This window comes from Quercus lobata, chromosome 4, assembly GCF_001633185.2.
Source record: "Quercus lobata isolate SW786 chromosome 4, ValleyOak3.0 Primary Assembly, whole genome shotgun sequence".
Lineage (NCBI taxonomy): Eukaryota > Viridiplantae > Streptophyta > Magnoliopsida > Fagales > Fagaceae > Quercus > Quercus lobata.
This window is the reverse complement of record NC_044907.1, coordinates 73,955,654-74,027,182: the sequence shown is the minus strand read 5'-3', so window position 1 is coordinate 74,027,182 and position 71,529 is coordinate 73,955,654. Positions and strand designations below refer to the sequence as shown.

Below are 71,529 nucleotides of genomic sequence, written 5' to 3'. Positions count from 1 at the left end.
AAAACAAAGGAATTTATTTTTTGAAGTTTTGTTGTACATGTATATTTCTTAGATTCAGTATGTGAAGAGCTTATGCCTTATGGTCTCTTGATGTTTACTAATGGGTTTTAGTTATTTGGAAGACCTGTCATCATAATTTTATTAATTTGTTTATTCTATTTGGATTGTGCAGAAGATTCTTTGAAACGAGAGTCGGGAAGTAAGGTACAACATGCCAATATTCAAGCATCAAAGGTATGATGCATGTTTATTCAGGTTATGTGTTGAATGACTTGAATCCTTATGATAAAATGTTCTATATATATGCCAGTTTAGTTATAATTCTTTACCCATGAAATATGGGGTGCAAACCTCCATAAGTATCTGGAAAATTAGGTCTAGTATCTTAATTTGTATGTTTTTGGATGAATAATTGAAAACCTTGAAGATGAGTTTATACATTTTCTATGATGTTTAGGCTATGGTGTTCTGATACAGGGCAGTTATGATAATCTGCCTATTTATGCATATATGGTGGTAGAGATTTTGGAAATTTTGTGGTTTAAGGGCTTTGGTGTCTCGGATAAATTTTTTATAGTTAGGAAAAGATTGGATTAAAAAGGCCAAGAGAGCAATTCTTGAAAGCAAGACTGTTCGTGAAATTCCCTAGTAAGCAGCAAATAGCAGAGCTTTAAGGCTTGTTTTGATTAGGGAAAATGTATAGGGTTTTGGATTCTTATTAGAATAAGGATAAGTGTTTGATTTGGGATTAAAGTGGAGAAAGGAGACTGTAAATTTGAATCGATCTAGGGGCTGTGAAGTGTGAACTGTACATATGAACAGTAACAGGAAAGAGGGAAAGAATAATAAAAAGGGCACAGAGACAAGAAGAATTAGACTTGGCACTTATGCCTTCCATAGACCATAATAACCAGTTCTCATGAATCAGTCTCTAATTTTTCTTGAGTATGATGGCATAAACTTGTATTTCTAAATAGGATTAGGATCCTTAGTTTGACTAATAAATTAAATGCCACATATTCATTATTCAAAAAGAACAATAAGGGTGTAATCCTACGTAGTTCCTTAAAAAAAAGGTAATAAGGGTGTAATTCTAATACACAAGAGAAGCACTCTAATATAATATTTTACCTGATATTAAATTACTTAAACAAGTCACTTGACTCACCAAATAGGCCATGTGACAAACAGTATGTGGATGGTCTTTTGAGTTGCCATGTAGTGGGATAAAGGAATTTTCATCTAAATTGGTTTGGAGGCAAACTTTTTCCAATTTAAAATATCTATGAACTTCTACAAGTTCAAAGAAGAGAATGAACTAGTGACCGACACCCATTCACAGTGAGACCTTAACAACAAAAGTATCAGCCTTAGTATTTATAGCACAATCTCCTTGAAAGTGTGCACAGTCCTTCCAAAAACACGATTTTTGCAAAGGAATTTCCTTCCAAGTCTAACCTCTATGTTATGAAGTAGTCTCATTCAATAAAATTATTATTACTTTTAAAGAAACACTCTTTTGTTTATGGAAACGCTCCTTACAAAATGCAAAGAGCTCAACCACCACCTTTGCATGACCCACATAAACCCCAAACAAACAAAAGGCAAGGGACCACATTTCCCTAGACATCTCACTAGTCACAATGAAGGAATAAATGATCCAGTTTCTCCCCTTTGATTTACACATATAACATTCATCTCTAATTCAAGTTCAATGATAAGAACTTTCCTTATGTAGCTGCTGTAGTGAAAATGCTTCTATTGGTAGAACTCTGAATTTCCATATACTTTTCTAAGGAAAAACTCTTCCTTCTCCCAACCTTAAGGCCTTATAATATATTTTGTCCTTATAACCATGTCTTTGAGCATATCATATTGACCTTATCCTATGGAAGAATGTTGGTAATATATAATTCATTGAGAAAACTAAGTGTTCTAATTCTCAGTTTTGAACTGTGTTAACAAATTTGCTAAGAAAACTATCATTTGACCAGTTCATATACTATGCCCGCCTCACACCTCTATCCCTCCATCACATCTCTATCCCTCACAATGTGAAAAAGTTAAGGATAGGCATCCTTTAGCGAAATGTCACTGCACAAATGATCATGCCAGAATGGAATTTTGATTCCAAAGCCTACCTCTAACCCAATAATTTCTGAAAACTTCCATAAACTCCTCTAATAGTCTTCCATAATTCATCATGTCCTCTAACTACATCAGAACACCACCCTCCCCAAGAAAAGTAAGATCTACATACCAATGAAAGAATCATAGCCCACAAGTTTGGCCTTATAATTGCATTGCTTAATCAATGTTGCATTCATTCTTGACAGGCTGTTGCTGACATAGTCCGCACAACCTTAGGCCCACGATCCATGTTGAAGATGCTACTTGATGCTGGTGGAGGTAATCTTCTTGTTCATTTTAGAGTAGCATATGTTATGTACATATTTAGATTATGGAATTTTATGTAATTAGATGAAATTGTTGCTTAATGTGCTCTTGTAATTTAAGTATGCCTTGCTGTTAGGGGCAGCATATTGTTTTTGATAAGCTGCAATATTCATTCAAAAAAGAAAAACAAATGGGCAATCTACCTCACAAATAGTCTAAAGCTCTTGGTAGGTTGTCCTTATCAAAACAGGAAGACTAAAGGGATCTAAGAGAGAGCTTTGCAGCAGCATGAGCAGCTGCATTGCAGTCACTTTTGACCCAGCAAAAGCAACAAATTAAAAATAAAGAATTTAAACTAAACACTATCGATCACATTACTAATGGACCAATCTGGGGAAATGTCTGCTGAAACTAGTGGATCGAGACAGTTCTTGGCATCTTTCTCAATGATAATATAGCTCCATCCTTGCTCTCGAGCAAGTTGGACTCCCCATAGTACTGCACGAGTTTCTGCTAAGATAGGGGAGCTCTTTCTAAATGTTTTTGGCAATATCTTTATAACTGTACCTCTGCAGTCCCTGGCTGCTAAAGCTGAGTGGGATTCCGCAATGGCTGCATCTACATTGATTTTGATGCGTCCAGGTGGAGGAGTTTTTCACAGGTACTGCAATTGATTGGGTGGAGGGGTGGGCTTTGGGGCAAACACTGTGGAGTATTCGATGAACTTGTGTTGGCCCTGAGATATAGATTTCTGGATATCAATTTGTTCACCTTGGAATAAAGCTTGATTTCTGCAGTACCATATTTCATCCACGATGTAGGCCATTTAGGCATACAAGCCAAAGATCTTCCTTGGTTAAAGGAGTGTTTGTTTTTGGGGGGGTGGGGGGGGTGTTCAGAACAATATTGGCTATGCCTCCACAGGTTGTGATGTTATGTCAGTCCAATTTGAATTCCCAACAGCTAGCATACCATATTGCTTTTGCCACAGGGCAGTGGAGGAATAGGTGACAGCATGATTCTTCTTCTTGGCTGCACAGGACACAAGTAGGGTCGATATGTTCTACCCTTTTAGGCATGTTATCTTTGGTTGGGAGTGTGTTGACACTTTCTCCAAAGCAGCATCTTGACCCTTTCAGGTGCTCTTGAGTTTCCATAGCCTTTTCCACTGTACTTCTGCATTTGTGGGTCTGCTTGATTGGTCAGTAACTAACTCATAAGCTGTGTACAGAGAAATTTCCCTTGGGATTAGGGGACCAAATGAGCCTGTCTGGCTTGGCTCGGACAGGTAAAGGGATTGAGAGAATTGCTTGGGCTAACACAGGTTCAAAGTTTGCTTGAACAATCCTGGTATTCCACTTGTGGCAATCATGGCTAATGAGTCGAGCTACAATGAGAGGGGATTGGACTGTGAGCTCGGATTTGGGCTTAGGGATGAAGCCTTGGATCCATGGTACCCATGGGTCATTCCATATGCCGGGACAGCATATATGTTATTGCTATTGCAACATCATAATCAAAGGGTATATATATATATATATATATATATATATTTTTTTTTTTTCCATTTTCTTGGAAGATCTAGCTTCGTTATTTTGTTTTGTAACCTCTTCAGGACCTCACAAAATTAAAAGGAAAAGGGGATAAAAAAAAGGAGTTTTGGGGTTGGGGTTGGCTGCCTTGTAGTGTTAAAAAATAGTAAAGCATCATTGCTTATGTTTTCTTTGATATTTTTCATATTAGAATACAGAGGTAAATTTAGCTCATTTTTTACAGGAATTGTAGTCACTAATGATGGAAATGCTATTCTACGTGAATTGGATCTTGCACACCCAGCAGCAAAGGCATGTTCTAGTTCTCCTTTTTACTGGATTTTAATGTACTGTGATATTTCACAAATTACGTTCTCCTTTATTCTTTTGCTTGCAGTTTGGCTTTTGCCTAAAATTTCTAATTTGAGCTGAATTATATATTTCAACCTCATGTCATTTCTATTACTATTTAGCCCTTTTAATTTTTTTTTTCCTTTGTGATTCTAAAATGTCTTTTTGATTGGTAGTTAGTACCCAATGGGTCTTGAACCCACAACCTCATCCTCTACCTTGCTCTTACAAGGGTAGGAGGTGCTATTTGAGTTAGAACTTATTGACTTGTGATTCTAACATATGTGTCTTTTTGATTGGTGGTGATAGTCAATGATTGAACTTAGCCGCACCCAAGACGAAGAAGTAGGAGATGGGACAACATCTGTCATTGTCCTTGGTAAGGTTTTAACTTGGAACAAAAAAATCATATTCGTTAATCTTTCTGAATCTAATATCAATGGATAAATAAAAGATGTGATTATTTCACATTTTTAGCTTCACATGTTGGTTTATGACTCTCGAGTGAGAGGTTTAGTACATGATTTTTACTTGTAGAGAATTTCTACTTATTCTTAATGCTGCAGGTGACATTATATTTGTAGTGTTGTGTATTTATAATGAATCTCCTTTGTTTTATTTTTGAAATTAAAATTTGTTGAAGCTGGTGAGATGCTCCATGTTGCTAAAGCCTTCATTGACAAGGATTATCATCCCACAATCATTTGCCGAGGTAGTGTTAAAAGTTGTACATAGCTTTTTCCCCTCTCTTTTCTCTTTCCATTCTGAATCATAACTTTGCTTCTGCTATATGCAAACATTTTCTTGGGTTTTAGCCTACAACAAAGCTTTGGAGGATGCTATTGCCGTGCTTGACAAAATTGCAATGTCCATTGACTTGAAGGATCGTAAGTTCAGTACTAATCTATTTATAACTAATTTCTTAAATTTCTGTATATTTACATGGGTATGTCAAAACTAATCATTGAATTAGAATTGCCAATTTTCCTAAAAGCTGGAGCCATCAAGAAGTGTGCCAACAATGTTTGTCCATACTTATAATCGTCATTACAAAGAATTGATAGTGTTGAATACTTTATTTTTTTATATTTGTTTTAAAAGTTTAGAGGAGAGTCCTTGAGATGGTTTGGTCATGTTTAGAGGAGAGCGAGCGAGTAATGAACCATAAAAAGAAAAAAATAGTGAGTTAATTCAAGTCGAGGGAGCAAAAAAAGGCCAAAATTAACTTTAGTAGAAGTAATTAAAAAGGGCATGTCAATTAGGGTAATAACAGAGAGCTTGTGTATGCATTTGATGCACTAGAGCTTTTCTCTTCTTAATCTTAGAAAAGAATGTCAATTCTTTGATGCCTTAACAAACGCTAATCGCAAATTCTTTTGAATTTTGATTTTTTTTTTTTTTTTTCCAATAAGTAGATGATGAAGGTACACTTTGATGTCACTCTAACCAGTGGAACCAAATTTTAATTGTATTTTCGCTAATACCAGTTTTCAATGTGTACGATCCAAGTTAGCCATATGTAATTTATAACAAGGGTCAATATTGCTTTTCTTTTTCTTTTTTTGGGTTAAATCCCCTCTAAATTTATATACCTGGTTTTTAATTTTGTAAGGGCATTTAATGTACATTTTCTAGATGTTTCTTTTCAAACTTAGTCTCTTGTGTTTTCAGATTGGTATTCTTTACATTTTTCATTATGGTCCTACAATGTTTTCAAAATGCATGTTTCTTTATATAAGTTGCAAATTCGTGGGTTCCAATAAGCTCAACTGGTAAAGTCTTTGATGATTGAATAAGAGATCTGAGGTTCAATCTCCGTTTACACCAAAAACTGATTGGTGTTTTGATTTGATAATGAAGAGCCATCATTAGGAGTAGATGTCATAAGTTGAAACTCTCTCTCAAAAAAAAAAAGTTGCAAATTCAAAATTTCAGATGTAGATTGTAGAGTTCTTTCCCACCAAAAAAGGGGAAAAACAGGGGGTGCATTATGGATCATTTGTCTTGTTTTACTAGGCAAAGCTAGTCAATATTGATATCTTGCAACTAAAGCCAATATAAGGGTGAATAAGACCAGAAAATTGCTAGTGCAGATGATTAGTTGAAGATATGATCCTTTCCTAGCTATGGCTGCAATTATTTGGGTTGAGTATCTATAAATCCTAGGATTTATATTTTATTTATGGTCTTGATACATATATCTATGTTCATATGTGAGGTTTTACGAAGCCATAAGTACTTTCTCTCTTGAAAAAAAATGTCTATGCCAGCTGGAGGCTCTTAGGTTTCATACTTTGGTACTTTTGCAAATGGGTTAACATATGCTTCTTTCAACTTGAGTGAGCCCTCTACAACTTGTGGAGGATGCTAACTCCACCTTGAGGTCAAACACGTGAGTGTGCACACGCGTGTGTGTTTATATTATTCTAGTTATCAAGGGGGTCATGGAATTACAATCTTTTTGGCAAGGCCAATTTGGAAGACATAGAAACAGTGCAATATGGCAGGCGGTTCCTCATTGTCTGATGTGTGTGAAAGAAATGTTAGAACCTTTGTGGGTTGTGAATGGACTAGGTTCAACTTGGAAATACACCTCAGAATGTTGTCTGAGTGGATGATGGCTTTGGGGACATATATTTCTTAGATTTTATGGACTTTTGAACTCAGAATTTAGTTGTATTATGCATCTGGTATACTTCCTGTATACTTTGATGATTTTTTTGAAATAATAAAACTTGATTACTTATTTAAAAAATAATTCTTATACAAAGGCCTTGGGTTTCACCCATGTTAGATTCCTAGAATGGACCTTGGTATTGAAATTAAGGTTCTGGGTATGTTGGCCATGCAAACCTAGGACACAGCTACCAGGTACCTTGACACTGTCCTTTTTTAGCCTGTTAAAGTATATCTTTTCTTGAGCACAAATGTTCAATGTGAAAAGATAGCACGTAGTCTGTGGGATATCTTTATGAAAGTCATTGCTTGTAATGTTAGCTTCCTGTGTTATACAACTGATTTTATGAAATATTACAGGTGCAATGATGTTGGGGCTAATTAAGAGCTGTATAGGAACAAAGTTCACTAGTCAATTTGGCGATTTAATTGCTGTAAGTATTTTCTTCATATAATAGTTTTATGAAGGCTTTGTTAAAACAGATTTTTATTATTTCCTTAAGATTTTTGCAACTTCTATAATCAAAAATCTGGTTAGGCTGTTGAATTTACCTATGAAGCTTATAAAGGCCAGCTTCTCAAGGGCCAAGGAAATACCTCTAAGGGTTGCCCCAGAGATGTTGCTCATCCTTTGATTCAAATCTAGGAGTTGGACCTCATGTTTATACATCAGTTTATGCATGGCATTACTGATTGTTTTTCCTTTGCTTGGTACAATTTGAACCTCAAATGTAGCAAAAACCAGCTCCACCCTTTTTCTACTTGATCCAAGGCCTTGGCATTTTCCAATGACTCAAATTTCACTTCCTAATTTAAACTTGTTAAAATTATGTGGTTAAATGATTAAATTTACCATCCTCTAATAACTTAAGCTTTTGGAATAATTGGTAATTTAACATGGTATCAGAACAAGAGTTTCTAAGTTCGATCCTTGTTTCCTCCACAGTACTTGTGGTAAAATGATTAAATTTACCATCTCCTAATAGCTTAAACTTTTGGGAGAATTGGTAATTTAAAAAAAACTCTTCTATAAGAATTTCAAGTTATGAACAGTCTTACTAATGTTCAAGAAACCGTGGCCTCAAGTCTTTTAGCTAGTTCTTTTTAAAATTGCCCTGTTGTTTCAAAGGAAAATGGCAACACTACTTTCATTGTGATTAGCATCTTTTTGTGTGTGCGCGCGCTATGGTTCCATCATAATTTCCTCACTACGTGAGCACACTTAGGAACAGTTATAGTTGAAAAATCTTTCTCTGGCTTTTCCTTGTGTGTGTGTGTGTGTTATATTTTTGGGGGGCGGGGGGGTTAGAGAGGACCAATTGCTAGGAGCCTTACACACTAGAAAACCTTGTTATTATTTTCTTTGGTATATTAAGCACATATACTAAATACATATACGTTTTTCTCTCTAAATTTCAGGATTTAGCACTTGATGCAACAACTGTTGGTGTGGACCTTGGCCAAGGTTTGCGAGAGGTGGATATTAAGAAGTACATAAAGGTTGAGAAGGTTCCAGGTGGCCAGTTGGAAGATTCAAAGGTTCTTAAGGGAGTTATGATTAATAAGGATGTAATTGTCCCTGGCAAAATGAGAAGAAAGATTGTCAACCCACGTATTATACTTCTTGATTGTCCCCTTGAGTACAAGAAAGGTGAGAACCAAACAAATGCTGAGTTAGTCAAAGAAGAAGATTGGAGCATCCTGTTGAAAATGGAAGAAGAATACATTGAGAGCCTTTGCGTGCAGATACTGAAGTTTAAACCAGATTTGGTAATAACAGAGAAGGGACTCAGCGATTTGGCCTGCCACTATCTGAGCAAGGCTGGTGTCAGTGCATTCAGGAGGTTGAGGAAGACAGATAATAACAGAATTGCCAGGGCATGTGGAGCTGTTATTGTTAACAGACCAGATGAATTGCAAGAATCTGATGTCGGTACTGGTGCTGGGCTATTTGAGGTTAAGAAAATTGGGGATGAGTTTTTTGCATATATTGTTGACTGCAAAGATCCAAAAGCATGTACTGTGCTCTTAAGGGGTGCTAGTAAGGATCTCCTAAATGAAGTTGAAAGAAATTTGCAAGTATGTCTAAGATTTGATTTCCAAATATATTTATGAAATGTGTTTTAAGCTTGGCTTATTTATTATTTATATTCATGTTTCTTTACAGGATGCTATGGCTGTTGCAAGAAACATAATCAAGAACCCAAAACTTGTTCCTGGTGGTGGTGCTGCAGAGTTAACCGTATCGGCTGCATTGAAGCAGAAAAGTTCATCTATTGAAGGGATAGAGAAGGTAAAACTCTAGATTGCTATAGTTTTCTCTTTCTTGGGTAAATATTTTTTTGAATTCAAAACACTTGGAACATGGGCTGCGGTATTACATGATTCTGAAACGATGTTCATATTCTTATCTATATGCTTGATTGTAAAATAGTGGCCTTATGAAGCTGCTGCTGTTGCTTTTGAGGCTATTCCACGAACTTTGGCACAGAATTGTGGGGTCAATGTGATTAGGACAATGACTGCCCTGCAAGGAAAGGTAAGAATCTTTCTCTTGTGTGGACGTGTATATATTCTGTTGATACTTGATACTATCATTTCTAGATGTTGACCAACCTGTTCTTTATATGACAAAAATTATTATAGCATGCAAATGGTGAGAATGCATGGATAGGCATTGATGGGAACACTGGTGTCATCTCAGATATGAAAGAGCGAAAGGTAATTTTATATTCATTACCTTATCCTTTTCATGTTCTTTAATTGAAGTAGTTATGCCATCATTACAAATTTCTCCAAGAATTTCTCAATTTATACAGACAATTACTCCCCATTTATATTCATGTGTATTAGAAATTATGTAGCATAGTTTAATAATAACAATGCATCCCTCTCACCTCCCCCTCCCTTATGCAGTACCATTCCCTAAACACTTGGATTTCTCCTATTTATACCCGATTTGTACAATTAACTTGTAGGGTTCTTTTTTTTCTAGAGTCTCGAAATTTTTATTATGTGTTTGGATCCATGTCCACGTCTACTGCATTTGCGTTTTCAGTTTTTTTTTTTTTTTTTTAAGCCATAAAGTTTGACTTTTCCACCCATGTACTGTTCACGCATTTCAGATTTTCTCCCATAGAGTGCACTGTTCATGAGACCCACAAGCACTTTATTCAGGAAAAAATATATTAAAAATGGTCCCACGATATTATTTACATATTTAAAAATTATTTTGCTACAGTGTTTTCAATTTTCAGCAAAAGAAGTTGTATCTAAATGGACCCTTAATGTCAAAGATGCTGTTACTCACTTGTTGACTTTTCAGATCTGGGACGCCTACAATGTGAAGGAACAGACCTTCAAAACAGCCATAGAAGCTGCTTGCATGCTTTTGAGAATTGATGACATTGTAAGTGGGATTAAGAAGAAGCAGGCCCCCGGTGCAGGCCAAGCTCCAAAGCCTAAAGTTGAGACAGAAGGAGATGCAGATAATGAGCAAATACTTCCTGACTGAAGATATTTACACAATTGAACTAACAATCTTTGCTACCATTCATTAGGAAAGGAACACCCTCCCACACACCCAGCAAAAAAGAAGACTGAATTGGATTCAGGTTTTGGTGGAGCTGGTTCTCATGTCAGCTCCATATGGAAATTTTATGCTTTTGATTCATACATATTAGGTCAAATCCTAACCCTGTCAACTGCTGTTTTGGACTACTGTAGTTGTGATATCATTTATTAATTGGTATTAGTACATTCATTGATTGATATTTCTTAGATAAATGAGATCTGTATGTTTTTTTTTTACCCTTCATTGCAATTATTAGGATACTGCTACTACAGTACTACTGAGTTCTACTTTTCATGTGTGAGACTGTCATCAAAATTGCAACTAGACCAGAGAAGTTTAGATGTTCACAGTACGTTTCCCAGAATTTATGGTTCTGTCTATTTTATTCTCCCTAAGCATTTGTGCTTCACATTGTGGTCCTAATCCAAATTTCACTTTTTATAGTTTTGGTACTAACCTTTTGTGAGATGATCCTAGTTTAGATGTGTATTCTGCCTGCCTAATTTTTCATTAGCAGTATAAATCTCTTACCGGATGGTTTACCTGATACCAAAGGCACTGACAGATGTGATCTTTGGGTAAGTACGTCCAGATATATGATGATTCTAGTTACCATTTCATTTCCAATGCAAAAGTTAGATCGACTTCTGCTGCAATTTGGATGATGTTCTAAGCCAGGAATAGTCTCTGAGTGAAACATTCTTGAGAGAACTGCTTTAAACTCTTTACCGAGCAACACTAGTGCCCTTTTTGTTTTACTTCTGCTGCAGTTTAATAAAAGGCAAATACTAAAAGAAAGTAACCATTCTAATTTTTTGACTAGAATTTGGCAATTAAAAGCCATGGTCAGAGTTTGACTAGAATTTGGCAAATTGAAAGCCGTGGTCAGACCTTATTGAAGGTTTCTATATAGCTATCTGTTTACCCATTTGGCAACCTTTGACAAATGACAATGGGAGTGAGATGGCGGCTGATCCTATAACCAAGGGGTTGACTCTTGATAAATTCAAAGAGCATGTAGTGAAAATGAGACTCGTGAAAACCTAGGTGGATACTACATGGATCATTTGCATATGATAGAAGGACCAGGGTATAACTAGTTGAACGTGAATATGTAACTTCTGCTTAGGTGACATAATTCGAAAGGTCACTAGCGACAGTTGAAAGTGCATGAATGTAAAGTTAATATGCATCATCCCAGCTGAGCTCGTTTTATTAGAAGTCACTGATAACCTCGTTCCACGAAAACCTTCAGAAATACTAGCTTAAAGGAAGTACATAACGAAAATTTTAATGTAAGTCAACACATATAAATAACTGTGTATGACTGAAGTTATTAGTAACAAATGGGCCTGGGCTAAAACTCCCTTTGCCACAGCCATATTGCCGGGAGACTGATTTTGATGTTGTAGAAGCTGCAAGAAAACAAACATGTTGCTTTTTATATGGAGAAAGAAACTAAACATGTTAACTTCTAAATAAAAACCTTAAATCCATGATGGGTCCTTTGAATCTACAAGATGACAGGGTTCTGAAATCTAACTAAGAACAATAGACAAAGTCTGTATTTTATAAATCTGAAAACTAAATTGCATTAGAGGCTACAATATGTTTAAATAGTATAAAGAAAACCTAGGGTGGCTAAGAAATGCCTAGAAACCCTAATTTGTGCTAATCATGTATTTAGCTGGCAAAATAGTAATTTTTGCCAAAATAGCAAAACTGAGATAATTACAAAAATTGAAAATAATGTCTCTAAACTAAAAGTTATAATATATATATATATATATATATATATATTACTAAAAATAGTAAAAACACTGTTTTTGAAACCTTAATGAAGGAATTCACCTAAAGTAGGGTGACCCTTGAAACTCAAGTCTTGATCAAAATATTGTTTCCTTTCAACCTGGCAAATTTCATGCAATTCCAACATTGTCACCTTGATGGCCTCTATTGACACCCCCCTTAATCTTGCGTCGTAATTTCCATCGCCCTTGCTGCTATAGGAAAGCCTATGTTGTCTGTGCTACATCATATGTCGTGAACTTGAAAGATACCGAATTGGAAGTCATCTAGAGTATGTTACAAAAGTAGCATATAATAAAGGGTGCGGTCTTTGTAGGGTGACAAAAATATGTACACAAGTTAGCTGAGTCAAGCACTAACGCCTGTATATGGATTTAATATCATAGATGAAAGTTGGCATGGGGCAAAACCATGGGACCATTATTATTGTCGACTAGAGCTAACACCATTAGTTATGGTGCAATCAAGTGGGAGATGTGAATATACAATTGTACGTGGTAGGTGATTACACCATAACATGGTATACCTTCACATTACACGTGCAATATCTTCTTATAATTTGGTGGATAGTGTTGCTTCACGAGAGGTGAGATTTATTTCTGTAGATATATATTAGTTGAAATGGTATTTGGGTAATAATGTAACTCTTGGAATTGATATATCTGTTCACAACAGATATGTCTCTTCCCAAGAGGTATATGATCACGTATAAATACTCCTAGACAATCATTTGAACATGTTACACAATGTTTACAATTTTTTGTTGCTGTGATTTCCAATCTAACGACATTGCCATCCACATCACATCTGAGACCAACAAGATGTCGCTAATACTCATTAACTTCCCTCAAATCTGAGTTATGGAGGTTTCAGCTATACATAACGGTCGTGGTTGAAATTCCCATGCCTATTCCAGCTAACACTAGACTAAAAAAAAGCATCCATAGATTTAATGCAGCGACCATCACTTGCAGAGAATAGATATATTTTATTTCTGATTCTTTATTTCCGACCCTTTATATTGTTTATTCCAGCTCCGAAGATTGCACCAAAGATTGCAACCATGATTGCCACATCATGGATCGGTTTTAGGTCTTCTATTTCAAATCTTTTCCCCATAGGCCTTCATTTGCTTTTGTGATTTATCTAGGATGAGTCGACCCAAATTTGTGTAGTCAGGCCTACGTTCCCCAAAGAACCCACAAGAGGAAGTCACAAAATCTGATTGTGGTTGAACATTTATGTGGCATTTTTTAGATTTTATACTTCTTGTATATCATCGCAATAATTTTAAAGAATGCAACATTTTTTTTTTCCTTCTAATGGTTAATATAACCAGTTATGATTGGTGCATAATAAAAGTGATGGTAATCTATTCAAAATATTTAATAACTTAAAGAATAAAAAAAAAGATTTATGGTCACTTGCGAGAAAGTGATGGTCTCCGGTCGCAATAGACTCATTGAGTATACACCGTGTAAAATTTTTTTTTAAAAAAATACTGTGTGCCTATCATTATTTAACACATCATCCTTCTATTTTTCTCACCAAAATTTCCCGTATCACAGTTTTTACAAGTTCTACAATTCTACCCAACCATGAACTATTCAACATTGTATATGTTCCACTTAAATCCTTGTATTGTTTTGTGTTGTGGGACCATCTAGACACACGAACAAAGCTTGCCACTTCTCGAACTCACGCATCACTTTCATAGATGGGACGCATTAGAAAAAACTATTAGAGCAAAAATACATATATTCATAGAGTAATGATTCAGACAATAACTTCCAAAATAATTTTTTGCAAGTGCAACAGAAAAACATGGCAAGCTGGGAGTGCAAAACTCAAGCCACGCAGCAAATATAAGTTACACTTGTGAGCTTCTCTTTGATGGAATCTGCCACGTACTGCTTTCATAACCTTACATAAATCACAACATGCAATAATAAAAGGCCATGAAGCAACCATTCAGTATTCACAACACACAAACCAAAGGATTCATAAAATTAAGAGAGAATGGCAAAGAGCAAGGATGATATCGAGTATGGGACTTCACAGGCAAAGCTTAATGAAGATGAAGCTTTAAGGGTGGCTGACAAGCATGGCACACCTCTTGAAGGTGGAAAGATAGCAGATTCTGAAACTGTTGATCTCTTTTCCAGTGCACAAAATATTCCTAATAAGGGAACTCATGATGATGATGATGATGATCATCCTCAATATTCTACCAACCAAACTCAGCAACACCGTGGAGAAGATGTCACGGATCCCTCATCCCTCTACCAACACCACCATCAAACGTAGTGGAAACATGTCCAAAAATACACCACCGGTACTTCATCATAAATGAAGATCTCTTAACAGTTTTATCAAGCCACTTATGTAACAATCTAGTTGTCTCATTTGTTGCATGACTTATTTAGTTTAATAATTATCGTTTGTTACATGACTAATTTAGAAAACGAGATCTGTATGGGTTTTTTTTTTTTTTTAATGCAATTATTAGGATACTGCTACTGCAGTACTACTGAGTGCTACTTTTCACGTCTGAAATTGTAATAAAAAATTACAACCAGACCAGAGAAGTTTAGATCTTCATAGTACATTTCCCAGGATTTCTGGTTCTGTCTATTTTATGCTCCCTAAGAGTTTGTGCTTCACATTATGGTCCTAATTCAAGTTTCAATTTTTCTAGTTTTGGAACTAACTTTTTCAATTTTTGTGTATTCTGCCTTCCCGATTTTCCATTAGCAGTATACATCTCTTATCGGATAGTTTACTCGATACCAAAGGCACCTACAAATATGATCTTTGGGTATGTACATCCAGATATATGATGATTCTAGCAGTACCGTTTCATTTCCAAAGCAAAAGTTAGATTGACTTCGGCTGCAATTTGGATGATGATCTAAGCCAGGAATAGCCGCTGAGTGAAGCATTCTTGAGATAACTAATAGTCCAATACTGCTTTAAACTCTTTACCAAGCACGTCTATTGTCTAAAAGAAACCCAAACTACTTTTCCCTATGATTGCACCATTCTAATAATTTGACTAGAATTTGGCAAATTGCAAGCCATGGTTAAACAGACCTTATTGAAATCTTCTATATAGGTATTTGTTTATCCATTTGGCAACTTTTTTTACAATGGACCATCTCTAGTAAGTTTTGATACATCGAACCATCATATTTTTTCTACTTTTCCTTGATAAAATTCCTCTTTCATCGAAGTAATAGAAAAATTTTAATATTACCTTCCGTTCTGCTTTAAAACTGGAAAGTATGGATATGGACAACTAGGATGTTGCTCCTTAAGATTCTCAAAAAAAAGAAAAACAAAAAACAAAACAAAACAGATGTTGGCTATATATATATATATATATATATATATATATATATTATTTTAATACCACCTTGTTCTGCTTTAATCGCGGTACTTAATATTTCCTTCTCGGCACATTTTCTATATGTTTTTTTATTTTTTATTTTTTGCTGGGATTTTTTTGTACGATACACACACATGTATATAGATATTTAATCGTTGTTGTTTAGACAATGTTTGTACGAGGACAGACATGAAGAATTGAGCAATTAGTTGTCGAAAGTACGACTTAAAAGTTAATATCAAAGTTCATCAAGTACTTAACTTTTTCTCTGCCTTTTGTTTTCAATTAATCACAAGTTCTTTCGATTTCATGTGGCAAGAAAATTATCTTCTTTATTCTAGAGCTCTTTTACCTTAAACTCCCACCCCCTCCCTAAAAAAGAAAAATGAAGCATTTCTTTCATAAATTAGAGAAAGGGATGATCAAAATGTAGAAAAGAGTAAAGTTAGTAAAAATTGTGGTGTATAAAGAGGTATTCAACAACTTCCCAAAGATTTAAAAAAAAATATATATATTTTCTGTGTTTTGTTTAGCCTAAGACAATACAAACTACACATATTGAAATGCTGAATGCGATTGGCGTCCGTCCTTCAACTAAGTAACCATTTTTAAACCAATACATATTACTTTTCTTACTCTAAACCGATTTATAGTGCTTTTCTCACGGCACAATTGTGCAAAGCAACCCCAAGAATAATAAAGAAATTATGTATTGTAAACGAATAAATTTGAATGTTTATGTTTATATTTACGTTTATATTTATACTTTTTTTTAATTTAAATATTGTATTAAAAATAAGCGGTTCTTAATTTTTTTTTTTTTTTTTTTTTTTTTTTTACATTCCAAACTCTAACCATGATTTTTTAGAATTGATTAAGCATATTATGAAAAAATAAATAATAAAATAATTTAAGTATTGAAAAATAAATTTCCATTAAACATAAACCGAATTAAAATATATTATATTTATATAAACATATATAAAAGGCTAAATTTTTTAATAAAAAATTAAAACTATAAGCATATCAGTAGGATCATCAATTTTGATTGGAAATGTTTATTTGACTAGACTAGAAGCATCATCTTCAAGGGGGTTTATGTTATAGCTTTTCTTCTTTCTAAAATGTTTTCATATCATTCAGGTGTTCTTGGTTGAAGCATTTAGAGTTGACCACAGGTTGTTTCAGGCACTTGTCCGAATATAAAGCCGCATCACGTATGGAATTTTTGGTAAGCTTTAGCATAGCAAATTGGGTATCAAATATCATAGTGAATCACATTAACGAGATAATACTCAATTTGCTACACCGATAATACTGCCACTAATACTCCATTATTTAAGTGGATAGAATTTTATATTCACTATCCATGACACCAATTCCATGCTGAGTTTGAATAATAATACGTAAATAATATTTAAAATTAATGATAATGTAGTTATGTTAGTTACATCAACAATTTTATTCATTCACCACTTAACGACAGAGGTTATTTTGATATAACACCATAATATTAGGGACTAAATTGTTAGATTTGAAATGTTAGGACCCAAAATGGTAATTAAATCATATATATATATATATATATTTATATATACATATATAATCAATGTATATGTTTATGTTTCATTTTAGGTCGAATGGAGAGATAAAATTTCAAAAATGATACTTGAAATTGCGATACTTATTTCTAAGTATGTCATGAGCCAGTGTAAAAAGTGGTCAAAATTAGTACCGATTTGACTGTTCAAATGCTGATTTGGTATGATTTTAATAAATATGCGATGCGGGGGCAATGGTGGTTTTAGGAACATTTTTTATGGTGGTTATTAAGAAACTTAAATTATACAAAATTTAATAAAAAAGAGAACTTTATATATTGAAACATACACACACAAATACATAAAGTCTAACAATTTTTTTCTACAAATTTTCTTATTTTGAAATATTTGCATGATAGTATCATTATCAATACTGCAAGTTACATATTTGTCAAAATTTTAGTTAGATAAAAAATTTCTTGGGCTTTTTTTTTTTTTTTTTGTAAGGACCTAATATATTATTAATGGGACCGGTGTTTATGGACAAAGTTTGCTTTCAAACTTAGTTGTAGCCTAATGCTAATTAAACAAATTAACATGGTTATATATTTTGAAAATATAATTGTTATTAGGCTATCAGTATTTTAATATTTTGAAGTAAGGTTATTTTTGTAATAAGGTAATTAGGGTTTCCTATGCCAATTAGAATTAGGGTTTAGTTCTCCTTATATATGCTAACTTTTGTACTTCTTTTGGAGTTAGTTGATATTTTGATGAATGAAAAACCAAAAAAACAAAGGTAGTCTTTTGGTCTGGTACTGACTTTAGTTCTACCTTAAGTGCCAACCCCTATTTGTTTTTTTGCTTAGTGTTGACTCTAACCTAGTTTTAGGTGCTAACTCCTATGTCATATCCTTTTATTTTTGATGATGCTGAAAAATCCTCAGTAAGCCGCACAATCCTCACGTATCCTAGACAAAACCTGCACAACAAAGAAGAAGAGAAAATCCTACAGAGAGTATCGGTGTGGTACCAGCCAAAGACCCTCTGAAAGTTAAGTTAGAGAATTTTCACAACTCTAGAGTGCTAGAGCCGGGGTAAAATTACGCGTATCTTGTTTTTTGAGAGTTTTTGGGTTTTTATAGTAGTGTAGAACCGACTTTTATTTCTTAGCAAAGAAGATGTTTCCTTGTGGGGAAGATCCTCATAAATACATGTATTTTGTGAGATTCTTCCCATATAGAGATTTCGTTGATTAGGGTTAATCGTAGGGGGTAAGACATTTCCATTTAGGGTTTCTTGAAGACCACTTAGGCCATGTAGATGCCACGTGGCTTTTCTATCCGTCCCCCTCGTGTCCATTTAGTTGGAATCCATCCACCATGGAGGATTTGTATGTCTCCCTTTTTCTCCATCCGAGGCGTATCCTATTACGCATGTCGTTTAATCTGTACTTATCAGTCCACTTATTTAATACCGTCGCTTTTGGTTAATCTCGGAGAACGGATCCGTCGACTTCAATTTTATCCTCTCCAATTTTCATATCTTTTAATTTTGTTTGGGTTGTCCTACATTAATAGTACAGTACTAAGTACTCTCTTTTAAGCCACTAGCATAACTATGTAATGCATAGATTAATAATAAATTATATGTAAATAAAAAAATATATATTAAATCACCATCTTAATAATCAATGAGCCCTTTGAAATTAATATAAAAATCCTAATGCCTGCTTTCTTTTTTTTCTTTTTTTTGTTTATGAATTAAAAAAAAATACTTTCCTAGTAAATTTTCATTTACTGCTCCCAATCTCTTTCTATGGACCTTCTCATGGACTTTTTGATGGATCAAACAATATGAAATTTTTTTTCCCAGTCTTTTCTTCAATTTTCCTAACAAAGTTATTCTTTCCCATATTAGATTGTTAGAACAATTGATTAATAGAATCAACAAAAGAGAGTTTTACTAATAAAGCTTATTTCCTAAGCCTCCAATTGTATAATTTATCTGTTTACTTACCAGATTGTGTACTAAAATTGGATGGCAATGGATACATAACAATATTCAATGGCAGGGCCAAATTTTTTTTTTTTCAAAGAGGGCTATATATCTATACTGTTAATAATATGATTTCCTGTTTGGGTTTCATTATTTTCCATACTAAAATATCTTAACACAAATTCTTAACTCTAAAAAATAACTCTATTTTTTAGTTATATAATTTTAAATTACACAAACCGGTTAAAAGAGTAATTTACTATTTTTTTTAAGTTCCTAAGTTTTAGGCTTTCAAAATTTTTTCAACTCTCATGTACATAAATATCTTAAAAATTAGAACTGTCTTTATCTCACTTTTAAACATTATTTCACCAAATCTAAAATAAAGAACATAAAGTGTCTCATTGCACGCACAAAGCATGTGTATTTGTTTATTCATTTATTGCTTATACACGGAAGATTTGTAATTTTGATTTAACATAAGATATTTTGTTATGTAAAAAAAATATATATATATTTACATCAAGTAAGTCTTTACATCTTTGCAAAAACAAAAATGTAAGTCTTGACATGTCTAAAAATATGAAATTCAATTTAATAAAAATATAATATAATTGAATTACGTATGGTATACATTAAATATGCTTTAATTTAATGAGCTATATATGACAAAAGAGAAATTAGAGGCAATAAAAAATGCATTAGTCTACTACATAAATGCATTACATATTTTTAGTAAAAATCTAGGGTGGCCGTTATTGAAATTTATGTCCAAAATTATTATTATTATTATTATTAACAAAAATACATAAAACTATTGAATACTCCAGGAGTACCATAAATGCATACTCTCCCCTCTCACATGAATTGTGAGTCCCACAAAAAATTTAATAGTGGGACTTACAGTTATGTGAGAGGGGAGAGTACGCATTTATGATACTCCAAGAATATCTAATAATTACCCCAAAAATACAAAAAAGATGGAGGATTTTTGAAAAGTCAAAGGGTATGGCCCCATACCCCCCCCCCCCTCCTCTTTGCCCCCATGATATTATTAAATTTTTTTAATATACTTTAAAAAATTCCACGTAAGTATTTTAATTGAAAAAAAAAATATTAATTTATGTATTTAAAAAATAGAAAAATGAAAATGAAAGTCCAAGATGATCAATAACCAAAATTTCCCCCAAGTATGGCCAATAACCAAAATTTACTTACTAGAGATTGTGTACTAAAATCAGATGGCAATGGATACATAATGATATTCAATGGTGGGGCAAGAAATTTTTTTTAATAGGGGGCGTTATATCTGTACTATTAACAACAGGATTCCCTATTTGGGTTTTACCATTTTGCGTACTAAAATATCTTAACATAAATTCTTAAACTCTAAAAAATAACTCTATTTTTTAGCTAAATAGTTTTAAATTTAAAAACACAAACCAGTTAAAAGAGTAATTTACTATTTTTTTTTTCAAAAGTTCCTAAGTTTTAGGATTTCAAACTTATATCAACTCTCACATAAAAAAATATCTTAAAAATTAGAACACTATTTTTATCTCACTTTTAAACATTATTTCACTTAATCTAAAATAAAAAAATAAAAAAGAGCCTCATTGCATGCACAAAGTACGTATGATGAGTCTAGTACACATACATATATATAAATATATATATATATATATGTATATGTATACACATATATACTTATTTATTTATTTATTACATATGGTATACTTTAATTTTTTTTTTTTTTTTTTTGAGAAAGAACACTGTAATTTTATTGATGAATAACCGAATCGGCTTGAATTACAAAAAGAAGGTGCGGAGGAACATCCTTCATTCACACCATAAACTCGCTAACATGTCTCGCATGTCTAGCAATATTATGGGCTGACTTGGTCACTTGTCTTGGAACAAACTGAAACTCTACTACATCCATCTGATCTGCCACTTCTTTAGCTTCACTCAACAGATGACCATACTCGTTCAGGGGAGAATTCTTGCTCAACAATCCGTCAATGGTAGTCTTTAAGTCACCCTCCAGGATGATTGAATGGAACCCAAGATCCTTGGCGAGTTGTAGGGCTTTTTTTGCTGCTAAAACCTCTATTGCAGCAATAGAAAACAGGAGATGGAAGCTTTCTGCCATCGACGCACACACCCTGCACTCTGTATCACGAATAATGACTCCCACTTCGGCACATTGATCCTCCATAAACACGGCTCTGTCAAAATTGACTTTGAGTTTTGACAACGGTGGAGGCTTCCATGTAGGCATAGAAATAGAGTGAGACATTAGCTTAGGGGGACGAGGTTGGCTGGCTCAAATAAATGCTGATCTTGCTTTCTGCACCTCATAATGCACCTGTTGCACCGGTACGTGTGTCCCACTTGTTCTCATTGTGTTCCGTCTGTTCCAAATTGCCCAGGCTGTTGTGGCAAACAAGTTCAGTTCCTTCCCTGTTTCAACGATAGTTTCCACCAAATCTTTGAAACAAGAGAAGCGTGGGCTGGGGTCCGAATTCTCCCACAGACTGGTCTGAGTCCAAACTCGAGAAATTGAAGGGCATGTCCATAGTGCATGGAGCACATCCTCGGGTTCACTATGGCAGTGATCACAGCCATCATCAGTTAGGACCATTCGTCATCTGAGATTTTGTTTTGTTGGGATAGAGTTCTTAGTGGCCCTCCACAGAAAGTTTCGGACCTTCGGCTGAACTTGCATTCCCCAAACTTTCCTCCATTGTCCAAAGTCCTTGAATTATAAAGGAATCTATAACCCAATTTTACAGTATAAGACTCGGTTGGAGTGAAAGGCCACATCAATACATCTTCCACCAATTTACCACACAACAGGATTGAATTAATCAGCTCTTTATCTCTTTGACTAAACAGCAAGTTCAATGTGTCTTGCTTCCAACCCAGATTAGAATCATCCAATAGAGAGGTTACTGTTGCCTCCTCCCAACCCAACACCATTGGAGATGAAATGAACGGCAAGAAAGTTGAAGGCAGCCATGGATCAGTCCAAATACTGATTGAGGACCCATCACCAACCCTCCATCTCATACCCTCCTTCAATACTTCTCTTCCTTTTAAGATACTTCTCCACGCATAAGAACTAACTTGTGATTCCGAAACCTCCATGAATAAGCAATTGGGAAAGAACTTTGGCTTGAACACCCTATAGAGTAGAGAATTTTTATTTTGAAGCAACCTCAATGCTTGGTTAGCTAAGAGTGCATCATTGAATAATGCTAGGTCTTTGAAACCCATCCCCCCTTCACTCTTAGGCTTACACAACTCTTCCCATCTCACCCAATGTATATTCCTCTGATCTCCTCTTTGTCCCCACCAAAACCTCCTAATGAGCCCCTCTAGTTCATTGCACAAACCAAAGGCAGTTTGAAGCAATGCATGGTATATGTAGGGATGGCTTGGGCAACCGCTTTTATAAAATTTCCCTACCCGCTTGAGAGAGTAGTTGTTCTTCCCACCCTTGTAATTTCCTCCAAACTCTCTCCTTTATGTAATTGAAGCTTGCTTTCTTGTTCTTCCCCACTAATGATGGCAAACCTAGGTACTTCTCATAGCTCCTTATTTCCTCCACTCCCAAGGTATTTTTGATCATCATTCTCCTTTCATCTGAGGTTGAGTGGCTAAAAAAGATTGTGGTTTTTGTTTTGTTTATTTGCTGCCCGAAACTTGATTCATAAACTTACAAAATCTCCAAAATCTTTTGGCACTCCTCCAAATTAGACACGCAAAAAAGCAAGCTATTGTCTGCAAATAAAAGGTGGGTTAGTGGGGGGCTTCTCCTAGATAGGGAAAAGCCATGAATGTCTCCTCTAGCAGTTGATTTGGTAAGTAAACCATGCAGCCCCTCTGTACATAATAGGAAGAGAAAAGGGGATAGGGGGTCCCCTTTTCTAATCCCTGTAGTTGGCCTTATGTATCCATGAGGACCACCATTGATAAGGATAGAATAAGAGACAGTTGACACACATAACATCATAAGGGTTATCCATCTTTCATTGAAACCCAATATTTTCATCACACACTCCAAGAAAGGCCACTCAACTCTATCATAGGCCTTACTTATATCGAGCTTTATGACCATATAACCTTCTTTAGTGGATTTGTGGTTTTGCATGCTGTGAAGGGATTCAAATGCAATTAAAATGTTATTAGAAATAAGGCGGTCTTTTGTGAATGCACTTTGGCGTTTCGTGATAATGTGGGGTAAGATTTTTTTCAATATGTTTGCTAACACCTTAGAAAAAATCTTGTACAACACATTACACAAGCTAATGGGGCGAAATTGGGAGACCAGTTCCAGATTTTTAACTTTGGGAATCAAGGTGATGAAGGTGTGATTTAGGTGTTCAGGTAGTGTGGCTGAATTTAAGAAGATAAAACAGAATTAGTGATATCCTTACCCATTAACTCCCAATAATGTTGGTAGAACAAAGGTGGCATGCCATCGGGGCCAGGTGCTTTGAGTGGTGCCATTTGATTAAGGGCTTTCTTGACTTCTTCTTCAGTAAATTCAGCTAGCAAATCCTTGTTCATCTCTTTGGTTACTATGCATTGAACTATCTCCAAGGCTAAATCGGGTTGGCATGATTGTGTTGAAAAGAATAACTCACCATAAAAATCCAGCAACTCCTCAGCCACTTCCTTAGGATTCGAACACCATTGACCCCTTGCATTCTTTATCCCTTCAATCTTATTCCTTCTATATCTTTGAGTGGCCCTACTATGGAAGTATTTTGAGTTTTTGTCCCCATGGATCGCCCAAAGTGCACGTGATCTTTGAAACCACATCCGCGTCTCCTTGTCTAATAAATCATTTACCTTATTCCTCAAGCTCCATGCCCGAAAATTAATTCCAGTTGTGAGTGCCTCCAATTTGGCTTGTGCTAGGAGCTTTTGCTTCAATTTCAATTCTTTTCTAACACTCCCAAAGTTAGTACTACTCCACTTCTTCAATGCTTTTCCATAGCTTTCAATTTTTGGAACAATACCTAAAGCGATGTCCCTATTATCTTGCTTACTCCACACTTGTTTCATCGTATCCGAGCAGCCCTTTTCAGTCAACCACATTTCCTCAAAGCGAAAAGGCTTTTCTAGATTTGTAGGTTCCACCATCTCTGGTTCAATGAGTAAAGGGCAGTGATTTGATGTGCTGCAAGTCAAATGATGTACCATTGTTCCTCCATATCTTAATAGCCACTCATTATTCGCCAAAGCTCTATCCAGTCTCTCCCACAAAGTTTGTCCATTACTGAAATATTTTTTTCCAAGTAAATGGATTGCCTTTGAACCCCAAATCAATAAACCCACATACATCCATAGTGTCCCTAAATAGCTGCATTTGTGAATGACTTTGGTTTGAGCCTCCTTGCTTCTCCGCCCCTTTAGCTATTTCATTGAAATCCCCAACACAAAGCCAAGGAAGGTTGTACTATGAATGCAATTGCCTGAGGAGTTCCCACGATTTGTGGCGTTTGTGGGTTATAGGTTCTCCATAAAAACCGGTGAATCTCCATACTCCCTCAGTCCCTTCTCCTATAATACAGTCAATGTGATTTTTAGATGATGTATCCACCCTCAACTTCACTGAATCCTTCCAAAATAGCACAAGCCCTCCACCTCTGTTGACTCTTGGTACACTAAACATGTGATCAAAATTCAATCTACATTTCACAACTTTTGGCCTAACTTCATCTGTCCATGTTTCAACTATGAACATGATGGAGGGATCTTTTGTTTGGATATAATCTCCAAGCTCTCTCTCTGTCAATTCCCAAACCCACAACAATTCCACACTAGTAAACTCATGGCTCTTGGTGGGGCTGCACTGCAGCCTCCACCATTGTGTTTGAGGTGTCATCATAGTCAGAAAGGACTTGAACACGTTTTTTTTTGGGGGGGGGGGGGGAGTCCAAATCTTCTGTCTCATCAATTGTATTCCACTTTATACTCCACTAATGAAACTTGGACAACTAATCTCTTTCATTAAATGAGATAACTCTGACTTTAACACCGTTAACGTTAAAATTCCTTTCTTTTTTTTTTTTCTTTCTTTCCGCAGCTTTTGTTCTTCTCTCTGTTTGCAGCTTTTGTTCTTCTCTTTGTTTGCAGCTTTTGGTTTCTTTTTTTCCCTCTTCCTTTTTTTTTTTTTTTTTGGTTTCTTTTTTTCCTCTTTTCCATGTGGTTGACATTAACAAGGAGTCCAATGAGTTTTGTTCGAGATTCTTAGCTGGTTTCTCAAATGGGTTTTGCTTATTTCTCAATTTTGAGATCTGGATTTTGAAATTTTTTTTCTTCAAAGGTTCTTAATTTTTGTGTTACTTTTTCAGTTTGAGGTTCCAAGTTCCAAACTTTAATGGCTCCAAGATTGGACTTTTCTAACTGGTGGGCAAAAGATACCTGCAAAGGAAACCCAGTGGTAGTCACAATGGATAACCCAAATTTCTCAGTTGTGGAGATTGATGGTCCAAAGTCTGCCTTCAGGCTTGTAGAGAAAAGTAGAGGCAAAAATGCAAAGCAAGCAACATGGGTTTTGCTTCTTAATAGACAAAACTTATTGGACTCCTTGTTAACGTCAGCCACATGGAGAAGAGGAAATAAAAGAAACCAAAAGCTGCAAACAAAGAGAAGAACAAAAGCTGCGGAAAGGGAAAAAAAAAAAAAAAAGAGGAAAAAAAAAGGAAACCAAAAGCTGCAAACAGAGAGAAGAATAAAAGCTGCGGGAAAAAAAAAAAAAAAAAAAAAAAAAAAAAAAAAAAAAAAAAAAAAAAAAAAGGGATTTTAACGTTAACGGTGAGTGTTAAAGTCAAAGTTATCTTATTTAATGAGAGAGGTTAGTTGTCCAAATTTTATTGGTGGAGTATAAAGTGGAACACAGTTGATGAGACAGAAGATTTGGACTCGGGGGGGGGGGTTGGTAAGGTTCGTCTAGTGTGTTGAAGCTTGATTTCCTCTTCTACTCTGGTTCGAGTTGCTTTGCATGTACTCCATTACTACCTTGTCTCATCACACGTTTCCATGTTCTGAGGCTGTTATGTTGCCCTACAAGTTCAGCCGTTGATTGATTGGCTACTGCTTCATCCTGGTCGTCCAATCCATTAGGTAAAACTCCTTGAGTTGAGGCGGCTAGGGTTGTATCATTAATTGCAACCGGGCATTGATTGCTTGAAGAGGGAATTGAGTGCGAATTGAATTGAGATACCCCTCCATTTATTTCCGTGACAACTGGATTCCCCTGTCCCTCATTTAACATTACCAACTCTGGACACGCTGACTAATCTTTCTGAATCAAAACTGGTTTTTATGTTATGGGAGCATTATTAGGAGGCATTAATTCCTCATTAACTTTTGGATTAAAGCTGTCTCTCAATTGAAATACCATCTCAACGGTAACCTCTTCCTCAATCATTGCAGCATTTATTTCCACCAATTTGGAGTTATTACTCCCCTCCAACTCCTCGGTTTCCCTCTTAGGTGCCGCCGTTCCAAGTTGTGGAGTAGCAGGGGCTGCCCTTGCCGCCATATGTGCTGCCCTTTCAGCGTTTTTCTTCCTCATTTTACCCTTTTTTTTCCTTATAATACCCCAGCACGTAGATGACGTCTCTACCGAGAGAAATTATAACATCCACATGATGGACAAGTGATGTGGTCCACCATTCTACTAAAAAACTTTTACTTGTTTAAAATTGTTAGTTAGAAAAAAATTTTAAACAGAAATTAAAATACTAACTCAACAATTTTAAAGAAGTGGAAGTTTTTAGTGAAATAGTAGACAAATAACATAGTCCACCAGAGGACTCTATAATTTCTCCTCTACCAGAGGACTTATATGGCGAAGCTCAAAGGAACGGCCCAAATTGTTGCTGGTCCATCTTCAAAGTTCCATTACTTTGAATCTAGAGATCACAATCTCTGTCATCATGATCCAACCTCCCACACCAATAACATATGCTCGGCAAGTGCTCATATCTGAATTTAATCCAATGTTTACTTCCGTTTGGTGAAGTAATCACCCTGCCTCGACATAAAGGGCTAGTTATGTTCACCAGCACTCGTACCCAGAATAAACTACCCCCATCATCATCTGTTGCACCATCTGACTTCAGAATATCTCCCACTGTTTCACAAAGTTTCTCCGCCACCTTTCTTGTTTGAAAACTGAAAGGAATGTCGTGAACCTGTACCCAAAAAGGAACTTTGTCGAAGGCAAGTTCCTTAGCAGGAGTGTCATTCATATAACGTTGCATTACTATCAAATGTTTATCGAAACTCCATGGTTGGCTCTTTAGAATTTTGCCCACCTCTACCAGATTATTAAACAAAAATAGGACCAAGTTGTTTCCTTGTTTTCGTATCTTGAAACCACCATCAGTTCACCACAGTTGCTTGAAAGTCCTTGCAACTGCCTCCATCTAGAGAAAACGGGATGTAAGGAATTTTGCTGCAATGGTGAATTCCCCCCTCTAGTGATCTTCAAGAAGGATGAACTTGATCTGTTCTTTCTCTGATAGAGACATGTTGTTCTAGCTCTCTGTTAGTTGCTCCATTACTAAGCCAAAACAATTACTTACACCAATGCGAAGGAAAGTATCGAAGATGTTGTTTCCCCACACCTCACAAGAAAAAACCACTATCTTTAAGAGTATACTTGAAATTTATGTCCAAAATATTATTATTATTATTATTATTACTACCAAAAGTACAAGAGAGAGTGAGGATTTTTGAAAAGTCAAGGGGGTCCCCAAACCTCCCTTCTCTCCACCCCCAATGATATTATTAATTTTAAATATAAAAAAAAAAAAAAAAACACTAAAAAAATTCCACGTAAGTATTTTAATTGAAAAAATATATATATGAATTATGTATTTAAAGGATAGAAAATAAAAAATGAAAGATCAGTCCAATTTTTCTTACACTTTCTTGCTAACCAAACACAAAACTCAAACTAAGATTTGGACTAGATCTAAGATAACTCAGCAATTATTAGTCACTCTCGTATGTGTTGCTCATACAAATACACAAGCAATCAAATTTAACATTAAAAAAAATTATAAATCTCAAACACAAAAATCAACTAGTAACTAAATCAAATTTACCAAAATTGGACCCAGATATGAACAAACACACACAAGCAAACCTGGGTCCAGATCTAAACAAAATCACAAGCAAATTTGAACAAAGCATATCTGTCCAACTAGGTTCATCTTTACCCAGGGAAAAAAAGTTGTCTTCTTTCTCTCTTAGGCAAAAGCATAGATGGCTTCCCTCCAACATATTTTTCTCAAACAAACCCTTTGTAAAAGCTATTTATTCTAAAATGGATGACATCCCACTACTGTTGGGTTCAAATCATTGATCTGCTTGGTGAGCTCCAAACCGTGTAGAGATCAAGATTGAAAGGGTGAGAACAGAGAAGGGAAGTGAGTAAGGACTTTGGCTATGGAGGCCGATCTATGCTTCGGCCATAGAGGGTTTAGTTGTAGATCATAAAGTGAGAGCTTGGGTTTGCAAGTGAGGAAGAGAGATAGTGAGATAAAGAAAGAGAATTAGGTGATAAGAGGAGGAAAACGAGACCTTTGCGTTTTCTGTTTGAGTATTTGTTCAAATACGGGTTTAAGTTTTATGTTTGATTGGCAAGAAAGTACAAGAAAATACAAAAAATTTGGAATTGATCTTTTCATTTTAGTTTTTCTATCTTTTTAATTCTGAAATTATTTTTTCTCTTTTTTTTTTTAACTTAATTGCTTACATGTCACTTTTTAATAATATTTTATACACCATGTAGATGTGAAGTGTGCCAATTATGCATTTGTCATTAGATTATTGACGGTAGAGGCCAAATTGACTGCAAGTTCAAAATAATATGGTCTAAATTGATTGCTACCAAAATGTAGGGACCAAATTAAATATGACACTGAAAATACAAGAGAGAGAGAGGATTTTTGAAAAGTCAAGGGGTATGGCCCTATACCCCCCTCCTATTATTAAATTTTTTTAATAAACTTTAAAAAATTCCACGTAAGTATTTAAATTGAAAAAAATAATAATTTATGTATTTAAAAAATAGAAAAACAAAAATGAAAGTCCAAGATGATCAATAACCAAAATTTCCCCCAAGTATGGCCAATAACCAAAATTTACTTACCAGATATTGTGTTCTAAAATTGGATGGCAATGTATACATAACGATATTCAATGGCGAGGCCAGAAATTTTTTTAAGAGGGGACTATATATCTATACTATTAGTAACATGATTCTTTATTTGGGTTTCATCATTTTGCATACTAATATATCTTAACATAAATTTTTAAACTCTCAAAAATAACTCTATTTTTAGTTAAATAATTTTAAATTTAAAAACACAAATTGATTAAAAGAGTAATTTTTTTTTTTTTTAAAGTTCCTAAGTTTTAGACTTTCAAACTTTTATTAACTTTCACGTACATAAATATCTTAAAAATTTGGAACTAAGGAAAACTCTTAAGGTCGAATGGACTTTCTTGAGCAAGAGAGTGGGCCTGTGCAAAATCGATAGAGAGAGAAATAAGATTTGAGTTGAGAGAGAGTGGGTATGAGCAAAGCCGATTGAGAAAGAGGGTTTGACTTGCACGAAACAGTGAGAAGGCCTGAGATCCAGCCATGGAAGCCTGGTGGTGGCAAGAAAGCTGTTTAAGCTTGTCCATGGAGGAAGAGAGAGAGAGAGAGAGAGAGAGAGAGAGAGAGAGAGAGAGAGAGAGAGAGAGAGAGAGAGAGAGAGAGAGAGAGAGGATTTAAATTTGAGAAAGTTAGATGGGGAATTATTAATATTAAGCACACCATTTCTAAGGGTACAACGCTATTATCAAGTTGGTTTGGTTGTTTTGGTTTGGTATCTAGGTATTATTTTCTGGCTTTATGCATATTTGATTCCGTGTTTGTTTAGTAAGAAAAGAAAACAAACAGAAAATTAAAATAATCCTGTAATTTTATTTTTTAAACTCTTTTTTATGTTATTTAATTACATGGTCTAGAGGCTTTCAAAAAAAAAATGTTGAGGTGTTATTTTTTAATGTTGATTAAAACTTTTTAATATTAATTTATTTTCCATGTTAGCATCAATTGTGCCAACTGTGCACACTATTTGTCATGTAAGCATTTTCCGTTTGTGAGTTAACTGTAGGGATCAAATTGACTGCAAATTGAAAATAACAGGGTCCAAATTGATTATTACCAAAATGTAGGGATCAAATTGATAGTGACTCCAAAATGTTAGGACTAAAATGGTGTTTTTGCCAAAAATTAAATCTTATACCATTTAAGTTGAATAATATTGTATTTAATATTTAATATAGAGTTTATTCATTTTTAAGAGAAACCATTCTCTCTCGTAATTTAAATAAAATTGATAATAAAATAAACAAGAATAAAACTGAACATATTTTCATTATTTTTTAAATAAAACTAAACATATTTATATTTGTTTCCAAGTGATGCAAAATAATAGAGAAAATATCTCTAACAAACTTTTATTAATCAACCCATAACAATAATCAACCCCTCTATAAAGATTTATAAGAATAGAATTTCTCCTACTCCTTTTAGGAAAAGAAATAATAAGTCTACTTTTATTGGAGAAAGGAAAAACAATTTAATTAGGAAAAGAAAAACAATTAAAATCATAATTCAACTAAAAAAAGGATTTAAATTGAACTTGTAAAAGCAAATAAATTCTAATTCTACTGAAAAATAAAACCAAGGCTGTGAAAAGGACTCAATTAATCAAAGGATTGGGTTGCGTACTCACACCAAAATTATTCATATTTCATGGTTCCATAGGCAATTAAGTAAAACTCAATTCTGGACTACAGTCAGTCACAAAACCCTGAAATTCTTATAGACTCTAAATTCTTATAGACTCGGCATAGACAACAATGGAGAAGGATGGAGTTGAAGAAGCCTTTGATCGGTTCTCCAACTTGCCTGTACCCATCATTCATCGTATCATGTCTTTCCTTCCAACAACTAAAGATGTGACTCGTGTTGCCGTCTTGTCCAAGACACTTAATTCTGTATGTCACTCGTACCCGATCTTAGATTTCGATCAACGTTCATGGAAAAAAATTATGGGTTTTGATTCATTCTTGGATTTCATGCAAAAATCTCTACAACATTGTCGCGAATCGAATATTGACATAGAAATATTTAAGCTATGCGTTATCGACCATGATGGCAAATCAGATCAACGGATTGATGAGTCAATTTGTTTTGCCATAGAGCATAATGTCAAAGAGTTGGATCTTCGATTTGGAGATTATTGGATACGTTCCCGTTATAAGGTTTATGGTCAGCTCTATACTTTGCCAAAAACAATAACTACTAAATCCATTGTTGTGTTGAACTTGGTAGGCCTCGCTTTCAAGTTTGAGGATTTGATCCCAAGTTTGAATCTGGTTGAGCACTTGTCAATTGAGCTCTGCAGTGTATCAAGCAATTTTACAATTTCAAGCTCCAAGCTTAAGACTTTAGAGCTCCAGAATTGCAAAGGATTAAAGACTATTGTGGTTGATGCAGCCAATCTGCAATATTTTTCACATTCGACCTTTACTGGCTCTAGTGAAATCAGTCTTGGCGATTGTAAGAGTTTGAAATATGTAAAATTAGATAACACAGCCATTACAGATGACTGGCTCAAAAACCATCTTTCTAAACTACTTCTACTAGAAACTTTGATACTGAAAAGCTGCAAAATTCTTGGAGAGATTGATATATGTCATCAAAAGCTCAAGCACTTGGCCTTGCTAAACTGTGACAAATTGGTAAAGGCCAAGATTGAGGCTCCAAATCTAGTTTCATTTTATTTTTATAACAAAAGCAGATTTCCAGTGATAACTTTGCAATGTTCGAGTCAACTTTATGCAGATCTCATATTGTTTGGAATTTCTCCCACAAATGATGAGCAGTTCATGAATTTCAAGAACTTTTTGGGTTCTTTTGGCCATTGCAAATCGTTGTCGTTAACTTTACCGGACATGGTATTTCCACTTCAGAACTTTTTTTAATTATTTTTTTGATGAGCACTTTAGAACTTCATTCACTATGCATATTATCTTGTTATTCTATTCTATAATCTATAATTTATAAATTTTATATCTTAGTACTACATCATAGATACTCCACGCAAATAAATTTCCTCTGTTTTTGATGTCTTTAGGAATTAAGTTTACTCGAGGAGTTGAGGAATGGCTTACGATCTCCACTGTTGTCTCTCAAGCATCTACGTGTTCAATTGTTTTCATCATCCAGAAGCTTACCAGAGTTGCTGGACATCTTGCTTTGTCTTTCACCTTATCTGGAGACCATGTGTATTACTTCGAAATATAAAGAAAATTTCGAAGAAGTAAGTTGTTTTCCCCCTTCTCTTTTTTTGTAGTTTTCTTGGTCCATCATTAATTGTATTAATGTATTTTTCCCTTGTCAGTTGAATTTGCAATTCCAAAATAAAACAGCAGGAGTTGAAGAAGACGATTCAGACTTCCAGTGGAATTCTAGTTGGAAACATGATTTGAAAAAAGTGATAATTTACAAATTTGTGGCTAATAATGATGTCCAAGAGACCGTGGTAAACTTCTTCCTCGAGAATGACATGAAGGTGGAAACAATATCTGACCTGAAAGGGGAGAAATATTTGTGGTGAGTCTTCTTTCTATCATTTTGGACAGACAATAGCTGAATTATGCTGATGGCTGATGTGTATCACCAGTCGGACGCTATATGATTTAGCCATGTACAAGTTTGATGCACTTAGAACTCTTGATTAAGTTTCTTTAGATTCTGGAAGTGACCAAAAGATATTTTAACAGGATGTGTCTTCTTCTCAAAAAATAAAAAAGGATGTATCTTAATCTTTTCCATTTGATGTGTCCTTGGGTTGCTGGTTTTATATGACTTGTTTAACAATGTTCTCATAGTTCTTAATTTGTTCAATTCCAATTGAAGTTTGTCCTTGTGACAGTCCTGTGGTTCACTGGTGCTAAGGCAAAATATTGATGTATTTTGAAACATGGATGGCAGTACATTGTTTTTTTTTTTTTTTTCCTTCTTTTTTTTTTTTCTAAGTCCTGCTTCATTAATCGTATTAATGTATTCGGCTCTTGTCAATTGCATTTGCAGTTCCAAAATAAAGCAACATTAGTTGAAGAAGAGGATTCAGACTTTCAGTGGCATTATTGTTGGAGACACCATTTGGGAAAGGTGATAATTGACAAATTTGAGGTTAAACTTCTTCGAGAATGACATAATGGTGGAAACAATATCTGACCTTTAAAGTAACTTAGGAAAAATTTGTAGTGATTTTTCTCTCTATTTATTTTGGAAAGAGAAATGCTGAATAATTCTGGTTTTATATTCCTCATTTTAACAAATAATAAAAACTAGGTACCAGTTAATTTATGATGACAATTTAATTTTCTGCTCTTTCTTTTCTTTACACAAGTGTTGTTTCTTTTTATGTTCTGTAATGTTGGGTTTTAATAATAGAACTCCATAGCCAAATAATTTAAAAATATTTTGGGGGTTGCAGTGGCAGTCCCTTGAAGTCTATGGAGCTTAAGTTAATCATGACATGTTGATGGCTGATGTGATTTAGCCATGTAGATGTGTCCTAATCTTTTCCATTTGCTTTGTCCTTGGGTTGCTGATTTCGTTCGACTTGTTTAACAATGTTCTCATAGTTCTTAATTTGTTCAACTCCAATTGAAGTTTGTCTGACTTTTCCATGATGGGTAGCTTGGGTTTCAATCTCTCTCCTCCACTTAGAACATAAGAATTTATGCTGTTCAAATGACAATCACTTCAGTCTAGCACTCGATACCCAAAACTTCAGCTCTTCTAAGATAGTGTCTGATGTTTAAAGCCAAGCTCACAAATGCTTGTTTATATTAGTTTTTACTTATGAGCACATACAAATACTATGTTAAGATATTAAAAGTGGTGGAAAAGCTTTTTAGAGCACAACATGGAATTCATCAATCAACTGCTCAAGTTAATATATACAAGTTATTCTCTTATTTAGTGTTAACAGTAACACGGTTGTCATTTTAAGATTTAGAGTTCTAATCTCAAATTTAGTGTCCTAATTTCATTGTTGATTAAGTAAATGGCGACAGAACTTGTGAACCATGGTCACAGAAAAAGATTCTCTGTGATATCTTTTTTCATTTTTTTTCTTTTACAAAATTAAAAAAGAAAAATATGTGTTACAACAAATTAATTACAACTGTTTAAATGAATTTGCAACATGCTTCTTAAAATTCGTTCATTTATTGTCATTTCATGATTCATGTTATGGACATTAGAAAGTTATTTTCCACCGGCCTATTCAGATAGCTTAGTAGAGATTTTAATGGGGTCGTCCATGCCCTTGCATAATGTGCTTCTTTTTTTTTTTTGCTCACTGTTCTTTAGTTTTTAATAATTTTTCCCTTTCTTTTTTGACAAAATTTGGTTACAAACTGTTGATGCTCATTTTGGAAAAGCCCAATAGCAAGAAGAAGCCCAACAATATGGCAGATAAGAGTTAGTAAATTGAAAAAAAAATCATTAAGCCCGAATGGCAAGAATAATGGATCATAGGCCCATAAAATGATAAATGGGTCTCGAAGAAAGCAAACGAGTCTAAAGGAGCCCCGAGAAGGAAGTAGGAAACCCATAGGCAGTAGAAAGTAAGAATGGGCCAAAATAGACCCAAAGTAATGAAGTAAGTGAGTAAGGGGTTGATGAAAAGCCCATGAACCCCAAAGGTAAAAGATATGGTAATCGGGTCAGGGAAGCCCAAAAGAGTTAGTAAAAGCCCATGGAAATGCAGAATTGGAATGGGCCGAGGATGCCCAAGGAAAAAAAATGGGCCAAGGATGCCCAAGAAGGCCCAAGGAGGAAGAAATGGGCCAAGGAAGCCCGTAAGCAATGAAATGGGTCAAGGAAGCCCAAGTAGCATGAATGCAAACCCAATGACAATGCCGGGTCACTGTAATCAAGTGAAAGAAGAGCATACAGCAGACCCAAAAGAGGCCCAACAAGCACGGATCAAATAACACCACAACAAGAATAGCAGGATGGCATGACAGGAATACTAGCAAGCTTATGAAAGGAGCAAAGAGTGGGCTAAAGAGAGAAAAGCCCACAATCAAGCAAGGCCCAGCCCTTGAAGGAAGCAAGCCATAAAGAATGGTGGATCAAAAAATAGTTCACGCCACAAGAGGTCAAGAATGAGCGACAAAATGCACAAACGAGCCTCCAAACCATGGCAAATGCATGAGCAGCAGACAAGTTTTGGACATACACGAAAGTGGAGCACGCACAAGGTTTAGGCACCACCAACCTGTACCCAACCAATACAGGAGTGGTGGGTCATGGGTCAGAAGTAAGAGAGGGTATGGTCTAGCAGTAGGGAAAAGGGGGGAACCTATTTTGGGGTTTCTGCTCAAACTCTTTTGGGAGAAATGTCCTGCTGGGATGACATACCAAGTAAAAGAAGGAAGGATGAGTTGGAACCACTAGGTGCATGCCATGAGAAATAGTAAGAGAGAATACCCACCCTGTTGCAGATAGGAATGCCACGGTGAGCAAGTAAACAAAATAGATTTTTTTGTCTGGTAATGGGAAGTGGCACAGTCAGCACAGGTAAGTGATGATGGCTAGGCAGCTAACAAACCAGTGGGTGGTTTGAAAGGACACCCACACCTAGACAAAAGTGGTTAAGAGGTAAAATAGTAAAAAAAAAAAAAAAACCATCATGGCAGGCAGTATATAAAGGACCTTCACCGTGCACAGTAGCATCATCGAAACAACAACAATCACTAGGAGAGAATCACAACATCACAACACAACTATCACCATAACACTACATGAGCAATCACTAAGAGAGAAAAGAGTGGAAAAGAATCAAAGTAACAAAGTCAAGAAAAAGAGAAAAAACAAGTTAGGAAGAAGAAATAGAGAGAATAGAATTGCAGGCATGCACTAATAGGCTAATCCCTTCTCTCCCTCTAAAAGCCTACCCTCTGTTATGGATAAAGGATTCGTTTGGGCATAAGCCATTCAGGCCCATTCCCTCAAAGTGGATAATTTCTATAGCAGGATCCTCTAGCGAGATTCCCACATTGAAGAAGTGGTTTCCTCCTTGGTCTTAGTCCCTTAACACAATTGAACATGGCAGACTAATCTTTTCCTTCTTTAATTTCATTAATTATCATTATTATTTCCCCTTTTATCTTCGCCAATCCACTTATGATGCGTTTTCCTGTTGTTATGTTGTTCTTTTCTTTATTCTGATTGAGAATAACAACAAGCGTATTTCTTTTATTTTTGTTCTATTGCATTTGTCTGTCATAACTCTTTTGCAACAGCTTCATCTGCCATGGGCATGTGATTAAAGTTCCAGCAAAAGGGCATAGTTTGCGCACAAGTTGGTCTAAGGTGAGTTGCAATTAGACCAGTCTTGACTCTCCTACCCAGAACATTTGGGCCTTAGTGTGGCAGGAGGCAGCCTGGCCCATAATCACAAAAAAGGCCCACCACACAAACTTAGTTGTAACCTAAGACTACAACTTCACTCAATATTCTTTTATTATATGTGAATTTTAACATATCCACCATTGAATTATATTTTCTTCTTATATTTTTTAAGCTTGCAAAATTTCCAAAAGATCAAAGATTAATAGTTATGTTATCAATCAAATATTTAAATTTCAAGTTTTTGTAATATAAAATTATGCATAAAGAATAAAATTATGAACTGAATAATAAATAACATCCAATTGACACTATATTTGATATGTGTGTTAACAACATAAAGAACATGCAATCCAACTGTTGAATTTTCAAAATATGTAGCTATGTTAATTTTTTAAACTATAATTTATAATATTAGATTACAAAAAAGTTTGTAACCAACATTTGTCCTTCATTTTTTATAAAATCAAAATTTAGGTTTGAATTGCTATCATATCTAAAAAATTTTAATTTAAATTAAAAAATTCCTAATTTGACTAGGAAGTTTACGGTTGAATTCATGCTATTTTACCTATCAAAAAAAGAAGGAAAAAAAAAATCTTCTCATCCCCTTTTGTGTTTAGGATGAGTGAAAATTAGATTTTTTTTTTTTTTTACTTGGAACAAAGTTTGTCCATAAACTTGTTTGTAGCCTAAGAGTACAAGTTCACTCATATATTTTTATTATTAGAAATAAATTTTGACAAATTCACCATTGACTATATTTTCTTCTTACATCATTTATACTTGCACTAATTTTAAAAGATCAATAGCTATGTCATCAATCAAATGTTTAAATTTCAAATTTTTGTAATCTAAAATTATACATAAGCAATAAGTTTATGGATTGAATAGCAAATAACATCTAATTGACAATAAATTTGACATGTGTGTTAAGAACATAAATAATATACAATCAAGCGGTTAGATTTTCAAAATATATAACCATATTAATTTATTTTAGTAGAAATTGTAGTCTTAACCTACAACTAAGTTTATAACCAAACTTTATATTGAATCAAGTTTGTAACCAAATTTTATATTGAACCAAGTTTGTAACTAAGTTTGTAGCCTTAGGAATATATATATATATATATATATATATATATATTAATAGGCACAACTCAGAGAAAGTTAAACTAGAATTCCATTGAGTACAAATGATATCAATATAATTTTCTTTTTGTTGCTGTCACAACAACACTTGTTGTAACCAACAGCATATGAGGTTGATTAATACCTCCCCAAACACTAAATCCTTAAGGGTTAAGGAGGAGGGAGCAAGTTCAAGCTATAAAGCAACATATCTAAGTATTTCCAATTAAGTTAAAAAAAAAAATTAAAAAAAAAAAAAAAAACAAACAAACAAACAAACAATCTTTGGTGTAATAGAAATCTTTTGGGGTAAGTATGACTTGAAAACTTGATAATTTTTTTAATATTACTATTATTTTATAACTAAGTGGATGAGACCTAGTGTTAGTTTCAAGCCCATCAAAAATAGATACTATATCAAGTAAGTGGGGACATGTCTTTGTAAGTGTCTAAACTACTTACCGCCCTACTAAAAGAAGTTTATAAAGTGTTTAAACTATTTTGGATATAAGAAGGCTCAAATGCAAAAGCACTTTGGGTTAGTTACAAAAACATTCTCTGGGCTTTTAATTCTTCCTTATAACACCATGAGGTTTCCGTATCTGTCAAACTGATCCCTAGGACTAACCTCCATTAGCTTTTATAGGTGGAAAAATTACACAACCATCACGAAGAATTGAAACCCCAATGGATGTTTCTGTAACAAATCCGAACCTAATGAGATGTTTTTGCATTTTGATTAGATAAGAATACTTCTTTTTAGATGGGTTTGGAATTAAGAGTGATGGGCCCTCCACTCATATCTTTCTTCACTTAAAAATTTAAAAAAAAAAAAAAAATAGAAAATCATGGGTTAATTATAATATTCACCGCTAATGTTGCACAAGAGAAAGAGAAAGCTATTGTTTGGATTGAACAATGCTCATCTTTTCTCTTCCCAATAGTATGCCTTGATTATGAATAAAGTTTACTATCGTTTCCTCTATTAAAAAAAAAAAGGTTATCAGTATTGTATTGTAGCCAAAAAGTTCTGTATTATAAGTGCATATCATGCTTATGAATAGTACAATACATAATCATATGACTTTAAATTGTGTTTTTACTAAAATTTGGGTTCTGAGTTGTTCTACTTGTTAAACGAAATTATTGGGTTTTTTTTTTTTTTTTTTTTTTTGGTGTGAAATTATTGGGTTGTTGTTGTTTAATATAGTAAAGTGACTCATAAAAGATTAGTTTGATATAACTATAACTATATATATACACACACACTATTGTACTTTTTTTTTTTTGGAGAAAATATACACACTACTATACTAATTAAGGGGCTTCTCCTATTTGGATTCCTATTTTTAGATGCCCAAAATACCATTCAATTCATCTTGCTTAAGAAGTTTAAATAATAGGATTAGAGATGTAAAGATACTAATTTAAAAACTCCTAAATTTTAGATAAGTTTTAAAAAACAATTCTTTAATCCCACATCTCTCTCTCTCTTCCATGTTTCTTTTCCAATTCAAATTTCAAAATAAAACAACATTTTTTAAGAAGGATTAATACCTTTAAAGTATTATGAAAAATAATCTGAAAGATTAATTCAAGCTAATGGAGAAAAGCTCATAATTAATTACAAAATACCTAATGTTCATATATGTAACGATGGAGTATGTTTTGAAACTATTTTTGTTTTAATTAAAGATCTTTCTTCTAAAATTATTTTAGGGAATCCATTTATGGCCTTACTTTATCCCTTATTAACAACAGACGAAGGAATTAAAACTAATGTGTTAGGAAAAGACATACATTTTAAATTCATTTTACCACCTATCCTGAAAGAAATCTATTCACTAGATAATATTTCCATAATAAAAGAAATTGATAAATAAAGAATTTATAGGAAAAACAGGCATTTGTTATCTTTAAAGTCAGAAATAATATATGAAAGAATAACTGATCAATTGACAGATCCCATATTAAATCATAAAATAAAAGTATTCTGACAACAGATTAAGGCATAAATTTGTTCTAATATCCCTACTGCTTTTTGGCATAGGCACCAACATATAGTACAATTACATTACGAAAAAGACTTTAATGAAAGATAGATACCTACTAAAGCTAAACCAATACAAATGAACAATGAATTATTAGAACACTGTAAAAAAGAAATTGAAGATCTTTTAATTAAAGGTCTAATCAGAAAAAAGCAAGTCTCCTTGGAGTTGTGCTACTTTTTATGTTAATAAACAGGCAGAATTGGAAAGAGGAGTTCCAAGATTAGTTATAAATTATAAACCTTTAAATAAAGCATTACAATGGATAAGATATCCTATTCCCAATAAAAAAGATTTACTTGATAGACTTCATGAAGCAACCATATTTTCTAAATTTGATACGAAAAGTGGATTTTGGTAAATACAGATAGATAAGAAAGACAGATATAAAATTGCCTTTATAGTTCCTTTCGGTCATTATGAGTGGAATGTCATGCCTTTTGGTTTAAAAAATGCACCTAGTGAATTTCAAAACATAATGAATGATATATTTACACCTTTTACAGATTTTTCAATTGTTTATATAAATGATGTCTTAATTTTTTCTAAATCAATCGATGACCATTGGAAACATTTAGATATATTTGTTAAAGTAATTAAACATAATGGGTTAGTTGTATTAGCCACTAAGATAAATTTGTTTAAAGATAAAATCCGATTTTTAGGTCATAATATTTACAAGGGAACCTTAAGCCTCATTGACAGAACTATTCAATTTGCAGATAAATTCCTAGATAAAATAAAAGATAAAAACCAATTACAAATATTTCTTGGCAGCCTAAATTATGTTTCAAATTACTTTCAAGGATTAAGAAAGATATGCAGACCCTTGTATAAAAGGCTAGAGAAGAATCCTCCTCCATGGACAGAAAAACATACTATGATAATCAGACAGAAAAAAAAAAATATGTTAAGCAACTCCCTTGTATTGTTATTCCTTCCCCCAGTACTTTTAAAATTGTTGAGACAGATGCTTCTGACATAATTTATGGTGGAATTCTAAAACAGGTAGCAGAAAATGATACCAAAGAACAAATTGTTAGATTCCATTCTGGGTCTTGGTTAGCTACCCAGCAGAATTACAGCACTATTAAGAAAGAAATTTTATCTATTATATTATGTATTTCAAAATTTCAAAATGATATTTTTAATCAAAAGTTTTTTATTCGAGTTGATTGTAAAAGTGCTAAAGAAGTTTTACAGAAAGATGTTCAAAATTTTGTTTCCAAACAGAGTTTTGCCAGATGGCAGACTATTTTAAGTGTTTTTGATTTTGATATTGATATTGAATATATTAAAAGAGAAACTAATTCGATTCCTAATTTCCTAACTCATAAATTCCTGTAGGGAAGATGAGTTGCCCTGCGGATAAAAGCAACTCCCCAAAACCCAGAATCAGACAGTCTTATGCTGCTCCTTCGATTCCCCCTAGCAGATTTCTTCATTGTCCCTCTTTCACTTCACCTACTTTCTCTTCGAACAGACCCTAAGAAAGATCTCCATTCACATGTAGCCCAAACCCCTTTGAACCACTCTCCCCAAACCCCACTCCAACAACCAAACAAACTTATGCCTCGCCCTCAACTCCTCCCTTAAAAACACCATTTATCATAGTTGCATCCTCTTTTCCCCCTTTAGCCTCTCCCTCTAACCAACCATAGTACAGATCCTCTACCTTTCAAGAAGCCCAAGCCCCAAAAGAAGACCACAGTATTGAACTTCCAAAAGATTCTTGAAATTTTATTCTATGGATTGAACTAGAATCTCAGCACATAACAGATACCCTCTCCCTAGTTAGACAGCTCATACCCCCAAGATGGGAACACCCTAAGATATAAACTTTAAAGACCTAGATATTTGATGAGTTTATTTTAGTTGATACAGACTCAATCCTAGTAACACATATGCCTTGCTCTTAAGACCCAAATAGAATTGGCTACTCTAAAGTAGTCATAAAACAAATCCTCACCCCCCCCCCCCCAAATGGAAAGCACAACCCTAGATCACTAAGAACTTTTCTCAACCCTTTGGCCCTCAATTTTATAATTATTATGATTATATGGAAGCTTAGGATAGATTCCTTCTACTCCAAAATGAAATTTATAGACATACTTGGTTTTTCCGTTTTGATATGTATAGAAAGAAAGACATTATGATACCAAGATGGTTCATTGATTGGTGGAATTCCTATGGTCCTAAAGTTATGATTCTCCCTCCTGGTCTCTTAAAAGCCTATGAGACTTTCAAGAAAAAGCCAGACATACTGCATCTTAAGAATTTCCCACATCTTTTGCAATTCTTTTACAGGTTTCTAGATCTCCCATGGATCATTAGATGGGAATACAAGATAGAAAGACATCCCCAGTATCCTTTCTCCATGCTTACTAGAAACTTTAAATTAAAATGGTGGAATAATTTTAATCATATCTGCCAAGAATTACAGAAAAAGACCTATTCCTCCCAAATAGAAGGTTCTAATTTCCTTCTAGAAAAAAGTCAAGTCCAGTGTCAACTTGCCTCCATCTTAGACAGAAAATAGCCTAAGAAATAGCTCCTTGAAGCTGCATCACAAATTTCAGATGATGAAAATGACACAATAATGGAATCCTCCTATCCAAATTACAAGACTCACCCAGAAGCATTTCAAGATTCTCAAGATCCCTATGACATATGACAGACAAAACAAAATGACAGCTTGCTCAGACTGACCCTTCAAAGATAATTATGACAGATTACTATTTATCAGCACGCGACAGACAATCTAGACAAATCTAGAAAAATCAGATAGACATTCTTGACAGAACACTATTCACCCGCACGCTTCAGACAAATCTAGAAAAATCAAACAGATATTCCTGACAGAACACTATTCACCTGCACGCGTCTGACAGATTCCTAGACAAATTTATCAGAAGCTACTTTATAATATTCTACAAGTTTCAGTTTTCCACCGACAGATTAACTTGAGTTAACTAACTCAAGTTACTTTTGAAGACTTACTATGGTTCACTTCATCTATAAATAGACAGACTTTGAAGACAGAAGACAGGTCCAAATTCTCTAAGGTTCTAGTTCTTAAGTTTAAGGTTCCAATTCCCAGAAAGAAGATAGCCCTCTCTCCCTTAGAAAGACTTTTGTAATCCTTCCTCTCTACTAATCTTGTAATCCTGTAACCCTTCCTTTCAGTCAAATATAATCTTGTAAACTTTCAGTTTCAAAGACAGATTTTACTTTGTAATCTTGTAACTCTTCAAATAGTTTTATTTTCAAAGCTTGTATCAAAGACAGAAGTTTGTTTTCAAGTTTTATCAAAGACAGAAGTTTTTATTCAAGGTTTTACTAGTTTCTATTTTCATATTCCATACTCCATTTTAACTTATTTTGAACATATCTATTTTTGCTATTTTCTTCTTTATCATCTATTTTATCATTATTTATGCTTTCATATTACTGTTGTGCTCTCTCCTGGGTATGTTATGGTATCAAAGCCATGGATGGTAGATGTATGAGTTTTATTTCTTTGCAATTAAGAAGTTACTAAGAACATATATTGCTGCATAGCCTAAAAGAAATTGTTTTAATAGACTTAGGTGCTGACAGATGAAGGAATTAAAATTAATATACTAGTTTTTAGATTCATCTCACCCCTAATCCCGAAAGAAATCCGTTCCCTTAATAAAGACACTATCCTAAAAGATAAAGAAAGAATTTGTAGAACAAAAGGACATTTGACAGAAAAATCACTTGATGACCAATTGACAAATAATGAGATAGAGATTTGTTCTTATTCTCCTATTACTTTTTTGCATAAGCACCAACATATTGTCCAAACACCTTGTGAAAAATAATTTAGTGGAAAAGATATAAAAGTTGGAACTACGCTTACGATTTCTTTTAGTCAATATGAATGGACTGACAATGTGACGGAAGTACCAAATAAAATTATAATAAATGACATCCTTACACCCTTTATAGTATCCTCAAATACTCATATAACAGATGTTTTAATAAAAGAAGTCTTGATAGATTCTCCTTTACTAATCATTAAAGAAAACATTAATTGTGGTAATTTCTTGAACAAAGACAGATTTAATTTCTTAACAGATAAAGTTAATCATAAGTCCTTGACAAATTTTTCCTAGACTATTATAGTTGTTGATGAAAGACTTTATGGAGAAACTCTATTTCACATATTCTCGCAGAATGAGACATATAGTAAGGCATACAAAACGGATAGGATTATGGCAAACTTTGTAAAGTTTTTGAATTCCAGTCACTCTGCATTGATAGACTTCATCATGACTACTCTTATGCCACTACTCAGCGAGAGCACAAAGTTGTTGAGAAAGAAGTTTGTTCTATTATATATACTTTAAAATTTAAAAATGATTTTCTTATAAAACATTTTAAAGAAATTTCACGGAAAGATATTGGCAAAAGAGTTTTAAAAATGAATTTGAAAAAAGCTTTGCAAGAAAATATTTATTTTCAAAATAATATTTCAAGACACAATCCTTTTCCCAAAACCCAATTACAGACTACTATGAATAAAAGACCCTCCCAGGTAAACATGAAAGGAAAGGGCAAGGCACCAGTGGTGCAACCCAAAGAAATCTGAAAGGCTTCAGTGAAGATTTCAGATAAGCATGAAGGCGTCATGATAGAGACAATATCCCTTCAGGATATGTTGCTAGCAGAGGCAATGTATTTATGTGGTGGAAAAAGTGAAATTCTGCAAAAAGTGCTCTGCACTGATCTCATTTTTCAGGATGAAGAATTTACAGACCTTCCTTTTCATATTAAATTACTTCTTAATAATTTACAGGCAGCCTTCACCCTCACACAAAAACCTTTATTCCAAAAGACCCTTAAGGCTTTGGAATTTCATCTTGTTAGCACCAGTGCATTTATTGAAGCACTTGGTTGTCAACTCCTTGCCAAGGAGGATGGAAATTCAAGCTCCACAAAGACAGAATCATAGTCTCTAAAAAGCTATCTAATGGGAACAAGCTTTTCAAAGCTCCACCCTAAGATTCAACAAAAAACGAGACTTGCCATTAGAACCTTACCCCCTGAAATTCAACAAAATATACTAACTCATAAAGCCATAACAAGTTCTTATGATAGATGGATGCATATTTTCAAAGTTTTAGTTTCTATAGCATTTATCAGAACAGAAGACATGACAGATGACATATGGCTATCCTATAAAGCCACATGGTATGTGATAGGCCACAAACTGAATGACCCCTTGTGATAGTAATTAATTAATTAATTAATCAATTTATCATGTAAACGCGTGGTAGCACAAACAAATCACCAATAAACTAATTATGTAGTCGAAAATAAATAACGCGGTAATTTGTTTACGAATGGGGAAAACCTAACGGCAAAAACCCCACTGGATGATTTTCAAGTCACCACTCCAAAAACTCCACTATTATCACAACAAGCGATTACAAGTAAAGGAATTCCAAGTACCTTACCAACCTACAGTTGAACCCTTACCCCAATACCCAATTGGACTTGTTTTGTAGTGACAGTTCCCCTTTCGATGCACAGCTCCCAAGTACGTGGCTAACCAATTGCGCGGATCCCAGTACGCAACTTACTCCTTTGCACGAATCCCAATACGTGACTAACTCCATAGCAACCCTTTGATTGTTGTAGTTGATTTGTAGCAGCTTCACATAAAAACACCAATAAGATCTTCAATGTTGGTGCAAGAGACTTTTCTTGGTTACAGAACCTAAAGACATACAAGAAACGTAGCAAGAACTCTTTCTTCTGTAGAAGGAGACTAAGGTTTCAAAAAGAAAACCTTATGAAGCTCTCTAGGGTTAGGTTTTTCTTTTTCCCACCTCCTTTAAATAGGAGTTTAATGGGCTCTCCTATTCCAAATAGGTTTACACAAATCTTGGGTTTTCCTAGTCCAATAAGAATTATAGAAACTCATAAACAAATAGCCTTTTAGAATAAAAATATTGCTGGCTATAATCTGAAAACCCGTAAGCTCAATCGATTGAGACATCTATCGAGCTTTAATGAATCTCGACAGATCGAGCTTCTGTCGAAGAGGTATCGAGGCCTGCAGATTTGCACTTTTCTTGAGCAGTTCTTGAGTAATCTTCATGTCTTCAATTTAACCACTTGTAATGATCATCTTGAATCTACTTAGATTTACCTAAATACAAGTAAAGTGTGTTTTGTCAAAGGATATGCCAATTACATAAAAATATATCCCTAACAGTATGAAAGCTTTGGAGAAACAGAAAGAGTTTATGAAGGAACTTTTGACAGATACAATCCCTATCCGAGATTAATTATCAACACTAAGACAGAGAATCCAGTAATTTGTGATCCATCATGGCTATCTAAAATGCTAGAAGCAGGGTTCATCAACAAACTAATCCTAACTTCTGGAATTTAGATTAGTTTATTTCCCAAAGTCATCTAAGAAGCAGCTACACAAATTGGAGGACTTAATTATATAAAGCTTACTATTTGGAGTACTCTCTCAGCTTGGGATACTAACTACTATATGGAAGCTTGACCAACACACATACTAGTTCCCATCAATGATTTTGGTAGTAGCCCTAACTACAACTGGTATACAAGAGAAACTTATTTATCACTTGAAGATCCATATGCTCTGGCTCAAGAATGGTCTAATTTTATGAACAACAATATTTATGAAATACAGAAAGAATCAGACAGTGACTTCCACTTATATGGCTACACCAGCAAGATAGCCGTATATGGACCAAGACCTTCAGCAAGGAGGCTTATTGGAAAAAGAAAGATTGCTAAGGATCCCAGAATAATGACAAAGAATCATGCCCCCACCTATCTTCCTATTTCATACTGTGTTCTATGTGACAACTATGGAGTACTCCATGAGCATGAGCAGTATGAAGATAACTCTGATCCGTTAGATTATGATAACTACGCGGATAGAGATTGATAAACAGACAGACATGCTCTCCCAGACAGACAACTATAATAGATCACTATTCACCTGCGACAGATCACTATTCACCACGACATATCACTATTCACTACGACATATCACTATTCACCTGCAACAGATCACTATTCACTACAACAGATCACTATTCACTTGCAATAGATTACTATTCACTAGCACACGTGAATAGCTTCCAAACAAATCCAAGACAGTCCAGACAAATACAGACAAATGTTCATAAGTCACTACTGCTCACTAGCATGCGTGAAAAGAAACCTGATAAATTCCCAAACAGACTACTACTTATCAATAGTAATATTCTTCCACTGACAGAATAACTTGAGTTAACTTTACTAACTCAGGTTACTTTTGAAGACTTACCATGGTTCATTTCATCTGTAAAAGGATAGACTCCGAAGACAGAAGACGGGTTCAAAAATTGAGGTTCAAGTTCTAGGTCCAAATTCTCTAAGGTTCTAGTTCTCAAGTTTAAGGTTCCAATTCCCAAAAAGAAGATAGCCCTCTCTCCCATATATATATATATATATATATATATATATTAGCTAACTATTTATTTTAATTCAAAGATTAAAAAAAAATTACAATTTCTCTTACGAAATTTAAAACTATAACCTCTTATTCATATCCTATGAGGTAATTCATTTAGTACTCCTTTTTTTTCTTTTTTTATCGTTTTATTACTTATATAATTTGATTGTTGCATATGATTTTGATTTATTTGTTTAGGGGAAAAAAAGAAAAAGAGCCTCTAAGCACTTGTGTTAGTACATGCTTAGAGACTAGCGTGTGTGATAAGGTTTTCTAATGGTGATTCCGACTCCTCTCCCATTGTAACTATCCCATTGTAACTATTGAACTTTTATTTTTTATTTTTTACAACTATCATATTCTACCAATTGGATAGTCCATTTTTATATTAAAAAAAAAAAGGATAGTCCATGAAAAACAATTATGAAATTTGTTATTTACCCAAACTTATTCATACCCTATGCATTATTTGTTTCCACACGAGGCATGACAAGTACAAATGATTTGCTCTCAGAAATTCATATTCCCCTCTCACTCTCCTCTCCCTCTCCCATTTATAACCAAATTCTTGAAAAAACCCAGTTCTTCCTTCTTGAAACTTTAAACCCATTACAAAAACAAAGCAAAAAGTAGAAGAAAAAAAAAATGAGATCATCATCATCTAAACATGGTCATGGGGCATCAGAGAACAATCGCAGTATCAGTGGTCACATGTACACTCTTCATCAGCGTCTCTACCATGCTCTCAATCTTGGTAACAGGTGCTCAACCCTCTTCAATTTTCTTTTTTGCTTTCTTCTTTCCTTTTTTAGAATACCCATTTTAAGCTCTCTTTTGCAAATGGGTCAGCGTCTATTGTTTTGTGTTTTTTTCCTATTCTCAAAGCTTCAAGAATTCTGATATGTAAAAGAAACTGTTAATAGTTGAACAAAATTACACTGTTTGAATTGTAAAGAATAAAGAAAAGAAAGAAATTTATGGAAATTACATTGTTAATCTTTATGAATGTTTGAATTTCATTAATTTGTTGCAAAATTGAGTGATTAGCTCAGATGGGTATCTGTTATTTCCAAAGTCGTAGTCTTTAAAGGCTTCAAGGAGTCTGTAACTGTAAACAATATTTTGCTTTGGTTTATGAGCTCAAAGGAATATGACAACAAATGAGGTTGAAGCATAGCACAAGTATTTGTTGTGGGGTTTACTGATATGTTTCTATTGTAGTTCACCAATTGATAGTCTGTGTTAGAGATAATGGGTCATATTCTGAATGTGGAAGTAACAATGGTCTCTAGCCTAGATGCCTCATGGGCAGAGCGGAGTGGAGTTGAGTTTGGAGGCACTACACCGCTCACTCCTGTGGATGTAGGCACAGTGCAAATCATGTAAATATCTGTGTTAATTTTCTCTCTTTTGTTCACTGACATTGCTAAGATATGAAATCTTCAACAGTTAGTTTATGATAGCGGGCTTGACTTTCATGGTCATTTTACCATCTCGGGTTTGGTTGATTTTTTCATTTCCAGTTTTTCAAATTACAATTTTATTTTTTTGCCCCTTTCCGAAATATCTTTGTAATTCTGAATGACATTTGTCTGCTTCTGTAATCCTTTGTGCATTGGCAGATCTTATGATGACAAGACGAGGAAATGGATGTGCACGGATATTGAGGTGCAAAGACATGTGGTTCGCTCAATTGCTGCATTTCTTGATTCTATTTCTGGAGATACACTACACCATCCACTTGTAAAGGTATTCACATTTATCCACATTTTAAACGTTTGATGGTAAACACGGTGTTTTGTTTGAATCTCTGTGCTTATGGATAATTCATAGTAATTGTTTTCACCTTTCGATTAATTTTGAGTATTGAAATCTTGTTTTAGTATTTTGTATTCTATAACTATATAATGGTAAACTAAAGCTTAAGCTCTCACATTATCACAATTTTGAAGCTGTTGAAAATGTACACTTTGTATTTACTTCAATGGTGCTCCATATACATGTATGAAGTCTTTATGCTGTCCTTATACCTTTTTTTTTTCTTTTTTTTTAATTAGTAAAGAATCTAGTATGGTAAATGTTTTAATTTATCAACAACAAAAAAAAAGTATGGTAAATGTTTTAAAATTATCCCTAACAGTGTGTTTGGCATTACAAATTTATAATCCCTGATGTATGCTTCCTGTATGCTCAGGTGACACTTCTTTTTAAAATTTTAATATATTTTTCTTTACTTATAAAAATAAAAATAAAATATAATTCAACGAACAAAATGGATGTGGAAATATGGTATATGGACATATCAAATTTATTTGTAACTAGAAAATACATCTTGGCATTTTTTAGGAAGTTTGATAGTGTGTTTCCAAAAAAACAGTCAACAGAGAAAAAATGAAGATAGAAGAAAAAAGAAGACAAAGAAAGAGAAAGACATATATGATATCTATAAACACAACACGACTCATTTAAATATAATAAAAATGAAAGTCTCACTGCTCGCTCATGTTGTTGTTGTTGAGGAGTATGATATATATGAACATGATATGACTCATTTATCAAGGTCTCAAAAGCCAGGTCACCACAAATTTATTCTTATTTGATATGGTGGGCTTGGGGTTTCTGGAAATGCCTGATTCCAGATAATTTAAGTTATTCTTAAAGTAATTACATTCATATTTTGTGTTCCAATTCCAGGATTCAGTTGCTGATATGGTTGGTGCATTGGTATGGATTCTTCATTTTAAAAATGGAGCCATACTAAATATAGCAGCAAAAGTGGTAGTAAAGTTGGTTAATGTTTTACCCAGTTCAGTAATGCAGCCTTATTTGTTAGATCTTGTTCATCCTCTCTCATCCTTGTTATCTTTACGACAAGTAGAAGTGGCTGTATCATGTGCTACTGCTTTGAATCTGATTCTGTCAAACCAGAGTTCTAAAAGCGAGAAAGCAATTTGGGGGATTTTGAAAAAAACAGAAACTGTTGCTCATATCGTAAGTAACATACATGATTTTTCTGGAGGTATAATACCAAGCGAATATTTCCAAGAGATGGCTTCACTTTTGAGTACAATATTGAGGCGGTGGCCTCCATCTAGGTATCCTGTTTGGAGTGATGTTAAATTGATGAAAGCTTTAGAGTCTATACACACAACACCAAATTCGTCTATTAAAGTTGCAGTTTTGAAGTTGTATTTTGCTTTAGGTAATGATACTTGTAATTTTAAATTTCATCCTTTTCCGTTATTAGTTTTGAAATTTGTAGTTTTGAAATTTTCATATTCTATTTACCAGCTTTATGTGGTAGTGCTGCCATGAATCTTATAGAAAATGGAGAAGCACTATTGCAGATGATGGTGCAATGCATGGACAGATCACAGCCTCATTCTGTTCAGGTGGAGGGATTTAGACTTGCCCAATGTTTAGTGGTAATATCTGTAATTTTTTCTTCTTGCAATACATGCTATTGAGATACTTACATCTTTATCATGTACAATTATTTTGTTTCATTTTTTGGTCAGAGAAATGAAGAAACGTGTTTGAAAGTAATGAACTTTTGTTGTGAGCCTTTTGTTAAAGCCATAATGTGTGGGATCAGCCAACAGAGATCTCTTTCTGGAAAGGCTGCTGATGATCAAGTTTCTTTTTTAGTGGAGGCATGCTGTTTGGCTCTGATAACTCGTTGGGCAGGGGAACATCACATTTATTTTTGGAAACAAGGGATTGATGGAGTCCTTCTTGGTCTTCTCTCAAAAGATTTTCACAAGAACTTATATCAAGAATTTGTGTCATTGGAACAGAAAATTTCCATAGCGCAGGAGATTCTCAGTGCCAATTATCTTCTTGTTTTGAGGGGATATGTCTGGGATATTCTTGGATGGCTTGCAACACACTGTGGGGAAGATTTCAATCCCAAAATATTTATAAATGAACTCTATCTCGACATCCTTATTACATGTACATGGTAATTTCCCCACATTAAAATTCATTAATTTTACTCAGTTTGGATTTTTCCCCTTAATTTATGATGCCTCCTTTTCTCCTTGTCTTTTGGGATGAAGATTTTGTTTAACTTCTGGTGTTTTACCATTTGTTTATTCACCTCTATTGTTTGCGACTGTGGGTGCTAATTAAATTTTCTGATGGCTGTTCTTTTTGCTTCTTAATAGCTTGGCATTTGTGGATGCTATTTCCAAATGGCGCCAAGTATGCCAAAACGATGTTGTTGATACTTTCAAAAGTGAGTCAGCGTCAAGGGCAGTTCTGTTGATGATTTATTCTCCCAGCAAGCACATTGCCTTGAGAGCCAGAGTTATACTATCTGAAATATTAAAGCCAAATGGCAAGGAGTATTTGATGCATATATTACATACCCTAAATAATACAGCCTCTCAGAGGAACATTGGAATGCCAATACTTAAACTTGTCATTAACTCAATAGGTTTGACTTGTTATTGTGGTCTGCCACAATATCGGAGGCGTCTATTTAAAAGTAAAGGGATAGAGACACTACTGGTCCTTGTAAAATGCTGCTTAGACAATGACGTCCACATAAAAAGGCAGAGCTTTGCTCCTCATTTGCAAAATGCATTCCATGATAGGATATGTTGCTGGGTTTGTACGGAAGAGTGGGAAGGTGGGGACATTCCTTTGCTCTATAGTTTGTGGGGGCTAGCTGAGTTGATGCACAATTCTGGTTCCGTAAGAAATAACCTCAACATATTTGCTGGTGAGGTGACGTATACTCAAACTGAACTAGTTAGCAAACTCCAGGAGATCTGCATTCACCCATCTTCTCCTGGACTTGGATGGTATGCTGCTTATGTCCTTAGTTGCTTTGGAGTGTATGGTTTTCCAAGCAAACTGGGGAAAAGGATTGGGAAAGCACTTAATGAGAAGGAATATGCAGATATGCAACTCATTCTTACGAAGGGACAGTCTTTGAATGTCCATGGTGTTGTTTTTGCAGTTCGATGTTCAGCTCTGCTGCCTCCTAAAGGACTACCTATTAATGAGAAAACGTTTGATGGTTCTTCAATAAAAGACTTTACAGAGAAGGTGCAAGGAGAGTTCCAAAAAGAAATTCGTTTATCTGCTCATGTTGATCATGATGCACTGATGAAGTTGTTGGAATATGTTTACTTGGGATATGCACTAGCAGGAGAGGAACTAGTGAAGAAGCTGAAAACTCTTGCTAAACGTTGTAATCTACAGCCTCTATTACAACTGCTTAGTAGAAAACATCCGAAGTGGGGCACTCCCTTCCCTAGCTCTGATCTTTCTCTGGCTCTTGGTCCAGCTGGATTTCAGTTCTCGTATGATTTTCTCACTGATCTTTTTGTTGGGGACATCTTGATTTTGCTTCTTAACAGCATTTCTTTTTATCTGGGTAACCCTGGCACTAATTCTGAATTTGACAAAGAGTTTGCCAGACAATATCGAATGGGGGATAAAGGGGAAAATTGAACAAAGGGGAAAATGATAAACCCTAAGAATCAGCACTTAGGGGCTTGCCTGGAATCAACACCATTGAAAGAAAACTTAGGCACCAGCACCTAAGTGTGTTTGACATCAGCACCAAGGGAGGGACAAACACATTCTCAACTCATATAATTCTTATTCAAATTCTAATGTCTGTCACAATTACAAGAGTGTTAGTTTAATAGGGTTTAGGGATTACGCTATTATGAAAAATATCTAATTATATGCCATAAAATCCTCAACATTAAAACCTAATTTAAAATTCAAAATAAAAGCAAAAATAATTTCAAATTCAAAATTAAAATCATAAATGATTTTGCTGCTCCTTGCATCAGAGTTTAGTTGAGGTCAACCCTCAGGTGGCCTACACATACTGTTTTGCCCCCTGTTTTTCAATTAAAAAGCTCTCTGGATTGACAATGCAACTGTGGAACATCTGCCTGATGGACAACTGAATGTGGCTGAATATTTTGGCTCTAGTGATTGACTACCAGTTGTGTTCAGTTACCATATTAAACCATTTATAATGTGCAGTTTCTTTCATATCCTAGTGAAGTGAATCATTTGTATTTATTAGGATCTTGTTGATTAATAAGATATTTAATTGAATTTTTCCATTGCCACTATTTCATTTTTCTTAAAAGTAGGGGTTCTAATTAACTTTATTCTAATTTCAGGGACATCATCTTGGAAGCTAAAGTAACTGAACTGATGTGCTGGACATGCAGTTTTTGCTCTCTATCAGAGCCACATATACATGTTCACAAAGTTATATTGTCTTCAAGCTGTGATTATATGCGGGCTTTGTTTCAGTCAGGAATGAAGGAGAGGTGAATAGATGTTCATACTCTTTTTTTTCTTTTTTTCTTTTTTTTTTTGTGGATAAATGATGTTCATATTCCGTTAATTTATAGTCTTTCAAGTAAGGGAGTTAATGAAAATCCCTCTGCAGATTTTTACTAATGTTATTTTTCATATTCTGGTTGTGATGCGGAATATTAGTTTGTGTCAGGTATTATCTTGTTAGGGTACTTTAAGTATGTTAAGTATGTGTAACTTTTCTTGTTCTTTTTTGCTTTCCTTTGATGTTGAGGGTGTGGGGATGGGGATGGGAAGCTGGGGGCAGCGGGTGCTGTGTTTTTCTTGTATTTGATTTGATGTTGTAGCGTTTTGGAACATCCCTTAATGAATAAATACATGTGATTGTTTCTTTTTCTTTTTCTTTTTTTTTAACACTAAGAGACAACAGATACTTCTCTTTTCTTTCTTAAGTTTTTTTATTCCTTTTCTATCTCTGTTCCTATTATTGGTCCCTTCCCTCAAGACATATTTTGTGTGCAGCCATTTGGGAACCATTAAGGTCCCTGTTAGTTGGGAAGCATTGGTGAAATTAGTGAACTGGTTCTATTCTAATGAGCTGTCAAGTCCTCCCTCTGGATGTTTATGGGATTATATGGAAACTGAAGAAAAGTTGTGCAAGCTGCGACCATATGTAGAGCTTTGCTGGCTTGCTGAGTTCTGGTTTTTGGAAGATCTTAAGGAAGACTGTTCAAATGTCATTGTTTCTTGTCTTGATTCTGCCAGAACCTTGTCTATTAAAATAATCCAAATTGCCGCTGATTTTTCACTGTGGAAGTTGGCTGAAGTTGCAGCTAATTACATCGCTCCTTTTTATCGCCAACTACATGATTCCGGTGAACTTGAAGCATTGGATGATATGCTAGTCAACATGGTTCGTGTTGCTTCTGTTAGACTTTCTCAAGAGGGTGGTAGAAACTCTAGGTGATCTTGTCTGCTTTGAGATAATTTGAGGATTGGAGTGTTGACAGCAGTGTGGTTTGATGCTATTGAGAGCCTAAAATGTGAAGGGATGTCAGGTATGCATTATATACATATAAATATATATATATATATATGTTGTTTTATTGATTATTTTTACAGGAAGGTTCCTCTATGGTCAATATAAGGCTTGGCCTTTTTGATGTAGGCCTTCTATATATATATATATGGTTTAACCTCTCAATTGTTCGCATTTTCTTCTTGGTAGAATTCATCCCATAATTATTAATTATGTAATCCTCATTTCTTTGCCACCTAAAGCCATTATTAATTATAGGATTCATCCCATAACTATGTAATCCTCATTTATTAATTATCTATCAAAAAAGCCATTACTGAAAATTTCCCCATTCCTCCACCTCCTATCTTTGGAGGGCATAATCTGCAACTCTGGGGTGCAATAAAGCAAGCCAGTGCAGAGGATATGAGACTTCCTTCTTTAACTTTTGTAGAGTTTGCTCTGGGGTATGCATTTTGATGTGCAAAGTAGTTGCTGTTGTTGGTTTTTTTTTTTTTTTTTTTTTTTTTTTTTTTTTTTTAGTTGTGGTTGACGCATCTTTTTATTTCAAGAATGTGGGAATCAAGTTCTTCAATTTTACTCTCGTCTACAATTTATGTGTCCCTATAAGATTGCAAAAGTTATGATCAACTCAGTTTTTAAAAATTGATTGTAAAGTTGCTAAGCGTTACCCATTTATATTAGGAGATTTCTACACTGGTGCCTAAACAAACTATTGATTTAGGAGTTGTGAGTTTCTCTCTCATACTTCAATTTAGTCAGCTATGTATGTTATTATTGACAAACCTTTACTTGTAGCAGAGTTGCTACTGTGCTGGCCTCTTTTGTCTGTTTTTACACATTCATTGCAAGTTGGTTCTTTTTTTCTTTTTGGTGGTTGTGAAGGATTGGGATTGTCTAACTCATGTATTTTGGTCTAAAAGATGATAATCTGAGAAGAAAATGTTGAGAAAAACTTCCGGATTTTGAGAAAGTTGTGGATTTCTCTGGTTTCAGAAAAATAAGATACATTATTTTGTTTTGATGTTTTCAGGGCCTGTTGGCATTCAATGGTGCTTGTCTTCCTTTTTTTCTTTTTTTGGTGCCTTGCTGGAAACTGTTGATCATATGGTACCTGAATACACACACTCTTAATTTTTGTTATCTTTAAACACTACGAAATTATTTATTGTCCTGGGGCGAGGAACTATTCATCCCATTTAGCCATTTTGATGCAGGAAAGTCTACCAGAAAGTCAGGAAAAACTATTTTAATTTTAGTTTTATTTCTTTTTGGACATCAATTTTATTTATATTTTAGGCCCTTCTATTAATTAGGTTAATTACTATTTTTATTATAAGTCTAGGGTATTTTTGAAAAAAGGCAATTAGGATTTTCCTACGCCAGTTAGAATTAGGTTTTAGTGTTCCTATATGAGTGATGTATCATACTTCTATCAAAGAGAGACTATTTTGATGTATAATATTTATGTTGAAATTGTCTCCATGGTCTAGTGCTAACTCCAAGTGGGTTTATATTCGCTTGGTGTTAACTCCAATCAAGCCAAGGTTCTGAATCCTAGGTCTATCCTTTATTTTTCTGTCTTTTAATTTTGTGTTGAATTGTTCTGGCTTGTCCTGCATCACATTACCTGTTTGATCTTGGTTTCTCTCTTTCTTCTCAGTACTTCTTCAACAAAGTCCTAACTCCTGGGTTACAGTTACAGTGAAACTTATTCTCTCCCTTTTCTATGTTTAACCATGCAGATCTTCTCATTGAACTTGAACAAGATGGAAGAGAATTTCTGGAATCAGATGAAAATTCTCAACCACCACGTCAGATTTGTTTTCATCATCTGCCATCAGATTGAAGCTCTCAATCTCTAAATCAGTTGAGTAGTTTTTTCAATTTTACTTCTTCAGTGAGATTTCTTAGAAAAAAAACTATGATTTTTTTGTTTATAACTTGAGCAATGTCCTCCAAACTGGCACTTCCTCACAACGAATCTTCACCATCAGTGTTGAAAATATTACTCAAGATATGAATGAGAAGGCGTGTTTTTTTTTACTTTCCTTATGATTGTCTAGATTAAACTAAGGATAGGATTCATATGAAGCTATTCAATACATTGCTCATTTGTACCATGGAATGCGAGGCTGGTTTGTCTCCTCTCCTTTTTCTTTGCTGCAAGACCTATAATTCCTCTTACTTCCCTGACCATACATGCTTTATAACAAGTAAATAAAGGTAGGCAAAATCCCCATGAACTTGGGTCTCTTTATTCATTAATAAAGTTATGTCATTTATCAAAAACTAAAAAAAGGGAGGAAAAATACCATTATGAACAGGACTGTTATACTATTTGTACCCCTTTTGGTTCCAAGAAGTTACCTTTTCTTTTATTTCTTGATAGAGCTACTTCTAGTTATTGTTTTATTAACATGCTAATATAAAACTGTAACTAGAAGGAACTAACATTTCTATTGGGCTATTTGCTTGCAATCATTGGCGTTTTGGACTAGGTAAATTCTACGTCAATCAACAATTCTGTTGACTTTTCAATAGAAGAACCCAATTAGACTAATATAGCTCTTTCAATATTTGTATGAATCAAATTATCAAGCGTTAAATTTTTTTAAGAAAATATTCGTTCATGTCCCGCAATAGTTGTTATTCATATGTTATCTGTTTTTAACAACTTTGCTATATTTTCTATAACTATACTAGATTTTCTATAGAATTATTTTAGTATTAGATTTAATTCTGTTAATTTTTTTTTCTTATAATGCTCTGGGTTCTTTAGGTATTTCAGATACATTATAGTTGTTGGGGATAGATTGTATATATAGAGACATATATATATATATATATATATATAAATGCATGCATGTGAACATTCACACCAATCTTTAACTTAAAGCCAGATTTATGGTTCAGGATTTTAAATTTCTATACCAGAAACAAGAAAAGAACAAATCTTGTAGAATCATAGGGTCATGGAGATTCTAAGTTCTGTATGCCTATTGATTTTGTTAGGTTTCATAAAGCATACTTCATGGCTTTTAAAATTCATTTTGTAACCTGAAATTAGACTCCTTTTGCAGTTTTGATGCACTACTATGTGAGTGTCTCTCTCTTTTAACTCTACACACACACAAATACATGTGCGCACGCACGAACGCAAGTTTTCATTTTAGTAAATCTGTCTCATGTTTTTTGTCTTATGCAATATGCTTTGGACCATTGGAATAAATTTTTTCCGCTGTTCAGGTAGACAATCTCCAACATCAAAAGCTATGGATTGAAATATATTGAATCAAAATGGATGGCATAATTTTTTTAGGCACTCCTACCTTTCTTTTCGGCATGATAAAGTATTTGTTTATTTTCAGAAGTTGCAGTGTTTGATATAAACATTTTGTGGGCAGGTAATAACAAAGATCCCTTTCTTGCACATAAACAGCTGGGTTAACTAATAGAAGTGGACTTCATCTCAACTGCAGCCAAAAATCTGCAAAGGATTGGAATGTTTCAAATGGACCCTAGACATTGTATAAATGGATAGCTTCTGAAGTTAAAGAGGTTATACTCGCGTCAAATTCAAGATGAGTGTACAGCAGTGCTTTAGACATCAAAATAGATGAGTAATATGAACATACAGTGGCTGATAGTATAATGTATAGCAGCACTTTGGAGAGAGAAATGCCCAAAGTTTTGAGGGTTGTGAAAAATCTGTTCTTGATGTGAAAGCTTTCATTCCCCAAATCTTTTATTAAGTGGGTGAATGCTTCTGGTCTCTTTTCTCTTGCCAATATGCTTGAGATGCTTGATAGTTGTATTTTTAGTACTCAACGCTGGTGTACCTTTTGTATACATCTTGTGTACATGGACTACACCCCTTCGCAATTAATCAATGAAATATTTACCTATAAAAATAAAAAAATAAAAAAAATAAAAAAAAACTGTATACGAAGATCTTTTCACCACAGTTCAGTGATGTACTCACTTGATTGATTGGGTGTGAATTGTAGTTGCTGCAACTGGCTAGCTAAGCTAATGCCAATACAGCTTTTGTGACTTATACTGCTTGCTGCTATAAAAACATGGGCCACAAATTATGTTACAATCTTGCCCTATAATGTGGTCGACATTATTACAAACATCCTAGGAAAACGAAACAATAAAAAGTGCAAATATCCATCTTGTTCATTCAAGCAAGGAGATCAAGCTCCCGGGGAGTCACAAGTGAATTCAGAAGGTCTGGATGCACGACACCAAATCTACGAAGCACTTGATTATCTGCGAAATTCAAAGCCTTCTGCATTCCTTTCACACAAGCATCTCCTTTATACATAGGATTGTGTTCTCCACTGCATGGTTGGCACCCGGTGAAGTGAGTAACAAATGGCCTTCTCCAGGTACTATTATTTAGGCCTGCATCTTCAAGATACTGCTCTGTCAGTGCACCATGGCACTCACTATCCACTTCTGCATGTTGCCGCCTCAACCTGTGCGCCCGTCTCTCCATCTTCATGTACCTGCTGGTCAAATTCTCTAGCTTATCCACTATTGCCAACCAGTATGCACTCAGAGCATACTTATTCTCCAGGTATATCTTGTCTGCCCATTTTTCATGCTGTTTCAGAATAAGATATATCAATGCTGCTTGATCATCTGACCCAGGAAACATCTTGTCTTTTAAGATTGATTTCTGGACCTCGCCCCACTTATAAAAGTCAGGGCTCTGTGGGCCCATGCTGGTCCACACATGCATGAAGTCCATGGACCATTGGCAATTCCTGATCAAAAACACCCCTGCATTGAGACCTGTCCAGCTTTTCTTCTCATAGATCTCACGTGGCCAACCATCCACAATCAGGTTGTGGTTTTTGTACTTTTCTAATGGGACCGTGAACTCCATGTCAGTGAACACTGCATCCGAGTCAATCCACCAGATCCACTCGGCCTCCGGGTGAGCCATCATGGCAGCTTTGATGACCGGGTACTTGGCCCAATAGCTATTCAATTTAGGATGAAGCAAAAGGTTGTTGTATAAGATGTCATAGCCATGAAGTCTGCAGTAATCAACTTTGTTCTTGAACATCCTCAAAAGCAAATGATCTCCAACCGGGTTTTTACATGGGGACGGTTGTGATCCAGTCAACATCAGGATTCTCCTGTGCGCACCAGCATTGAACGAGGGGTGATGCCTTAGCCACTCTTTTCTTTTCTTGTCCCAGTCTTTCATGGGTGTCTCCATGTTGTAGCTGAGATTAGGGTCATCATAGAAAGTAGTATCAGGTGGGTCATGGCACTGGTTAAGGCCCTGAGAGTTTGTGAACCTTGTTTTGGATATGATGTTTTCAAGACTAAGGTCAGGGTCTAACATGGACAATAGGGACCAAACCAGAGTAAGAAGCAAGGATACACCACAAAAATAGACAAACCCATTAATGATTAAAATTGAGGCTTTGCTTTGGGCTGCACGTTTTGTAGTTGGAGATCTTTGAGACTGAAACGGATGTGGTACCCCCATTATCAAGAAAAGTTTCTTTGCTCTATGCGGGAGTGTGGTTCTTTTACTATTAGTAATAGAAGAGACTAGAGATAGCTTTTTTGTGCTTTTTGATTCTGATTTTCTGGGAAATTGAGCCTAGTAGAAGAGAGAGCTTGTCAATTCTAAAGAGAGATTGAAAAATTCTTGATTTATCCTGAAGTTAAGCCGAAAATATGGGCGAAGAAAGATGCTTTGATTGGCGTAACTTGTATCAAAAGTTGTCTATTATGAAGACTTATACGCACAAGTTTGAATAATTAGGTGGCATTCCGTTTTGTTCAGCTCAAATCCGCATCGCGTGTCTTCTTGACTTTTGCGCTTATCTACTACATGACTTCTATAGCCAATTAGACAACTTTGGGGCCTCCTCACGTTTTTAATAGATTACATTTTTAATATTTGTAAATAAAAAATATTATAATGGAATAAGTATTACTATTCATAAGTTTGGAAAAGCTAGTAAAAGATGATATATAAAGAAAAATTATATTTTTTAAAATATATTAATTTTAAAATCTATTACAACTATTTTAAAAATGAATAAATATTTCTCAATTTGAAAAATAGCTATTACAACTAAGTTATTACAACTTTAAAAAAATAATAATAATGAATAAGTATTCTTTTTAAATAATAGCTATACAACTAAGCTTTCCATATGTAACAACTTATGAATATTACTATTTTTAATGTAATCTTCATTCAGTGTATCAAATGTATTCTTAGTGAATACTTATCTTCTATCCATTTTTTTTGTTCTATTTTATGATCCACTAATTAATTCTTGCCATATATTCATTTGACTTTCCTTATAAAATAACTAGAGTTAAAAATGGGAAAAAAAAAATCAATACTATATTTTTTTTTTCGACTTTAACATTTTTTTGGAAAATAAATCACTTTCTAAAAATCTTTTCTAAAAATCTTATCTCATTTTTCTATATTTAGTAGATACCTTAAAATAAGTTGCATGAGATAGAATTGTTAAAACAACTTTAACAACTCTATCTCATATCAAACTAAATAAGGGAAATTAAAAGATAGTTTTCATTTGAACCATTTCTTTTTATACTACCAAATATAGTAAAATACGAAAAATTATCTTCATATAAAGCTTAATATTGAAATAAACAATGCGTTAAATCAGGAAGTTGTCATTAAAAGAATGTTATTTTTGCTTTGGCTTAATACTGATATCAAGTTTATTATGTACCAATCAAATCCAAATACAGCAACAATCAAAAACAATAAAATAAATTGTGAAAAATATTAACTAATTGCATCACTTATTTTTAACATAAGAAGATTCAATTTAGCAGATCATTGGTGGATTTGAAATAGTGTACTCGTTGAGATCCACAATGACTTTTTTGTTTTTTGATTTATTTTTTTCTTTTGTTTGATGAGATCCACAATGACTTTGTAGCAAGGATTATATATCATTTTTCCCCAAGAGTATGAATCATGCATGGACCTTGATTTACGTAATCTGAGTGAGCATTTATTATGGCCCTTGTTTTAAGTAATTTTGATATAGTATTCTGAACCCTGCACATGCTGCTTTTAATCGATGTGCTTACCGTTAATGAATTTATTACTTGATGACTCGTGATTCGAGCAACTAGTGAAGTGATGCCAATTTAGTCTTCTTTCTTCTTTTCTTTTCTTTTCTTTTTTTTTCTTTTTTCTTTTTTCTTTTTTAAGAAAAAACCAAATTTTGAAAAAAAAGATGAGGTTTGGAAGTTCATTTTCATACTTTTCCAAGTGAACTTTTGTTTAAAATTTTAGGAAAAATATACCTGAAACTTGAACTTTTTTTTTTTTAGTCAATTTAGTATATAAATTTTGATCCTATAGTAAATAGACGCCTTAACTTTTTCTTTCACATATTTAGAGTGTGTTTGGGAAACACATTTTGCGCTTCCCAGACGCACGTTTGCGTTTCAGAAATTTTTTTTTTTTTTTCCAGCCGTAACTTTTTGACTTTTCTTTTATAAATAATGTTCTAGTGCACTGTTCATGGGTCCCACAAACTAGACTCTTCAATAACTTTTTCATTAAAAATGGGTCCCACGGTACTATTTACACATTTAAAAATTATTTTCTACAGTATTTTTCAGTTTTCAATTTTCAGCTATATCCAAACGGATCCTTTGTATATAAACTTTTATATTGTGGTAAAAAGACCCTCCTTAACTTTTTTTGTGTGTGGCCAATTTAAACTCTATATTTTCACCAAATCATTAAAAAGTAATGAAAATGAAGGGGTTTTATCGGAACATCATAAAAGTTCTTTTTATTGGCTAAAATAAAAGTTAAGGGGTTTATTTTTTACTGTGCTAAAATTTACGTTCTAAATTAGTTAAAATAAAAACTCAAGTGGTGTGAGTGAAATTACTCAAACGTTTATAGGATGTCAGAGTATTTTACCCCAAAATTTATGAAGATTTTTGTCCGGCTTTAATGCCAAAGTCAAACGTCAAATAGTCAGTTTTTAATGTAACGTAAAAAATTTGTACGAAACCGTCCAATAACGAAGAGGAAGAAACTCTTCTGTAGTCTGTAAAGCAATATTTTCTTCTACTTTTATATCAAAAATGTAAGACAACAAAAATAGTATATTCCATTGTTTATTGGTTCTAATATCTCATTCAAAAAAAAAAAAAAAAAAAATTTGTTATCAATGTCAAGATCTACGCTAATTTGAGGTTTGGATAGACTTCATTTATGAATGCCGACGCCCCTAGAATTAATAAGAAAACAAGTGCTTCAAATTAGTGAATAAACTGAAACGAAATAAGAGACATTTCTCGCTTAGCGCTTTGGTGCCTAAAGCTCACTATGCTTCGCTTCAACAAATTAGAGTTTTCAGTGGAGCCGGTGAACCACACCGGGAAGGAAGGAAGAGATTAGCAGCATTCCAGCCAGCATACGTTTTTCCTGGCCAAGAATTTGTACATTCTTGAGTTGCCAACTATTCATAAATTTTTCCTCGTTTTTGGATAGCCCAAAAAAAAAAGCCAAAGATCAATAATCAATGTCGGGTGAAGCTGGAACCTAAAAGGCTATTGGGTTTCGATCTATGCCGTTCATGAGTAGGTTTTTTTTTTTTTTTTTTTAATCAAAAAATAAAGAGTGGATTTTGTTTTTCTTTACCAAAAAAATACACTTGGTGAGCTAAGGATCAATGATACTTTTGAAACACATTATGTTAACACTTGGTTTTTATTTTTCCCTCATCAAAGTCTCAATAAAATTTTTAGATATAAACAAATGCAAGGATTTTTAATGAGTTATATTACAGAAATTTAGGGTACAGATCCTATAGACAAATGCTCTAAGCTTTTTATCACACCTAAAGATGTAAATATGGTTGTAAACAAGCCAAGCCAAATATTAAATGTTCAAACTTGTTCATTTCATTTTTTTGGAACATGAGCCGAGCTTGAACTTATTATCAAACAAGATTTTATATTCAAGCTTTACTCATTTTCTTGTCAAGTAAGCTCGAGCTTATTCACAAGCTACTTAATTAACTTATTTTTTTCCTATATAGTGTGAAATCATGACTAAAATGTTTTACCTTTACATAATTTTATAAATTTTGACTATGAATAGACTATTTATATCATTAATTAGTCGGTTACAAATAATAATTTAATATCATATGAACCTGTAAGGACGCGTTTCGTGGCGGACCGTAACAGTGTCGGGTTCGCGCGTGAAAAGGCCCTTAACAATATCATTTGTAGAGCGTGGGTTTGGAAGGCTAGGCCTTGGTTGACAGGCGGTGGGCTTTTCGTGGTATTCATACAAGTTTCGGTTTTCCTTTACCCCTGGAGTCTTTCTCCTGAAGGTGGGCTGGGAGGCCCTGGTTTCTGGCCATTTTTCCCAACCCCCCTTTTTAGGTTACTTCTTTTTCCTTTTATATTCGCCTGCGTTCATTGTCCTTCGTCCACGTATAGGGTCAATCTTTCCAAAATTGATACTTGTCCCATCAGCCCATATTCAAAGTCGTTGGGGGTGGTTGTAAAAGCTAAAGACTGCGGCTCTGTCAGTTTCAGAGCATTAAATGGCAGTAACAGTAGCTTTCCCTTGATATTTTAGATCTTTCTTCCAAGTTTCAGTCCTATACCGTCTTTACCCTTATTTCTTCTTTGGGGGGACTTTGGGTCTGCCAAGGATTGAGCTGTCCTCGGCGGTATCCAAATGCTATTTTGTCGAGCTTGGGCCATAGCCCTCCTCGGCTTGGGCCTCCGGATTCTCCCTGGGTAGATGGGCCTGGCCCATAGATCATTTGGGCCCCACAATAGCCCCTCAAAACCCGGCTGTCCAACCTCTTGATTGGAAAGGGGGGTTTTGGTGATGTCCAACCTCGTCCTACGGCCCAATCAATTTGGCCTATTAATAATGCTGGCGGCTCTTCATCTGTCCAAGAAATGCACCGGTCTATGAGACGGTTTTTTTTTTTATTTCGCGCTTGACGCGTTCTTATCGTTTGGGTATTTCAAAACGTGCTTTTAATGACCACTATTTACGAGACTACTTTAATTTGGCGGTTTGTTTTGATGGGGTGGAGAAGCGGAACCGGCATGTTTGTGTTGGCAGATTCCTTTGGAGATCTGAACCTATTAAATGTCTCCCGCTCCACCCTCTGTATAAGAAGGAAAGGAGGAGGTTATTGTTTTTGCAAAAAATCCCTTTTCATCCTTCTGAGATTTGAAATACTTGGCCTCCCCTAGGGTTCATTTTACCCATTGGTTTATACACTAAATCGTGATACACTTTACCGTAACAACAAGGGATGCAAAAGCCCCACCCCTCCCAAAAACGCCACGTTCCGATGAAGTTCATCATGGCTCAATCGGGACAAGGATGGCGAAGACTCAAAATCAACCTCATCCTTCTTTCAGTCAAAATCCGAAGCAGGGACTCGTCACGTCAAACTTTCGACGTAGCTGAGTCGAGAACACCCAAGATCGTTATCATCCGGCTCCTCACGAGCGTACCTAATATGGCACCGGCGTGTTAGGAGTCAGGGCTGAGGCAGGGGCTAAGTGCTTCTGTTTCTCCCTCTTTTGCTCCCTGGTGCCCTCCCCCGCCCTCTCCTTATAGTCTTCCCAGCACCAGTTCCGACCTGGTGCTTTCTCTTCTCCCTCTTTTGCTCCTTTTCTTTCTTTTCATTTCTTCTCTCCTCTTCTCCTCCTTCTTTACTTATGTCTTCCATCTTCTTTATTCATCTCCTCCATCTTCGTCATTGATTTCTTCCTTACTATTTCCTTCTTCTTCATTCATTCTCTTTTTTAAAGTGAGTCCCTCTCTTAGTATGAGCAGCAATGAGGCGGAGATTGGAGAAACTTTGAAGACGAGTTTAAAAGACGCTTGACAGTTTACTTTTCTGTACTACCGATGTAATGGTTGCTTAGGCAGTTCACATTTTGTATAGGCTCGTTTGAGCCCCTTTTTGTATGTTGTAGCAATTTTTCATATTAATAAAGGTTGTTGTCTACCTTATTTCGCATATTATGTCTTTACGTTTTCATAAATTTGCAAGCACTGCTCGACACAATGATATAGCATCTAAATCAATGACGACTAAAACCAAAATACTCGATAATAAATAGATATCGCCATAACTTTGATAGAAGTGCTTAGCACAATAAGGCCGACCCGTAAGAAGTAGTACTTACCCGGAACTAGCCGAGGAGAGAACCGAAGGCTTGATGCCGTGTGAGAAATAACCATCCGAGGACATATCACCTGCCAAATGAATAGCCCTCGTATACGATTGAATGCTGGGGCGTTCCACCACCTTCCTTACACCCTTATTGGCCTTAACCTTCTATGGTGTTTAAGCCGTGGACGAAGTGACTTGACGTTTTTATCAAGTAGCCCATCTTACTAAATTCGAACCTTTTCTTATCTAAGTGTTTGGTTTCTCCATTGGCTTGGGTCCGAGGACCATACACGGCCTTGGTACTGTCCGACACTTGTAACTTTTATTTTTTGTACTTGGTTCCCCCATAGGCTTGAGTCCGAGGACCATGCAATGCCTTGGTTCCGTCCCTGGGCCCCTGTGCTGAACCGGGCTTGGGCCGCGAATCTATTGGGCCCACAAATTAGGGGGTATTTTCGTAATTTTAGGTCACACAGTATTTTTCGGGCGTCTCGGTGTTCGAGGTGCTCCTTCTCGAGACTCCTTTATCTTCAGGGCTGCAGACGACATTGGAAATCGTGCCAGAGACGTTTTGTCTGTAGCGTTCCTTGAGACGCTGCGTGAATTAAATGCCACCACCTTATCTTTTAACATAAATAGGAGAGAAAATTGCTCTATCCACACACAAATCCTTCAGATTCCTCCCTTAGTTCATCATGCTTGAGGCAGAGCTTGGGAAAAAGGAGCTCCCTCCGCCACAAAGGCGTCATGTCCCCCCGAGACTCAGAGTAGGGAGGTACGGGCCAAGGAGGTGCAAGTTCAAGGGAGCATTCCATTTCGTCATAGGGGAGAGGGTCTTTTTCCCTCTTTTAGTCAAAATCCGAAGCAGGTTCTGGTCATGCCAGTTTTTCGGTATGTCCAAGGAAGGAATTTCCACCATCAGCACTGTCTGCCTTGTAGCAGGCAAATTTTTGTGGGGGCTTCCCAACCTCAAGCTCCTAGCACCTTTTCTGTAGATGGTGTTAGCCTGAGGTCAGGTTCTTTGGCTGCCTGAGTTATGGGCATGCAGAAGTGTCGAGGAATAGTTTCCTTAGACAATAACTTGGCGCAGTAGCCAACCTCTCCTCTGAGCTGTCCCCACGGCCTTATCTCCACTCGCTTGTATTTTCCTTTACTTATGTAGTCAGCTTTAGTGTAAGCTTGTTTCAGTTTTTCATTGTACACTGTACTGTTCCTTTGTCTTAATAAAATATGTGTCTATTTCTCCATACATATATTTCTTCTCCGTAACAACTACTTTATGCATGAATATTAAATGCAAGCTTGCCCTTAAGGATATTCCAGGCAGAAAAAATGCTTTAACACAGGTTCCTACTAATTTAAACTCACAAATATTATCAAGTATAACAATGGTAACTTTCAATAAATTAAATTCTTGGAACTAACCGGGATAAGCGCTGAGTACTACACGATGCATGCTAGACCGATGTCCGAGAACGATAATCTCTAAATAATTCGTCTGAAAGGGTAGCTAAGTAGCAAGGGACTTTGGTTGTGCTTTTGGGGTAATATGTTGCGCCGTATCGCATCAACCCCTTTGATACTGGGGATCCGAGGGTAGACCGAGGAATCCGCGCAATCAAGGTATTAACCCGTCTGCTAACGCGGAGTTCTCTTCGGAGGGATTTCGAGGTTTACGGGCCATAGTTTTTTCTTTAAATAGTTGGTTCCTCATCCAAGTAGTTGGTTTCCCCATAGGCTTAAGTCCGAGGACTATGCAATGCCCTGGTTCTGTCCAAAACTTAGTTTTCATTACATCCAGGTAGTTGGTTTCCCCTGAGGCTCGGGTCCGAGGACCATGCAATGCCTTGGTTCTGTCCAAAACCTAGTTTTCCACATCCAGGTAGTTGGTTACCCCATAGGCTTGAGTCCGGTGGACTATGCAATGCCTTGGTTCTGTCCAAAACCTAGTTTTCTCTACATCCAGGTAGTTGATTTCCCCTGAGGCTTGAGTCCGGTGGACTATGCAATGCCTTGGTTCTGTCCAAAACCTAATTTTCTCTTTGTGCGGGATCTTGGCCTTAGGGGAGTTAGCTCCTCAGCCAAGCCCCTAGAGTTTATCCATACGGTTAACGTTACAAAGTGCCTAGTTTGCTCTTTACGGGGGACCTTGGCCTTAAGGGAGTTAGCTCCTCAACCAAGCCCCTAATCAAGAAACGTAGTTCCTAACGGAACTTTATACTAAAATTTTATAACCAGCGGTTGGATATAACGAAGAAACTCTACCGACCCACTTCCTATACCAACACACAAGTCCTCCCCACAGACGGCGCCAATTGTAAGGACGCGTTTCGTGGCGGACCGTAACAGTGTCGGGTTCGCGCGTGAAAAGGCCCCTAACAATATCATTTGTAGAGCGTGGGTTTGGAAGGCTAGGCCTTGGTTGACAGGCGGTGGGCTTTTCGTGGTATTCATACAAGTTTCGGTTTTCCTTCACCCCTGGAGTCTTTCTCCTGGAGGTGGGCTGGGAGGCCCTGGTTTCTGGCCATTTTTCCCAACCCCCCTTTTAGGTTACTTCTTTTTCCTTTTATATTCGCCTGCGTTCATTGTCCTTCGTCCACGTATAGGGTCAATCTTTCCAAAATTGATACTTGTCCCATCAGCCCATATTCAAAGTCGTTGGGGGTGGTTGTAAAAGCTAAAGACTGCAGCTCTGTCAGTTTCAGAGCATTAAATGGCAGTAACAGTAGCTTTCCCTTGATATTTTAGATCTTTCTTCCAAGTTTCAGTCCTATACCGTCTTTACCCTTATTTCTTCTTTGGGGGGACTTTGGGTCTGCCGAGGATTGAGCTGTCCTCGGCGGTATCCAAAGGCTATTTTGTCGAGCTTGGGCCATAGCCCTCCTTGGCTTGGGCCTCCGGATTCTCCCTGGGTAGATGGGCCTGGCCCATAGATCATTTGGGCCCCACAGAACCTATTGACAAACTTATACAATCCAATTTCAATTCTATATAAATACAATTTTAGACAAGTATACATATAAAAATATAATATTATATATAGTTAAATTGAGCTCTCATGTTCACGAGCTTGTTCATGTACACATTATTTTGTTTGAGCTTAGTTTGTTTAATAATCGAGCCTAAACTTAATGCTTGAGCTTAGCTTATTTTCTAAACAAACGAACATAAACAATCTTTTTTTTTTCGAGCCAAGCTCGAGCTAATTGCTCATAAACAACTTAGTTTATTTATAGCCCTAGATAGAGAGATGTTATTTCATTCTAACCTACTTGATGCTTTAAAATTTTTATATTGGTCTAACTAGGAAGAAAACCTTTTGGTGGTTTTTATTTTATTCAGCATAGTCATGACCTTTTGGATGGTTAATATTATGTTTCCTTTTTTTTTTTTTTTTTTTTGAGATCCAAACGATAGAATTGCATTAATATGGTAAAGAAATACATACAAAGGTGGGCCCAGGGAGGTGCCCAAAACAGAAATGGCTACAGTAAATTATGGAAACATAAAACATGCAAACACAGTGAAACAAAACGTAGAAGCCTAGTCTTGTCCCTGAGTGTCCATGAACCTCTGATACTCTTCAAGCAGTCCACAGGGTTTGCTAACTTATCTGGTCTAATATATATATATATAGTAAATCCTACTCTTTTAAAATGAGTATATGAAATATTCGGCTACAAAACAATTGACAACATTCAAATTAACAGAAAAATAAGGTGTCCAATTCATTTGAGTAATTTATAAAAACTGCTTACCATTAGGGAACTTGGTTCATTTTTCAAAGTAATAAGCATGGTCTCCACATAAGGTGAAAGACAAAGCAAGCTGTCCAGCAACTCTGGTAATAAGCCTCTTGATAGTGATATCAATTCAACTTGTAGATGCTTGAGATCTAACAATGGAGGAAGTAAGCTATTCCTCAACTCTTGGGGGAAAATTAATTTCTGAAGATATCACAAACAGAAAAGAATGTTATTTGCAAGGAGTATAAAAGATGAATAACTAGTATATTAATTATAGATATAATAGAACAGAATTAACAAACATAATATGCATAATGAATGAAATTCTAAAAACGAAATACCTCATCATCTGAAATTAACGATAACGTTTAGAAATGGCCAAAATATATAACCCAAAAAGTTCTTCAAATTCATGAACCACTCATCCCTTGTGGGAGAATCTACACACAATGAAAGCTTTGAATGAGCTCAACTCGAACATAGCAAGGTAATCACTGGAAAGAAAGTTCTTGGATGTATCTTATAATCGAATGCAATTAGCTTTGGAGCCTCAATCTCGGCCTTCACAAGTTCGTCACAGTTAAGCAACGTAAAGCTCTTAAGCTGTTGATGACAAATCTTAATTTCTTTCAGAAATCCGCTGCTGATTGACCGATTTTCAAGTAAAAGTAGTTTGGAGACAAGATCTTCAAGCCAGTCATCTGTAATGGTTTTGTTATGTAAAACTAAATTCTTCAAACTCTTACCATCAAGGTATCGACAATATTGATTTCAGAAGAGCTAGTTGTGTTGAAAAGTGAGAAAGATTGCAAGTTGAATGCATCAATCATAATATTCTCTAATCCTTCACAACCCCAGAGCTTTATAGTTTTAAGCTTGGCACTTGAAACAGGGCCGGCTCTACTATAGAAGCTAACGATACGGTTGCCTAAGGCTTCAAGTAGAAAAAAGACCCCCAAAATTTTAACCAATGGAGTAATTTTATTTTTATTGTAAAAGTATTAATTAAGCTCAAATATTAGCCAAAAAATAAAATAGTATTTTTTTGCCAATTTGATGGGTACTCTTGTGCAAATCTTGTGGGTGGATGGGTTTTCTTGAGTTAAACCGGTGGTGGTGACTGATGGGTTGTGATATAAGATTATTTTTTTCATTTTAGGTCACACCAAACACTTGAAAATGTTTTCAACTGAAAACATTTTACAATGAAACAAAAAGTGTAGAATTACATCTCTAGCCTTTTCAATGCAATGTTTTCTTCTTGGATACTATGGAGCTTATTTGCCAAAATAAAACTGCAATATACCTTTCCAAACCAACCACATTTTATAAACATCATTAAAGTGGTTAGTGTAGGTGTAAAAGTCATATAAGCTACAACTAAGAGAGTAATTCATTTTGAGAATTTGGTGCAAATAGTCCCTCTTTTACACCCTCCAATGCCAAAATTTCTCTAACCAATAAATAAAACATGCAACACACGATCATTCCCTTTAAATACCTAAAATGAAACTACCTAAAATCTTGTAGCTCAACGGGCACCTCCTACATCAATCCTTACACCATCAAGGATTTTCCAACTCCATTAGCTAACAAGTTTTCAAAATTCTTGGTCTAATGGTTAAGAGCCTTGTAGCTCAATTGCCATCGTCCAAAGTTCCAATCTTTCTACCTCATCTACCAAAATATCAAGGGACAAAAAAATCAACTAATGAAAAACCTAGCACCCACAATTGAAGA

The 71,529-nt window shown here is 35.0% G+C and overlaps 7 protein-coding genes across 9 annotated transcripts in view; 4 read left to right on the top strand and 3 right to left on the bottom strand.

The window, feature by feature from the left end:
• Positions 1–10,877, top strand: part of LOC115987706 (T-complex protein 1 subunit gamma-like) — a 12,294-nt gene extending 1,417 nt beyond the window's left edge. Inside the window, exons 2-13 of the mRNA XM_031111303.1 lie at positions 173–234; positions 2,337–2,409; positions 4,174–4,241; positions 4,590–4,659; positions 4,924–4,992; positions 5,096–5,167; positions 7,317–7,390; positions 8,376–9,035; positions 9,124–9,249; positions 9,391–9,495; positions 9,603–9,677; positions 10,282–10,877. Of these exons, the coding sequence (XP_030967163.1) occupies positions 173–234; positions 2,337–2,409; positions 4,174–4,241; positions 4,590–4,659; positions 4,924–4,992; positions 5,096–5,167; positions 7,317–7,390; positions 8,376–9,035; positions 9,124–9,249; positions 9,391–9,495; positions 9,603–9,677; positions 10,282–10,470 (1,643 nt within the window). The 3' untranslated portion in view covers positions 10,471–10,877. The remainder of the gene's footprint in view (positions 1–172; positions 235–2,336; positions 2,410–4,173; positions 4,242–4,589; positions 4,660–4,923; positions 4,993–5,095; positions 5,168–7,316; positions 7,391–8,375; positions 9,036–9,123; positions 9,250–9,390; positions 9,496–9,602; positions 9,678–10,281) is intronic.
• Positions 10,878–14,358: 3,481 nt separating this feature from the next.
• On the top strand, positions 14,359–14,646 carry LOC115985783. The gene has a single exon (XM_031108681.1). The coding sequence runs from the start codon at positions 14,359–14,361 to the stop codon at positions 14,644–14,646; it is 288 nt and encodes a 95-aa protein (XP_030964541.1).
• Positions 14,647–21,109: 6,463 nt separating this feature from the next.
• On the bottom strand, positions 21,110–21,565 carry LOC115985782. Its single transcript, XM_031108680.1, has one exon. It carries the CDS (start codon positions 21,563–21,565, stop codon positions 21,110–21,112), a length of 456 nt encoding a protein of 151 aa, XP_030964540.1.
• A 5,635-nt stretch (positions 21,566–27,200) lies between these two features.
• On the bottom strand, positions 27,201–27,551 carry LOC115985780. Its single transcript, XM_031108679.1, has one exon. The coding sequence runs from the start codon at positions 27,549–27,551 to the stop codon at positions 27,201–27,203; it is 351 nt and encodes a 116-aa protein (XP_030964539.1).
• A 3,703-nt stretch (positions 27,552–31,254) lies between these two features.
• On the top strand, positions 31,255–33,581 carry LOC115984118. The gene is made up of 4 exons (XM_031107031.1): positions 31,255–31,353; positions 32,496–32,681; positions 32,763–32,974; positions 33,455–33,581. The coding sequence occupies exons 1-4, from the start codon at positions 31,288–31,290 to the stop codon at positions 33,474–33,476; spliced, it is 486 nt and encodes a 161-aa protein (XP_030962891.1). The 5' UTR covers positions 31,255–31,287; the 3' UTR covers positions 33,477–33,581.
• Positions 33,582–47,959: 14,378 nt separating this feature from the next.
• LOC115984017 (BTB/POZ domain-containing protein At1g04390) lies at positions 47,960–58,599 on the top strand. 3 transcript variants are annotated; one of them, XM_031106892.1, is made up of 11 exons: positions 48,170–48,255; positions 48,716–48,876; positions 49,117–49,243; positions 50,189–50,696; positions 50,819–50,919; positions 51,013–51,455; positions 51,661–52,806; positions 53,650–53,802; positions 54,314–54,849; positions 56,576–56,699; positions 58,238–58,599. In XM_031106892.1, the coding sequence occupies exons 2-9, from the start codon at positions 48,746–48,748 to the stop codon at positions 54,756–54,758; spliced, it is 3,054 nt and encodes a 1,017-aa protein (XP_030962752.1). In that variant the 5' UTR covers positions 48,170–48,255; positions 48,716–48,745; the 3' UTR covers positions 54,759–54,849; positions 56,576–56,699; positions 58,238–58,599. The 3 variants fall into 3 exon arrangements, with proteins under 3 accessions (XP_030962751.1, XP_030962752.1, XP_030962750.1); XM_031106890.1 differs by having other exon boundaries at positions 50,786–50,919; XM_031106891.1 differs by lacking the exon at positions 48,716–48,876 and having other exon boundaries at positions 47,960–48,255; positions 50,786–50,919.
• On the bottom strand, positions 58,179–60,711 carry LOC115984019 (galactomannan galactosyltransferase 1-like). The gene has a single exon (XM_031106893.1). It carries the CDS (start codon positions 60,343–60,345, stop codon positions 59,020–59,022), a length of 1,326 nt encoding a protein of 441 aa, XP_030962753.1. The 5' UTR covers positions 60,346–60,711; the 3' UTR covers positions 58,179–59,019.
• Between the last annotated feature and the right edge of the window lie 10,818 nt (positions 60,712–71,529).

Bases quoted from the DNA above. Each gene is read 5' to 3' on its own strand.
- LOC115984017 (XM_031106890.1), top strand. From the start codon at position 48,746: ATGGGTCATATTCTGAATGTGGAAGTAACAATGGTCTCTAGCCTAGAT. The intron at 50,697-50,785 runs GTAATGATACTT...TCTATTTACCAG, and splicing joins GAAGTTGTATTTTGCTTTAG to CTTTATGTGGTAGTGCTGCC. The intron at 50,920-51,012 runs GTAATATCTGTA...TTTTTTGGTCAG, and splicing joins GACTTGCCCAATGTTTAGTG to AGAAATGAAGAAACGTGTTT.
- LOC115985782 (XM_031108680.1), bottom strand. From the start codon at position 21,565: ATGTCTCACTCTATTTCTATGCCTACATGGAAGCCTCCACCGTTGTCA.
- LOC115985783 (XM_031108681.1), top strand. From the start codon at position 14,359: ATGGCAAAGAGCAAGGATGATATCGAGTATGGGACTTCACAGGCAAAG.
- LOC115984019 (XM_031106893.1), bottom strand. From the start codon at position 60,345: ATGGGGGTACCACATCCGTTTCAGTCTCAAAGATCTCCAACTACAAAA.
- LOC115984118 (XM_031107031.1), top strand. From the start codon at position 31,288: ATGTCTTTCCTTCCAACAACTAAAGATGTGACTCGTGTTGCCGTCTTG. The intron at 31,354-32,495 runs GTATGTCACTCG...TGATGTCTTTAG, and splicing joins TGTCCAAGACACTTAATTCT to GAATTAAGTTTACTCGAGGA. The intron at 32,682-32,762 runs GTAAGTTGTTTT...TTCCCTTGTCAG, and splicing joins ATAAAGAAAATTTCGAAGAA to TTGAATTTGCAATTCCAAAA.
- LOC115985780 (XM_031108679.1), bottom strand. From the start codon at position 27,551: ATGCAACGTTATATGAATGACACTCCTGCTAAGGAACTTGCCTTCGAC.